Source organism: Magallana gigas, chromosome 2, assembly GCF_963853765.1.
Source record: "Magallana gigas chromosome 2, xbMagGiga1.1, whole genome shotgun sequence".
In the NCBI taxonomy this organism is placed as follows: domain Eukaryota; kingdom Metazoa; phylum Mollusca; class Bivalvia; order Ostreida; family Ostreidae; genus Magallana; species Magallana gigas.
In genome coordinates, this window is record NC_088854.1 from 13,041,576 (window position 1) to 13,112,358 (window position 70,783).

General features: G+C 35.2%; 3 protein-coding genes and 1 non-coding gene across 18 annotated transcripts in view; 2 read left to right on the top strand and 2 right to left on the bottom strand.

The window, feature by feature from the left end:
• Positions 1-5,995: 5,995 nt before the first annotated feature.
• Positions 5,996-14,291, bottom strand: LOC105334999 (protocadherin-11 X-linked). Its single transcript, XM_020070070.3, has 5 exons — positions 13,366-14,291; positions 10,454-12,430; positions 7,981-8,076; positions 7,728-7,860; positions 5,996-6,338 (listed from the first exon to the last, which is right to left on the bottom strand). The coding sequence occupies exons 1-5, from the start codon at positions 13,993-13,995 to the stop codon at positions 6,049-6,051; spliced, it is 3,126 nt and encodes a 1,041-aa protein (XP_019925629.3). The 5' UTR covers positions 13,996-14,291; the 3' UTR covers positions 5,996-6,048.
• Positions 14,292-29,751: 15,460 nt separating this feature from the next.
• Positions 29,752-57,059, top strand: LOC105338460 (protocadherin-1). 3 transcript variants are annotated; one of them, XM_066075094.1, is made up of 8 exons: positions 29,752-30,056; positions 30,643-30,712; positions 34,812-34,884; positions 43,173-43,339; positions 44,638-47,365; positions 50,628-50,780; positions 54,922-55,042; positions 55,888-57,059. In XM_066075094.1, the coding sequence occupies exons 5-8, from the start codon at positions 44,756-44,758 to the stop codon at positions 56,301-56,303; spliced, it is 3,300 nt and encodes a 1,099-aa protein (XP_065931166.1). In that variant the 5' UTR covers positions 29,752-30,056; positions 30,643-30,712; positions 34,812-34,884; positions 43,173-43,339; positions 44,638-44,755; the 3' UTR covers positions 56,304-57,059. The 3 variants fall into 3 exon arrangements, with proteins under 3 accessions (XP_065931166.1, XP_011441905.3, XP_011441904.3); XM_011443603.4 differs by having other exon boundaries at positions 43,173-43,307; XM_011443602.4 differs by lacking the exons at positions 29,752-30,056; positions 30,643-30,712; positions 34,812-34,884; positions 43,173-43,339 and adding an exon at positions 43,444-43,603.
• A 3,345-nt stretch (positions 57,060-60,404) lies between these two features.
• Trnar-ccu (transfer RNA arginine (anticodon CCU)) lies at positions 60,405-60,477 on the top strand. The gene has a single exon. It is a non-coding gene; the product is annotated as a tRNA-Arg (tRNA).
• A 1,547-nt stretch (positions 60,478-62,024) lies between these two features.
• LOC105338458 (protocadherin-9) overlaps positions 62,025-70,783 on the bottom strand; it is a 29,076-nt gene continuing 20,317 nt past the window's right edge. For 11 of the 13 annotated variants that reach the window (XM_011443590.4, XM_020071499.3, XM_034447993.2 and 8 more), the window contains 4 exons: positions 70,114-70,783; positions 69,484-70,002; positions 64,816-64,915; positions 63,790-63,811 (listed from right to left, as the gene is read on the bottom strand). The exon at positions 70,114-70,783 is cut by the window's right edge and continues 2,579 nt beyond it. In XM_011443590.4, coding sequence (XP_011441892.3) covers positions 69,484-70,002; positions 70,114-70,783 — 1,189 coding nt within the window. In that variant the 3' untranslated portion in view covers positions 63,790-63,811; positions 64,816-64,915. Of the gene's footprint in view, positions 62,489-63,131; positions 63,812-64,815; positions 64,916-65,733; positions 65,749-69,483; positions 70,003-70,113 lie in introns of those variants that run through there. The other 2 variants (XM_011443599.4, XM_011443600.4) reach the window with 2 other exon arrangements.

The following is a 70,783-nucleotide window of genomic DNA, read 5'->3' on the forward strand; positions in this document are numbered from 1 at the left end:
AAAGTTGGTGCATTGGATAATAATAATCTAGAAACAGGCATCACTTCTGTGTTGTAATTCGGAAACTACATTAGACGCTCGGAGTGACAATATAATCTTACTCAAACACTAACGCTAATTGTCTGAGATTCTTCATATTTACAAGTTTACTAAACAAGGAAATTCAAGTATCTGCCAATTAAAGAGAAAAAGTCTGCGATCACGACAAGGACCCCCTAATAATCCCCACTTCTACTCATCTTATGGTTTAAAAATCTCTGAAATGCATACTTCACTTAAATCTTTTGTATAATATCTCTATTTTTGAATAAGGCCCTTCATCCGGGCCACCAATGTGTGTTCTTTTGTATCCATTCGCAGATGAAAGAGGGAAAAATTGTATTCGGGTGGATTACGTAAATGACCATTGCGAAGTAGAAAGTAGGGCCAACAATGGACCACTTATAGGAGTTTTTGCATACGTAAGTCGGGGTAAAGGAGATTAAAGACAAGATTTTTAAAGACCTCCAACTATGCAGTCCCTGAAGTCTTGAAAGAAAAATAACCGACTGTACACCGAAATATTGAGACAGATGGCAAACACAGCCTTACCAAAATGTTTGCAGGGATATAAAAATATTTTTAGATCTCAAGTATCACATGAAACCGAATAAAAAATGTAAAAATGTACATAAATATGGGGCAATTTAAAGAGGTTTAGATAATTATACTTTAGAGTAAAGGTGTGCATGTTGAGCAAATTTAAATATGACGGTGAAAGAAAACACGAAATTTCATTGCTCTTGAGTTTTTTAACTCCGAATTTGGGCCCATCGTTATCTCTGACCATAGTCCGAGGATACCAATTAATGTCCCATGGCCTGAAAATGTGTACTAGTTTTCATTTAATCAGGTAATACTATTGGTATCATTTAATATGAATTATAAATCAAATACGGATTTCATTTTTAAAAACGGCTGATCATTTTTAAGATTGGTATATTGGAAATGTTATCATTTATATTGTTTGAGTAGCTTTTTTCATCCAAGATCCAATCCGCTCAATCATGCAATCAGCGGTCGCGAGAGTTCCTGCGAGATTTCCGAGAGATATCCCCTTGTCTGCAATTAAACCCTCTGAAAATATATCCCACCGATCGCAGAAAAACCACAAATATCAATTACTTATCGATTTTAATTCCCTTTTATTGCACTGACCTCGCGGCATTGAATACGTTTTCTTGCCAGGGAGGTTTTAAAAAGATTTCCTGCTGTCGTTTTATTAAAATCTTCTCTTTGCACACTCTCCGAATAACTGATAAAAATGAAATTATTAAAAGATAAAATTCATAAGGGAAATCCTTGACCAGTGACACTGATAACCGCCATTGTAAATTAGCCGCGCATTACTCACATTTCACGTCTTTCCCCCGTTTGATGCCTTTGAGTTGGTCACTGTAAATCATCGCCTTTTGGATTATTGGGGACACATGCCTTGACAGTTGTGCTGTAAACAATCTGAATATTCTAAGATGAACGGTTATATTTCAATGATAAATATTTATTCTTAGTGATGAAATTCAAAACGCATTAACCTATGCCAATGAAGGGGTACGCGGGGATGAGGAGGGGTAGTAAAAATTATATTGTTAGATAGAATGCAGTGTACTTATTCTACATGTAAATAATATTAAGCATATAATATTTTATTGATTTACTATTTTTGTTTTATTTTGTTTTAATTTATTTTGCTGAAAATAATAAAACAAAAGTCTATAAAAACTCAAAACTATCACAACTTTTTATGGCTAAAATGTTTAAATGATTTTTTTCCACGTATTTCCTGTCATTAACATTTGTGCTGCCCCCAATCCGTAGCCGACTGCTGTCTAAAACACTTTATTCCTTTACTTTCTAAGGATCGGGTTCCATTTAGTAAAACAAACATGTATAAGCCATTATTGGAAAATACATTTACACTATTGAAGCTCGCTGAAGATAGCTCCACAGCCATGACTGATCACGAAATTTTTGTTTATTAGCTTAAATGGAGTCATCTCTAAGAAACCTTAATATGGCGCCATAAAAAGTACAGTCACTTTTACAATAACACATTCAAGCCGTTGCTTTGTCTAAAAATTAGCTTTGGGGAAAGTCGGTGTCCTCAGAGAATTTGTAATTAAGAAGATCAGCGTAATGTAGAGATCTTTCCGTTGTTGGTGTTTAATAGTAAGGAATTGAATTGATTAATTTTTACTCTTTTAAATTGTATTCCCAGTGCGCCGTTCGCTGGGTGCATACACTTATTTATTTTTTATAAAACGGAAGTATTAAACCCACTCTTGTGTCCCTAGTCTCGTATTTTGTCTTAAACCTGGCCAATCTCTTTTCCCTAGGAAACGTGCTATTTCAATATTTCAAAGACAAAAGTTGACTGTTTCTTTGAAAGCAACAGTGCAAAAGATACTTTTCTTAGATAATTAGGTTTTATCCTCCCTTTGCATGAAATGCTTTCTTTTCAACTGTGGTATGCTTAAATTATTTAGAGTAAAATCTCGGCAGGTTTCGGGTAGACTTTCGTGTGTAACATGTGAACTCGGTTCGGAGGGCTATAACCATCCATAATCTGTTCTTTATTCAGTGCGGTACTCGTAAAAATAAATATCAAAAAGGGGCGATTTCTTAAGAAGCTGAAAGTGAAGACATGTACAAAAGACAAACAGACACAAATAGACACTGGTAATGGCGCTTCCTACTGTTTAAGATACAAGTTAAACAAGTATCAAAGTATCATCAAATAGTTTATTATTTAGTCATAAAGCAACCGTATAGCCTCTAATGCGATTCCATACAAAGGGCTGGAGAAATAAAAGTTTGAAAGGAAACATTTGATCATATTTTACATCTATAATTTATTTTTTCTCATTGTAGCATGGCAGATGTAAAATCGGCCCTTACATTTATCTCTTTTTATAGAATTCGGACAAGATTAGATGAAGGACAAGGATATTATCTATGGTTATTGGTGTATGGTTAACAGCACTTAATAGATTTTCTTTGTATGTTGATGAATGGGTGTAATATATCCATTATTGTAAACTTTTCCTTTTGATTTCAATGGATAAAGAGATTCCGTTTTGATTGGAGACAGTGGATGATGTTTGACCATCTGCAGGTACCTTTAATAAAGATAGTGATATTTTACGAGAGAGAGAGAGAGAGAGAGAGAGAGAGAGAGAGAGAGAGAGAGAGAGAGAGAGAGAGAGAGAGAGAGATATTTTAATTTGTAGCAAGATATTTTCTTATGAGTAATTTTAAAATAATTTTTATGCGTGATTACAATCAACAAAATAAAATCCTTACAAAGATTTAATTTGAAACCAAATGTTTAATATTCAACAATAAAATGGTCTACAAACTTTGCAAAAGTCGCAAAAATTGGGAAAGGAAGGTGAAATCAAATAAAATTCAAATAAAAATCAGAGTTTGCGGTGACTAGCTTGTGTGTATAGAAAAATCAAGTAAAATTCTACAAAACGTTTTGGCCAAGCTGTCAAATTTTATAACCCTGGAAATAAAACTTGTGGGCATATCAAAGTTAGATCTAAATCAGATCGTTTTCGGTTGGAATACTTAATGAAGATGGGTGACAATGAAGAAGGTCAAAGTATAAAAGCTTTAAATAACTCTCTTTTTCAATTTATGCCTAGTCCATTTTATTTTTGTGGCTTTATTATAGTTTGATTCTAGGTTTGGCAGATGTAATGGCTGGTAATGAAAAGTGTGACTAGTGTAAGATTTAAATCGGCATTGAGATGTCCTTTTGTGGGATTTTTAATGGTTTGAAGTCGGAAGCCTACGTGAAACGCCCCCTTTTACATACTTATATCGAAGTATCAGATGCTATATAACGTTTTCATCTATCTGAGCAGGTCTTCGGTTTTTTCAATTATCTCCCCACAATGGATGTATAGGATATCTTAATTATCCCCCAGAAATACCACTAATGGTAAACTAAGTCTTATGTTATAACATTCGAGTAGGATAACACATTTCGGCATTTATTCACTTTTTTATCTAAACATACAAAGCATGAAAATTGCATCAAGCTCCATATAGAATTACTCCATAAAATACATAATTTTACACCTGACCTGTCTTTAATTAGCAATGAACGGATAATGAGGTCATTTTTAATTGCCACTTTCACTCATTTAGCGAAGAGTAAACGCTTAAATGTCATAATTAATTATTTACAGTCCCTGGCCGACATAAACATTAGTGGCCAAGTTTACATGTGTTATCTGTTTCATTGACATCTCTAAAGTTGCCTTCTCCCTGTCCTCTAACAAAGTTGTCTGGCCCCAGAACACGGTAAAACAAGTTCTCCAACTCCATATATCACATGTTATTTAGTGTCGCCTTTTTTTTTGGCTGTTGGCTGTTTTAACCAAAGAAGAAATCCGTTTTGGTCCGTCACCATCATTTATTTACACTTTCCTTCTACCGACCCCCCGTCTGACACATTCTAGTTTTTCATTTATAATTTTCTTTCTCTATTTTCTCCCTTTTTTTCTTTCTGTAATCTAAAAACATGATATCATCATTTATGAAAGTATTTTGTACTTCTTTGTCTGATACGGAAAATAGACTCTATTCCTTCAGGGAATAACACAGTTATTTAAGAAATACGAAATCAGATAGAATTGTGATTTTAACTAAAAATAAATTAAATAAAATGACTCAAATATCCGTCACAAACAAGGTCTCCACAAAAGTGTCATGTGTATGTTTTCGGGATGGGCTCATGCCACCTATATATTTGTCAATTATTAAAGAAATACTCTTTTCAAAACTTTGACAGTCATCTGAAGTGCAACAGGAAACTTTGCCCCGCAGGATTAAAAATACTTTATATAATGCACATAATGAAGACATCTATTACCTAAATTCAATCTTGGTCCTTTAATTTTTCGTTTAATTGAAGTGGCAATTCTTTTCTTCATTTTATTCAGCGAACAAACATGTTTTGATATTCAAATTGCTTAATATCGTTCAGAGTTTGTCAAAATCAGATATACATTGTATACAATTTTTGAAACCGATTTAAAAGCAACAACAAAAAATACATCTTCTCTTAAAAATTGTTTTTAACTTTAAACATATCTAAAAAAGTATTAATTTTTTTTTAATAATTTTTGTAAATTTTAATCAGTATACATTTTATCAATTTACGTAAATGCTTGTATTTGTAGAATTTTTATATTGAAGATTTAAAGAAATAAGATAATCAGCAAAATACAATGCGTACTAATGAATTCGGTGCAACGCTTTTACATACAGTGTATCTTTAATAAAATAGTATTAAATTTTGTATAAGTGATACTTAATTTTTAAGGTACCTGATGACCTTACAAATAATTTTACCCAAAGATATTCTTAAAAAAAATATATAAATATGAGTATGTTTACCATCAATATATCTTAACTGTTATGTGTACCAGAGATAACTTGATTAAATAAACAAATCACAAATAAAGTGTAAAATCGATTGAAAACACTTGTGTAACAAGAGAAAACAAACCAGATAACAACAAAAGAGTTCCGATTTTATGTTTAATGTTGAAAAAAGAAAATAACAATAAAACAGAGTATTCTTTGGTATCAAGTCCTTTTTTGGCACATTCTTCAGTTGGAACACACGAGTATAAATTGACTGAAAAAAGCAAACAGCGGTTTTTTATTCTCAAAGCAAATAAATCGTTTTCACTTTGCTGTAACACGTCCGTGTTGTGAAAACAATCCATTCTTTATTCTGTACTGTCTCCTCGCATTCAGACCTCGGATCCTTTCTTACACATTCGTCTACTCGTTTGTTTGAAGTGGAATTAAGTCGCGTTTTTATAAAACTGCGATATTTCTCACCTTTTATCACTCGTCCCGTTTGATCAAGTCGCTTTTTATTAATTGCAAAACGAAAGCGTCCAGACACAGATTCATTCTCCCCTCAAACACTTTTCTTCTCTCTAATGACTAATTAGTTATTCACTTTGATTCCTGAGCTTCTGCTCAAACAATGCATCTGTTGCTTGGTTGAATGACCTCTTTAATTTCCTCTTCCGGGTCAAGCACATAGCTACCAGATGTGGTGGTACTATCATCATTCCCCGTATTGTTGTAGGGAACTAATCCGTGTGAATACGAATTGTCTAAATTTGGATATGCACTACTATTATACGATAAGTCTAAATTGAAGAAATCCCTTGGTCTGCCTATTTGTGTCTGGGGTTTGTCTCGGTCATGGAGGGGTAAATGTGATCGGAAGTCTCTGTTGCTTCGTGTTGATCTGTTCTCATGGTCTGGAAAGAAAAACGCATTTTGTCGTCATCATCATCATCATGATTGCTTTATTGCAATCTGACAGTAGTTCTCGGGGATTATTTAAAAGCAATTAATATATACGTTTTGACAAGTATATTTAATTTTTCATACGATTTTATAGCTGCAGATCTGTAGCTCTCTGGTTGAAAAAATTCGGATAGACAAACCAGAGAGCTACAGTTCCAAGCGTTGTAAAAACCTCCGATTTACGCCGCCGTTTTTGTGTCGCTCGCTTCGGGAATTATATCCGACTTTAAAAGCATTCAACCGCCTAAAAAATTGGATTTTTTAATTAAACATATAGTTTACCCTAACTCTGCTAACTTTGTTTTCCTTTCAATGGTTCAAAATGGCCATCCTTCGCCTTGGAATGTCATCGTTTTAAAAAACTCGCCTTATGACAACCATGTTTACCTAGTAGCGAGATCTCGGGTGCGTCGATTTACCCAAATGGACCCAAATGAACTCAAATGGCGATTAAAGTGGAAAACAATTATAATAAAATCCTTATTACTAATATTATCACTTGTTTTAGTCATTTCATGGGGTTGTTAGCCGTTATTAAAAAAAATAAAGACCCAAATGGCGATTCAAGCGGAAAACAATTGTAATAAAATCCTCATAATTTAGGGAAATTTGGAAAAATAAAAGCCGAAGGTCCAAAACAATAATTAAAATTATTTCAGTATATCTTTAAAAATTGTTTTTGAAAAATAAAGATAAGCATTTTATCTCGATTTGTAAAAGTATATAATGTATGTAATTACATGTATATTCAAATAATATAAATATATATATTATATAAAAATAAAACAACTTTTTAAAATAATTTTAATTATTGTTATGGACCTTCGGCTTTTATTTTTCCAAATTTCCCTAAATAATGAGGATTTTATTATAGCCTAATTGTTTTCCGCTTGAATTTGGGTCCATTTGGGTCCATTTGGGTAAATCGACGCACCCGAGATCTCGCTACTAGGTAAACATGGTTGTCATTTGGCGAGTTTTTTTAAACGATGACATTCCAAGGCAGAGGATGGCCGTTGTGAACCATTGAAAGGAAAACAAAGTTAGCAGAGTTAGGGTAAACTATATGTTTAATTAATAAATCCAATTTTTTAGGCGGTTGAATGCTTTTAAAGTCGGATATAATTCCCGAAGCGAGCGACACAAAAACGGCGGCGTAAATCGGAGGTTTTTACAACGCTTGGAACTGTAGCTCTCTGGTTTGTCTATCCGAATTTTTTCAACCAGAGAGCTACAGATCTGCAGCTAACGATTTTAATGATTTGCAACAAAACCAAATTTAAAACACCGATTTTAATAATTAAAAAAGACTATTCAAATACAACAAAATAAATATTTACCGAAATCTAAAGAGCTAGGGAACATGGAACTGTTGTTCATGTCGTCACTTCCGCCTCTCCCACTGTCGCTAGTTGCTGTGTCTGCGGAGTGGTTGCTATTGGTATCGCCATCTTGGTTGACATAATGTGGTGCCTATTGAAATTGAATTCGGATGTTTCAATCATGAATTTTAAATCAACATGGGTCTATTTCAGACGCATAAAATATAATTTCTTTCAACAAAAAATAAGAACAATTTCAAAAGTAGAATACCTTTTGAGCATTTGGATTGTGTCTTCGTTGTCTATCGTATACTTCATTGTGATATCGAGGCTGGTAGTTCAGACGACTGGAACCACCTCCTGCTACCTAAGAATAGAAATGTTAAAATATTTTATACCAAGATCATTTTTTAGTCTACAGTTTTTTAGGAGAGTAAATATTTTATCTCTTCAGATAAAATCTTCAATAAAAGTGAGGTCCTCATGTTGCATTTTTTTATCACATCTAATAACATGTGTCAGAGAGTGCAGCCATACCAACTTTGTAAGTTTGAGGTCAGGTACAGCTGGAAAAGATGTTCGCAGCTAAGATTATCGCCAAAGTACACAAAAACAGATGTTTAAAAGAAATGAATTTTATGTGATATAATTGAAGGGTTAGAGAATTCTATAGATGTAGTTTGCACCAAACGGTGTCGAAGTTATTGTAATTACAGCGTTCAACTCGACCGTGAAATATGTCGTGCGACCACCAATTTATTAAAACTCTTAAAAGTTCTTCGAGTTCGCAACTTTTGAATCACTAGCCAAGCGTTTATGATGCAGGCGCGATATGTGCAGGAAAACGACAATTTCAAATTCATCAATCAGATGTAGAGATTGGCCGACTGGTCACCTCTCAAAAATTGTGTCAGAATCATCTGCTGATGACACGACGGCAGCGATTGGCAGGTTCCGGACAGGAGCCATCAATAAACATGACAGATTGTTTAAACGACACAGATATATTTCATATTTCAATGATCGATTTGGTGATCTGAATACGATGGACGCAAGATTTAACTCTGAACGTTCATCGGGGCATGGGTTTCTTGACACTTGCACATGCCGGTGACCAGTACAAAGTTATTTTCGGTTACTTTAGTCCGGTAAATGAAAACAGGCTTTAAAATGGAACATCCAATTATATCACTAGTTCTTGATCTCTTTATATAACCTGTCAATGATTTGAGACGATGTTTGATTTATTCACTGTCCAACAATAGCAAAACAAAATGACAGTCTGAATAAGTATAGGAAAAATATGCATACATATGGCTAGCATTTTTCGAATTTGAAAAGTTATTTAAAACTATTTCTTAATTTTTTTATTTACACATTTTAAAAGTTACTTGAAAAATTATGTTTTGAAAGGTTTAAACACATAATAAGTTATTCCATTTGGGGGGTTGGAGGATTTTTCAATTAGTGTTGGATAAACTACCGGTGATATATTTCCCCTTTCTATTAATTTGCGCGGTAGAAAATCGCCAGTAGGTCCACAGCAATCTAGCGAGCGACTATGGTCGTACAAACAGCCGTGGGACACGAGAATCTAACATTACGTGGATCTTGTTCATTCTCCGACCAAAGACTGTCACGAAGCTGTTTCCCTCCTAGAGGCTAACTTCTTGTCAAAGCAGCTTGGTACAAAAGGCTGCCCATCTACTCTAATATAAAGATACATAGCGTTGCTCAAACAAACGTAAATACCCGCTGTTCGCCGGGTGTTGCAAAGCACCGAAAGATACGTTGAGCAAGGTTGAACTAAATGCCTGGAAAGTGTTTTCACCGAGAACCTGCTGTTAAGGGGTGTTAGGGCATTTTAGGTCTTTTGTCCCTGGTTATAATGGGGGTTTATAGGATTTATGTAATTATGCGGTTTTGGACAAAACTTACAATATGGCGCACTCAGTTTTATCTTTTTATTCATCAACTACACGATTGACCACCCTCTTCGAATCAAACACAGGACCGGATTGTTTCGGATCATATGAGACTAAAACTACCCTAAAATACTTCTCTCCATACCAGAAAGGAGAAGGGACAAGCATTCCAATCTCTTTTCTTAACTTTTATACCCAATTATATCTCTGAAATTTATGTTTGATGATCCCTTCAAATCTCTGGATTTGTCAACAGCAATTGCACGGTCAGCTAGTTTTTAATGTGAAATCTCCTGTACAGATTTATCTTATCAGTTTAAATCACGGGCACGCTTAGCCTCTAATTGAATTTTACAATATCTTGTTTTATTCTTTCTGTGACACGGTCAAACTGACCAAGGGCTACATAGGTAGGATTTATGGCCATTTTATGACAAATCTAGGTTTTCAATGAACCTGGGCATCATAAATTTGTGAGGCAGAAAATGATTTCATTACGCCCCTATTCAGTATGTAAATTACACTGGATTTTGACTGATTTATGACGCTACTTTGATCCAACAAGGAGTGTTTCCCCTGGAATAATTGTTTTTCTATTATGAATACCAATGATATTAAAACAATCGTATTTTCAATATCGGTTTACGCTTTGTTAAGCAACAGCTTTAAGCAAAGTTGTTCAGATAGAAATGATTGACATTTATGGCAGATTTATTTTGAAATCTTTACCGATATTACTAAAATGTGAAATGTTTAGGATTTTCTGTATACGAGTTAAACCAGCTGGATTAAAACTTTAGACAATTAATATTAGCTCACCTGGTCAGACAGGGCAGAATAAAGTTGATTTGAAGTCACGTGAGTCACCACTTTCGCTGAATCCGGGTCATCTACCGAAAAACTGACTTTTTTCCTGGGTTCGAACCCCTGGTTGACTTCACACTCATTGTGTGACTGTTGATACTTGAGCTTCATGCGATCTGCACGTTTTATTAAACAAATTGTCAAAATGATTACTACTGCTATAACACCAGTCACACAGGTTATGGCTATGGCGATGAGATAAAACTTGTGTTCCTCCTCCACGGGGGAAATCTGGGCCCCATCCAGGGGTAGGTTAGTGACAGTAATGGTCAAAAAGGCCTCTGAGATTTTAGGAGGGGTGCCCTTGTCTTGAGCGTAAACTAGCATTGTATAAGAACCAATATCAACAGTCGCAAGAGTTCTGGTTAAAATCAATCTTCCAGAGAGGGTATTCAGTTGAAAAAGTTGTGATAAGTTTTTATTTGGGGTAAGGTAAGTCACTTTAGAGTTAAGTCCTTCATCTGCATCTGTTGTCTTCAGCTGCGCTATGACCTGGTTTGGTTGAGTTTGGTAAGAAATGGTGACCGTATTATTATGTGCTGAAGGGAAAATAAAAACTGGAGCATTGTCGTTCATGTCTAAGACCTGAACGGTGACATTGGCCCGCGTGGTTTGGGGTGGGACACCGTGGTCCTTTGCAACCACCTCAAACATATACGTAGAACGATTCTCTCTATCCAAACTATTCATGGCAATTATCGAGCCATTGGAGAACACTTCAAACGGTAGGCCTGGCTTTGAGCAAGGATCTATGGAAAATGATACTCGATTATTTTCCCCACTGTCACTGTCATGTACCAACAATACCCCAACCGTCACATTACGTCCAAAGTTTTCAGGCACATTAAAATCCAAATTATCGTTTACAAATTCCGGGGCGTTGTCATTCAGATCCGCCACCTGGACGATCACTTCCGCCGACCCAGTTTTGGGATCCGCCCCTTGGTCCACTGCGTACACCGTCAGTCTGAATTCGTCTAGTTTTTCTCTGTCCATTCGAAAATACGCTTTGATAAGCCCAGTCTCAGGATTAATTTGAAAGTTCTGATCGGATGATGGTAAACTGTATTGGATTTTTGAATTTACACCAAAGTCCTTGTCAGATGCCGACACTTGTACGATTTCATCTCCAATTTCATTATTTTCAGTCTTTTGAACTTTGTACACTTGTTGGTTGAAAGTTGGTTTATTGTCATTTTCGTCGCTCAGACGTACATTGAAAGTGGCGGATGCATTCAATTTAGGGTGGCCTTCGTCCTCGCAACGAACGGTAACTCTGTACACTGAAAGAACCTCTCTGTCCAAAGGTTGCACCACTACAACTTTATACTCCACTTTGTAATTACTAGTTTGTCGTAATTTTTGTACTGTAAAAGCAATGTCATCAACAGAACAGTTCACTCGTCCATTGTATCCCGTATCGGGATCAAAAACCGTAATATGTGCAACAGGTGCCCCTGGTTTTGCGTTTTCCGAAATTTCTGCGTCTGCACTGTTGGACAGAGGATCCACGGTAATCTGGGGCGGATTGTTGTGGGTATCGTTCACATTTACCGTTACCTGGGTCTGGGAGATTCTGGGCTGTTTGGCGCTATCGCTGGCTTCAATGATTATCTTATAGCTCTCTCCTGGCTCATAAATCAGGGATTCTTTTAAAAGCAGACGTCCCGTGAAGCGCTCAATCCCAAACAGAGCTTGGATGCGAGCATCTTGGCGTTCACTGATGCTGAAAACCACCAGAGAGTTGTTTCCCTTGTCTGCGTCAGTGGCCCGGATGATGGTGATGGTGGAGTTAATGGCGGCCTCTTCATCTATGGTTACATTGAGGTTAGAGGTCAGGAAGACTGGAGAATTGTCGTTGATGTCGGTGACGTACACGTTAACGTTCAGGGCGCCAGACTTCGGAGGGTTTCCACCATCTTGGGCTAAAACCTGCATTAGAAGACAAGATCTTAACAGAATACCAATCTGTTAAAAAAAATATATATCAAATTATTCGATTCCAACTGTCGTGGTGTAAAATTTGGAATTTACCTGGTGGAAGTAAATACAAAATTTACATAGAACAATTTCTAGAAATTTATCAATGTTTATTGTGAACAGTTCTTTCGTAGATAAATGTATTATAAATTTTCTATTTATCAAAACAATATCAAGAAACGTAATTTGCAGTTCGAAAGGTTTTTCAGCTTTCAATATCAAAACGATTCCGAGTTACTGAATGTACATGTAGATATCAGTACACCGTATATAAATTATTCGTTAAAAAATTAAAGGTGTACAAATTCTGAGAGTGCATGCAAGCTTTTTCCTTTTTCTGTATTCTGTATATAATTAATTTAGTATAAAAAATAAAAGAATACAAATATTGACAGTGCGTGCACGAATAAAGTATAGTGCTGGTGGTCCATTTTAAGCATTTAGCATGCTACAATTTTTCAGACAAGTTCAATTATCATAATTATGATGAATTGCCTTTCAAGAAATCTTTAAATGTCATTTGGAACTATTGAGCATAAAATGTACATTTGATTATATTTTTCGGGCTTGAAAGTTTACGTAGTAGTGACAAATTATATATAAAGAGGTTTTTTTCTGAAAGTAATTCATTATACATGTACATGTATATAAACTAAATTAAATATAATGTAATTACTTTACTGAAAATCGGATATGAAACTAAAAAATTTTAAAATGAACTGCACGCTCTTTTCACTATTATAATCATATCATAAATACTAAGGAATGCCAATTTTAATGGAAACAGAAACGTGTAAGTGATTTCATTTGAATGAGTAAGAAATGGGTCAGAATGTAGATGAGAGCGTAGATAGTACCTGTGTATATATGTGTCATGTTTATGTTACCTGAATGAGGTAATACTCTCTATCCTCTCGATTAAGACTCTGCCTAAGCACCAACTTCACAATGGAGCTCCCATCCACGTTCTTTTGAAAATGGACCTCGAACGGCCCATCACTAGGGGAGATGACATAATTTTGAACAGAGTACGACCCAGTATCAGCGTCAATGGCGCCCTCAATTTGCACGGACGTTCCCACGGACGAACCCTCCGATAGCTCCACGTCGATGGATCCCCTGGAGAATGTCGGATTGTTATCATTGATGTCCAGTATATGAAGGTTGAGCTGGATTTTCTGGTAGAAGTTCCCGGTGGACCTTGCGATGACGTCAACTCTAAGGATGCAGCTGACTTCAAACTTACACACAGTCTCCCTGTCTATCTGTTTGGCTGTGTACAAGGTAGCCTCTTTCTCGTGGATGGAAAACAGCTCTGCGTACGGGTTAGACTGAGACAGGAAGCGATATTCCATGGATAGTAAGTCTTCCGGCTGGGCCAGTTGAGAAATATTAGCATCCTGAGCTACATTGCCAATATATGTATTTGGTGCTTTTTCTTCGGGTAGACTATATTCAACGATTTGTCCGAAAATTAAATGCAAAGGAAAAAACACAGCTAGCATCCACGACTTCATCTTTAAAAATAACACATGCACTCCGATTCCAAATAGCCAGTTTGTTTGCAAGTCCTCGGAAAGTATTAAATATTTTATTTGAAAAATGATATCTTCATTGTAACATGTGTTAAAGTCCTGCTACCTCCAAACACAGAGAAATGACAAAGTTCAATATTGACTTTTGGAACCGAATTCAGGGATAAATGTCTCATCGAATACTGATCTTTTTCACACAAACTTCTATACAAACATCTCCAATCAGGTGTTTTATATTCACTACAAGTTAACTTCCACGATACAATATTTTCCTTTCACACCTGAATAGATTCAATACGATTACTCCTCCCACTTATTCGAGTCAGCCAATCAAAAGCCATGTTTCAATCTGCCTCGGAAGTCATATCTTTGCATAGGACATCATTAGTAATTCGGTCTATTCAAGCGAATATAACCTTGGGGTATCTACTTTATATCTTGTCTTGAACTTATTCATAGATTTATCCTGATTAAAACCTCCCTAAATTGAATATCACAAGATTATTGAAATAGCTACTCGCTCGATTGCGTCCATATTCTCAATAATCTATTGATTTAATTGTTCTTTTGAAGTGTAAAATGCAATGCACTATGTATTTGAAAAGTGACTGGCTTTCTCAAGTCTGCACACAAAAAAGATTGGGTTTTTATTGGAAATAAAGCATAGCCCCCGATAACCCCCAACATAAACAATTATTACACTGTATTGAAATAAAATTTATTTTGTAGCCTATTGAAATATTTGATTTCTTCTCCAAAATGATATTGAAGGGTCCTTCATGAGATCATTTACTCAAATACTCATCCTCTCTAAGGAGCCCTGATTGCCAAGAGAAGTCGTTTCGTCTAAAAGGACCCCTCGCCCTAAATCAAGGACTTTGCATTCTCAAACAAGGATCTAAAAGACTTTCTTAACCCCCAGCTTTATCAATTCCTTGGCGGTGGTTCCAGTTTGTCGATAGTCAAAATGGCGAGGGTCTTGTTAGTTCAAAATTATTACATGCACTAATTGGTTCTTAAATTCGGATGCAGCATTTTTTAATTAATAACCAGGGGTTTAATTAAACACTATCCTTTGAAAAGGATGCGTGGAAGTCAGTCGATTTGCTTCTCGAGTATTTGCCATACCAACGGGGTTACCCAAACATCGGACCATTTTGAGTGATGAGTAGAGGGTATTGATCAGTTTGACAGTTTTTTATGTGAAAAAGTACATGAGAATTATTCAATATCCCACCCAATATCTGCATCCGTCTGCAACGAGGATAAAACAGGTGCGGGGCTCGTATTTCTTGTTTTGGTGTGTCCACAAATAGTTTGTTATAGGGCAAAAAAAAGACCTTAAACCTGCGCAGCCAGCTAATTTATTTCTGTAAGCCCACCGAATTTATTCAATTAGAACACGCATATCAATTAGTATTCATGTTTTTAAAATATGATAATTTTTATTCGAACATCAAAGACAATACTGTCCCTCCCGGCTATGAGGTTAAAATAGAAATGTGAAAACAAAGACTGGCGAATATTTAGCCCGTTATTAACAAGAACTCAAATCTGCATGAGCTATGTACGATTGAACCCTGAAGATAGAAGGTGGTACCATTTACCGTAATCAGAAAATCGATTCTGATCCTGTTGATAAAGAGATAATTATAATCGTGTTGAACAAGAATATTGCCCGCTTCTAGTTTTATATCTCTTAATTTACAAACCTGCAAATCAACCTGCATCTTGTTTGTGCACCGTTTATCATTGTTCTTTCGGCGCGGCTTTGTACCGATTTTTCTTTTGAAAACCAATTATCTTTATACTGTGGAAACAAAATTGTAAGAGTTGGCCAGGTTTTGTTTATTTTTATTATAATTTCATAGATAGTCATACTATAAGTCTAATTGTCAATAATGGATGATTTGACCAGATTGTTATAATTTTATTTGATGGGAAAAAATGTCAGAAAAAGGAGCATAATATTTAATCCCTACATGTATTAAATATCGCCCTATTTCTCTTTCTATACCCCTCCACCAATTAATATCTTTGAGCAACCTTAGTCAACTGATATTCTTACAATCTTATTTTGTTTTTAAAAAGCAGGTACCATATCTCAAGCCACAAGTAATTTGTCTCAGGAAATGGAAATGGAAATTAATAATGTCACATCAATTATAGTTTTAATAATAAGGAAGAATCTTAAAAGAAAAATATTGAGCCAATTTCACAGATAATTAAATTAATCATCGCCATTCTAACTAATGAGCATGCGTTTGTATGGACAAATCGAGAATTTCGTGATTTCAAATTCACTTTCGCAGACATTAAGCGGTCCTTATATGGAAGAGACTCCCATAGGAGGGTAAGGCGACTCCTGGAAAAGAGTTAATTAAGAGCGTGCTTCATTAATTTCTCATTGCAGTCCACTAATCCGGCCAGTCTTTCTGGTTGTCAGTAATTGCATTGATTTCTTCCTCTGTATATTCAGTTTTTGGACGTTTCCGCCTAAGTGCTTGACCCCGGGTCGCAGAAATTATTCACGACAAAAATTACCCGCTTTGCTAGGCCTCTAAAGCAGACGACTTAATCTCTTGGGGGTTGAATTGAAATTTTCCCTAAATTCAATATAGAGTCAAATTTATAGAACTCGACACTAAGCAGTTTATAATTTATAAGCATATTTGGTCGTGCTATAGAAGATCGCTCGGAAGTTGAAAAGATTGACAGAGGGAAACCGATTTGATCACTGGCCGTCACTAATTTATAGGGACATGTCTACGAGACAAATCGCTCACAAGGAGAGGAACTACTTTTTTTTTTAAATATGTCAGCAAATAGAGAAGTCGAACGTTCACAAAAAGCGTGGTTTCTGCTGAAAGTTGAGGTCGTGTTAATGAAACTTGAATTTTTGCCTCTGGATCAAATAATACTGCATGATTCATTTGTCTTATATTTCTATCATTATATCATAGACGCAAATCTTTGCGCAACAAATAATAACTGTATTTGCTTTGTATCAAAGGGATCAAAATTTAACAAAACCTCATATGATTGATCTGTGCATGGCTATGTCACAGTACTATCATCCGCGGGATAAACTTAATGTGCTAACATGAAGAAAGATTACTTCTGTTGGTATTTGAATGGATTTATATTATGTAAAATAAAGAATTTTAGTATCAAACACCGCATACATAAAACGTCATTTTATATAAAGCTATCAGATCTGTGAGTTTGAACAAACGGTACAAATATTGTTTAAGTTTCGTTGTAATGTTTTTGTTTAAGAAATTTTAAAAAAAATGTCTGTTCAACGATGCGAGCGGTCACTTTGTAATACAGATGCTAAAATCAGTAAAAGGAGAATAAGTCGAAGATCATCTTTCGGGCACTAAAACAGATTTGTATTCCCGTTCTATGAATTTTAAGGGAGATCCTTGGGACTATTTTTGTCTAAGGACATAAACGCGGGACTTCAAATTAGCTTAAGGTTAATAAAACCCCTCAGGTGCTGCTACAGATGTTCTCGCACAGTGGACTATTTTTACCGCCTCCCTATGCTGGTGATGGCTGTAATTTGGGGGTTATTCATTCAATATCAGGTGTAAATGTATCCGGAATGCGAGTCTTCGTTTCTGCTTCATCACAGAGAATTTCCGTTTTATGAAAAAATTCTTTGAAATATAAGAAGGAAATTATTACTTCTGTATTTTGGTAAACAATCAATGTTAGAGAGAGTCACCTTTCATGAGGACCTTATTGTTACCCTATCAATGACGTGCACAGGGCGCCTATTCTCGGTAGTTATTGGTCAAAAATCTTTTTTAAGGACGTGTTGTAGATTGCAAATTTTAAATTTACTGGATAGCTATTGATGCAAAATTTAGAATGTGATAAGATTTCATTCACACGCACACACCCGTAAATGAAAGTTGGCAACTTTACCGTTTATATTAATGCCATTCCACATACTAGTATCAAGTATTTTTAAATTATCTATAAGGCTCTCTCTCTCTCTCTCTCTCTCTCTCTCTCTCTCTCTCTCTCTCTCTCTCTCTCTCTCTCTGTTCCAAGGGCTTTAACAATTAACTAACTATTATAAGACAAAGTGATTCGAGTTATCTTCCTTTGTTATTGATGGTGAACTATATATCATTTATATCACCATAATTCTATGTACATGAGGATTTAAATGGACGCCTGTACGTATGTTTTGTACTTTTATTGTTTTTTACAATGTCGAAAAAATGTATATATAATGTACACTATACTCACTCCTTTCCATGTGGCCAACTACATGTACATACAAAGTATTTGCAGAGGACGGTCTCCGCCGTCACCAAATTCGAAGTTTTTACCTATTTTAGTTGAGGGTTGGGTTTGATAATTTTAAAATATTGGTGACGGCGGGGCCAGATGCTTTTATAAATTATTTACAGCTGCTCTTATGTTGAGTGAAAGAACGTTGGCTTGCTCAACATGTTGTAACAACAGCGGAAATATGTATCGTTTTAGAATTACTAAACTTTTTTATATTGTAATGAATGTTGTCAGAATAGGACTGATATGGCAAGTTTAAAAAAGTTGTAAACGAATTATCAAAAGTATACGCAAGAACATGTAAATAGTTCATACTGTTATTATCAGGCACGTAGCATCGTTTTTGAAAGTGGGGGGGGGGGGGGGCAGGCTCATCCAAAAAATCGTGACAAGCAAAAAAAAAAAAAAAAAGTTTTAACTTTCCCAAAATCTTCAAAATCCTAATCCGTGGGGGGGGGGGGGGGGGGGGGGCTTACTATCTAACTTCAGTTTCACTCCTCATTTCCTTTTTTTCATATCAATTTTTTACATACCCCCCAAAAAGTGGGGGGGGGGGGCAACTCCATGATAATTCCATTTTTTATATGTAAATTTTAAAAAAGTGCCTGATTATAACATACAAGCACCTAATAAATGATTAGCTCGTAGCTAAAAGAAAAGTTCTTTGGATACTTTTTTAAAGATACTTCACTACACCTAGACTTTTTAAGAATTTTTTTTTTTTATTTATTATTTTTTTTAGACTTTTTACTTTTTAAGACACACGTTACAACATGGCGACTTAAATGTTTTGTTAAACTGTTTATATCGTTCAATTGGGTTGTATATCGTCGTAGCTCAGTGGTTAAAGTATTGGGCTTCTGAACCGTAGATCATGAGTTTGTATCCGACTGGGGCTTTTGTTCATGTTTACTGAATTAAATTTTCGAAAATGTAATTTTTCATCCAAAGTTGCAAATTTTTTACCTCTTTGACTTAAATACTTCTTATTCATTATGATATCTATCATAATCAAGTAATTTTCTGTTGATTTGAGAAAATAGATCTATTTCAAGGTGTAATGAGCCACCTCAACTAATAACACACACGGAAGAGTGGTATGCAAAGAGGGATAACTCTTATTGAAATCTTATTTACGCTTGTATGTAGAAATATGTGTATTTTAATCAGATTATTACAGAACCAGGCTGAAGCTAGCAGCCACTAACAGCAGCCAGAATCCAGTTTCGACTTATCGATAAGCGGGACGTGTATATTTCAGTTCTGTCAGTTTTTATAGAGCTATGAATTGATAATAAATAAGTTAAGATTTTTTTACAAGTGCAAACCTAATTAGTAATGGAAAACGAGTCGTCTAAACTTTTTTTTTCATCATGTTTGGGTCTATTTGAGTTCATTTGGACCCCTTTTGGTAAAAAGACGCATTTGCGAAGCATTTGGAACCCGATCATGAATTCGTGCGAAATTTAAAAATTAAAACCAGTTGATCGTTGATAGAAAGTAACACAAGTCGAGCTCGATGAGCAATACTTGCTGAGTTGGATGGAATGGTACAGAAGGATCAGTCCGAAAATGTTCCATCTTCTCTTTTGTTCACATTCAATCATTTATCAGAACCTTAATCTAACCAGATCGTGCATGATAATTATAATGTATGTAAATATAAGTAAAACTATTCATACTTATACGTACAATGTAGGGCATCAGTATATATGAAGCTACATCAAAAGTTTAAAATCAATTTTCCAAACCTTAAAGAAAAACGTTTGGAAAACGAATTGGTAAAAAGACAATAGCCCCCACCCCCCAAATCAATAAAGACCATGCATGGTATACGAGAACAATTTCTGATTTCATTCATAGGATAAAATTTACCTCATATGCAACACTAGATCATATCTTTAAATCCACGTCTGCTTCAAAATTCAAAATTCACTACATGTACAATGTATATAGTACAATGTATATGCTAAAGACCTTCTTTGGGTTCTTATTCATTCGCAACTTCGCGGGCCAGCTGAAAAACTACCTTGAATCTATTTGGTAGGGGTCCATGACAACATCTACCTCTATATTTTCTTTGAATGCTTTTACTTGATATAATTTTAAAAAAAAATGATTTATATGTCTTCAAATCCAACTGAAACTGTATGTTTGAACTTACATAAGACATAGATAGCGCTAGCTTAGCCCATATTAATAGTCAGGTAGTCTGCAACAACCAGGCTGATATCTAGCAGCCACTAACAGCAGCCACTAAGCCCTAGAACCTAGCAGCCAATAAGGAATAACATCAAAGTACTGAAAGTACTCGAAAAGAAAATTATATTTTACTTTATTATTGGCATATTTTAATTGATATCAAGAAGAATTGTGCACGAATGATCTATATGAGCATTGACAACTTCGGAGGCAGTAGAGCTCGCATAGATAAGAAATATAAATGCATTTGTGTATAATGAAATTCAATTTAATAGCGTTTGCTTAAAAACTTTTTCCTTTTGACCTTTGGGTTGACCCTGCAAAGGGGAGCAACTTTTGCAAAGTGTGGATTGGACTATTGAACCCGCAGTGTCATTACACAAGTCAGGATAGATGATAAATTAATACAAAGCATGTTTTGCTATCGGGGAAACTGCCAAATTAAATATACGATGGGGCTACGGAGTAGTTTTTTTTTTTAATAAAAGCTTTATGACATGTAACCAAAAATACCATGCAACCGGATGCTACGCAAAAGCGGGTACGCCTTTCTCAATTTTAGACACACAGGCTTAAAAGACACAAAATGACATAAATATGTTCCACTCGCCATGCTATTTAGAGGAAGGTGACATTCATATAGAAAAGAATTAATTTGTCTTTGATAGCTAATTGCTGTTTAGGGTTTGCTCTAAAGACGGTAAGCTTTTTTTAAAGCTAAACTTGTTATACTTCGCAGCCATATGATACAATACAAGTGTTAAGTCAGGCGGTCACGGTCCAGTAGTTCGAAGGTTCATTAGTTCGAATGTATCACATGTGATTAGTTGTTTCCATGTTGTATATTGTCCCCCGCTTTTACTCTAAATGGGGAATATAAATTTAGCTCTGTCAGTTCATTCGTCTGTATGTCATTCTGTTTGAGCATTTCCGGTTATCATTAATTATAAATTTTACAACGAACTTTTAAATCAAAGAAGTCCTGACTCCTACTTAATCTGTATTTCTAAGCGATTGATAAAGCACTACATACCTTTAAACTCCTTCATTTGCAGGAGATATAAAATATATAAATGTTCACACCAAGTGGCAAACACAAACTCATTGAATTTGCTTCAATATGATTTTGTTTCGCACTTAATACTTTTTTGAAATATGGCGTGTGAAATGTTCCTTCATTGAACTTTTTTTGTTATTTCTATTCAAAATCTTTGCTTTTCTTAAACATACACTTTTTATTCGATAAAACATTATTTCAATTTGATAAATCGATGTTTTAATGCAAACAGTTACTCATACTCGATAAATTATTATTCTAGTTCCAAAAGATTTTATTCTAAAAAAAAAATAAAAATAATTGCAACTCTCCAACACAACTGTATATATATTATGAAACATTTCACGTGCTTACAAATAGATCATAAAATAAACATAGAAGAGTTTCTGATTTTGATTTGAGAGAGAAAGAGAGAAAGGGGGGTGGAATGTAAGATAATTCTTAAACCTTATTTCAAAACAGGTGATGCCTTTTCGATGACTCCATCTTTGTTATCCGCGAATTACATCACTCTTATTCTTTAGCCATACATGTATGATTTATAAGCAGTTAATCAACTTGTTATTACCATTTGAAAAACTCCAGTTCGAAAACATAATTATCATTCCTACTCTGGAAATAACGTTCATGAGGACAATTAAAAATCAAATTGAAGAGGCGGAAATCTGAATACACTACAAAGTAGGATGTGATATGAAAAACGAACAGTACTTACGTATTTCGAACACTTATACTTCCGCTCGAAATTTCACAGGAACTGAACAAATCTTGGGGAAGTGTTGTGAACTTTCATTCGAGCACATCAGAGGCGTGTTCAGCAGAGTGAGCGCTCGCGATCAGATTTATATGCGAACGGATCCAGTCAACTGAATTTATTACATACTTAGCAACGATAAAGAAAACATTCCGAACACATTCGCAGGGGTGCTCGGGCTACTGGGCAGACCCCAGTCAAATGAGGCGATGTAGAGGATCGTGCCAATTTGACCTGATTCATCTTCGACCAACAGAACACATTGGAGGTAAGCTTGAGGCAAAAATACATGTATAACACAGATAAAGGACTAGCTCCCTACGACAAGTCAACCCGAATTTTCCCGCAGATCTACAGAATGTCGTGGATACGTATACTTTGCCCACTTCTTCCGGCTCCAAGGATCATTATTCAGCATCACTGGCTGCTGTCAAAAATCAAACAACAATTCAATATTTTATTGTAGAAAGGGAAAGTGGTGCAGTTATTTCAATATTTGACAAACTCCTTTTTATAAAAAGAAGCAGAAAGTACAAGTATTAAAGTAAAGCCCAAAGTAAGGTGTGAATATAAGATATTGCAGCTGACTTCGGGGGATGTGCGGCCATCTTGTACATTTCTTGAACTGTCTTGTTTTTGTTCAAAACAGACCAAAACATGCAGATAAAGAGACAATAATTATGAGGTTCTACATGTTGTTACAGTTTTGTAAGCAAATTATGCACTCAAGAACAGAACAATTCATTTTTAGTCACTTAGAACTGCGCAGCCAGAGACTTAAATTCAAGATTAAAAAATGTGAAGGGACGTCGGTGTTGTCCACTCAGCAACCATTTGCTTGCTTAATATGTTTTACGGTGCTACCGTTCTGGCGAGCGCAGCAAGAATTACACATACCTTGCATCATTGTAAACCTAGTGTTATTTAGTTATCAACGAATGTCAAAGAATGTTTGAGGGAGTGTGTGTGTATGTATATATATATATATATATATATATGTAATTTTTTATTTTAAAAGACTATCACCTTTTTGGACCCCTATCCCATTTAATTTTTGCACTTATAGAACGGAAAATAAAACTTGGGTAATGTATGTCTTTCATATTCAACACACATTGTTATGATTTGCCATTATTTTTTACTAAGTATATGTAATATGTATCAATGTGTCTCCATAGACACAGGAGTTCTAACTTTAAACTGGATTTTTCTTGTTCTAAAATAGATCCCATGCCAACTGATATACATGTAAATAGGGTACCCTATTTTAAGGCAAAGTTACAACATTAATGTGCAAAATTTAAACTTTTTCTCAACAAATTATTGCAGAGAGGACATTAATGAACCCTCTTCATATTTTTTTGAGATATTTACATCTTCAAAATAAGTCTGCAGCTGTGCAGTTGACAGCTCTTCTGAGTGATTAAAAGTCATTGTTCTGCTCTTGTATGCATAATTTGCATAAAAAACAATTTGTAGAACCTCATATTTATTGCTTTTTTATCTTATGGCAACAGTTTTGGTCAGCTTCGAGCAAAAACAAGCCAGTTTAAGAAATGTTTACATTTTTATCCGCAAATGTACAAGATGGCCACACATCCCCCTTCATTGTCACTAAAATTTTCAGATCCCTCAACTCAAATACTTTAAGGAAAAGTGCATAAATTTGAGGTCATATCTTAGACTAGTGGCTGAGTATTGACTTGAGGAAAGTTGGTGACAAAGGGGTCAGGTTATAAATAGTGGAAGGAATTGTAGGTCTGCATTTGCTAAACAAACTGGTTTTACAAATAAGAAAATGAGTTTAGGGAAAAGATATGATTTTTCGTATTGTGCAGAATTGGTTTCTCTGTCCCGAGTTTTTGCTTCCACCACTTTTTGCTTGATATTTCAATAATAGTAAATACCTTTGTGCTCAAACTAAGTTCATCCACTAATATGAAAAATGTCCAGATTATCTGTTTTGAAACGCCCCCTCTATCGCTTCAGGTTTCAATACACATCCAAAAATTGAAAGTCTACGGAGATTTTGCATTGCATCAGCCATTAATAAGCCCGGATGATAATGTTAAAAAATTGTGCGATGTATTCCGAGTGTATTCCGAATGGAGAAAAGATGTAAACATTTCCCATTACAAATCTCCGTAAGAAAATTGTTTTCGTTCCTGTGAAAGGACTATATATGGTATGGGCCTAAAATGGCCCCCTAAAATCAATATCATTATTTTGATGTAATTCTTTGTTTTCTTTGTACAGATATATATGTGATGTTTAAACTTAATGTTCATTTTGATTCAACTGCCCACAATTTAGAAATACGGCATTGTAAAACAACCTTTTCCCGCCATTTTTGCATAAAAAAGCTTGTTTTCAAGCAGTTTTTCTTTCAGGAAACATATAGCGCATGCTAGAACCAACAAAATATTTTAATCAGAGATGTATCTAGCCAAGTCTTATAAGTCACAAAAAATTTGTCCTGGTTCAAGCATGCGCTCTATATTTCCCATTCGTAAAAAGAAAAGAAAAATGTCAATTTCCGACTAATTTTGATTGAATTATAGAAAAAGCGTCACTTCTGACGTCATATCCTGCAAGTGAGTGCAAATAAATCAAACAAATATGTGAAAAATATATTTTATATCAACTCTTCTAAATTATAACATAACATTTTATTGTACCCGAAACACTTTAAAAAATGGTGAATTATGGGGGCCAAATTTAACCCTTATCATATATAGTTCTTTAATGAGTGAAAATGGATAATTGTTCAATGAAGATATCTTGGATATATTCCCTTTCATCGATTTCAATTGTATTTCTTTCACAGGTAGGCCTATGTGTATTTTTATTAAAAATCATAAAAAATTGATGGAAGCAATAACTTGGGACAGACTTTTTTTTTATAGGATAGATCCAAATTATTATATAGTTCATGTCAAATTGCTAGGCCTAATTCGTTTTGAGAAAAAAAATACCGGTATGTCGATTGCAACTTTTTTTTTTTCAAAATAAAAATAGGAATCATCAGTTAATTTAATTTTTAAAAAATTCTTCACCTTCTAATATATTTTTATATACATTCAAAGAGTTTTTGACAGGGTAGCCCCATTTCATCCACAATATTATCTACTTTCCAAACCAAGATTCAGTCTAAGATTTACCTCCCTTTGTCCGTTAAGTTTTTATACAACATTTATTTGTAAATCATCAGATAATCATTATTAATAAACATAATTTTAAAAGAAAAAAAAAGTTATTTTTTAAAACGTGCTTTTGAATCATGACATTTTTTTAAAAGTTCTGGAGTCATTTTTATTTCAAATCTATAATTAACTAGTGTATTAACGATATGAAAAATGTTATCTCTATTTGCACAAAAGATATATAATAATTAAACATAATCTTTCAAACTTTAATGCAGATGTATCTTCAGTAATCAGAATCATATACTAACCAAAAAATGCTCTGAGAAAACTCAATTATAATTATAAATCATGACTGGTGGGAAAATGAACTTGTAAAAATAAAAACTGATTTAGTGTATTTGGCTTTTGGGTATATAATTAAATGAAATACGATTTTATAAAGTTAAAAAAAAATAAATCCTGTTGTATTTTGTTGCTTATTTTTACAGGAAATGAGAATGGGAAATATCCCCATGTTGAGCAAAAGTATTACTTTTGATGTTTTACTTGATTGGAAATCTAACATTAAAAAGTTCGACATTATGCCAGGTACAGCCTGTATCTCTTAAGAATTTGATGGTAATTCAGGTGTAAAAAAAAATTTAAATCCATGTCTAATTGGTTGTCCTCCTAGAGGATGAGTTGCAATTCTAGAGTTTGAAGAATATCATGTTTGTTTATTCTAGCGATTACTTTAGCTGTTTCAGTTGTCAGCTACCAGTGGAGGTGAATGTTTGCCTCTAATTCTGGCGGCCTTAGTCAGATCAGGGGCGCTCCGCTGGTGACAACTTTGTTTGCTGTCCTGTTTCTCAAGTCCACTTCTGACTAATCCCCTGTCTCAGGAGAGAGAAAGAGGATATATTGTCAAGTTTACCCATGGTCTAAATTGTTACTGATGGACACCAGTAGTAAAGTTTATAGAAACAGAATCCTACTAAAAAATGCTAAAAGGATATCTGTTGCATAGTCATGGTAGTTTCTGCTGATGATGTAAGCAGAGAAAAATAGCAATGGCAGAATATTCGTACATGTTAATTTTTATCTACATTTAACTTGTATGACAGAGACATTAAATTTCCAGCAACTGTGGGTTCATCTTCAAAGAGTCAGTAACTCTATACAATCTGCTATTTCAACCATCATTAATGAAAGAAAATTGTAAATTATGAAAGCCAGGTATAGTAATATAGAATATAATGTGGCCCTGATTACCAATGATATTTTTAGTTTTTTCTGTCCATTTACAATTTGACATGTATATTTAACATAGAGGTGGGTTTTTTTAAACTTTGGATGTTTAATTTTCTCTTCTAATTCGGTAGATTTTTTTAATTTGGTAGAGTTGGTATATCTGCTTTTATTTTATTGAAAGAGAGAGAGAGAGAGAGAGAGAGAGAGAGAGAGAGCATGCATAAAATTAATGATCAAGATTTAGGAGATTATCCACAGTTCTTATGTTCTATACTTATGATTTTTTCTTCTGGTTTGTTGCTTTTTAATTCATAAGAATTATTAAACAGGGTCACACTTTTCCCCACCCTGACAGGAAAACTTAATTTGTTTATAGAGTCAGTTTTTGAGTGTCTACATTGTTAAAAATCTTTGTAAATCTTTGGATACTTAGACATAGATCCCCCTTCCAATTAAGGTTCAAATTTCATCTTTATTTCATTTTTACCATGATAGGATCAAAGTATTTTTTAAAAATGTCTATCATTTCACCCTCTTGACAATCTCTGCCATTCAGAGATTTTAAACACAAATAGCTAGGTTTTTTGATATATGGGACTTTACAGTTGTTTAATGTTGGTTATAACTGGGGGTGTTTTAAGTCTTTTGTCCTGTGATTTTTTTGCAGGGTAATTGATGCATCTCCTGGGATATATGATTTACCATAAAGTCAGCTCCCTAGTATGCACATCACCAAATCTTTCCTTCTATAATTGTAGGCCAGAGTCCAGGACAGCATATCAAAATGATTGGCCAGAAATTACCTTAAAACCCCAGTTTTACAAAGATCAACATCTCAACAATACCTTTTTGCCTTTGAACATTAGAAAGGTTACAGAGTTTTGGCCATTTTAAAGTGTTCGCCAACTGGGATAGTAATAAACAGTACAAATTACAAGCTCCTGATCTGAAAGTTGTAGCTTACAACAAATGAAGTTTAATGCTGGCTCGGAAAAGCGAACATGAAAAAGGTTTAATCCTATGAGTTTCTTTTGATGATGGGAAATAATGAAGATTTTTAACATTTCATTGAAGTGTACATATGAAGCAATCACATTCTTTCGATACATTTTTTGAATCTGTAGAATTTAAATTTTGATTCATTTTATTTGAAATGTTTTATTGTTTTTTATGCTTAAGTTGTCTGAAATTGAAATGAAAAAACAGCCACAAAATTGATGTATGAGATTATATATGTATCTATATTCATGTATCCTGTTCGTTTAATGTGTACCGGTATTTATAGATTTTATTAATGATTAAATTCCTTCATCTGTTTTATTTTGCAGATGCAGATACACACACAGGATGTATGCTACATAGTTTCTCATTCATAAGATATCTTTATTCTTATGTACAAACTTGTAACAGTATATTAAAAAAATATATCAAACAAAATGACCAATTCAGTTATCAAAGTCAACATGATATAATTATTGGATTTGTTAAAAAAAATAGATAGATTTCATTGGTGAATTAAGAGTACTGTGATGATTGTCATAATATTGAATGCATATGATTAAATCAAAGTACTAAAAGTTCTGAAAAGTATCAAAAGTTAATGAATTGCCATAATAGGAGGTGTTAAAGTCTTCAAATTAAGTGAAGGGAATTGAACAGATGTTCAAAGGTCAGAAAACAGGTTTTTGATGATGTTATGACACTGGGCTTTGAATTGATTCAGGATATTGGACAATGCTAAATTAAGTGCTGTGCAAAAATATTGCTCTAATGGTGAATGTTGCACAAAGGCTTTGACAAAAATATTTCACTTTCTTATTTATATTGGTACTGTAAGTATGAGTACATTGTACATGGGGATGTAGGTCAAAAGATGGTACCAATATTAAAAATAAAAAAAAAATACATGCATGCATACTGTAAGTGGGATTGCATATGAGAAGAATGGTTTAAATTGCTCACCAGTCTATCCCAAATAATAAGCAGATGTTCCCACCTTTTCTATTTATTTTTTGCTGTAAAACAGTATTATTTGATTGTCAAAAGTACAAAACTTGTTTAGTTTCAACCTACAATTGTTTGAGTCAGTGGGGGGCCTTTGTTTTTTAAGATAAAAAAACCACAACTATAATGACTTGGCATTCTGACATCATAAAATCTCAAAATACAGACATTGCTATCAGATGTGATTCACTTTTATTTCCATTTTACTTGATATTTTACAATGCTGATCTATATCCTTGAAGACATCTTTAAACAAATTTCACAAGCTTGGAATTCGGGTAAGCTCTTGAAACAAGGAACCAAATGAATTTATGCAAATTCATGGAAGATTTTGAAAATGCTTGGATATAAAAGGGTGAAAGGTATAAATGCATGTCTTCTCATGTTATTTCAAAGATGATCAAATACATTTTAAATGGTAATGACTTTTTGCATAAGTTGGCTCTTTGTTATGCAAATTTGTTGAAAACTATGTGAACTACATTGTTAAAATTCCTTTTTCTTGTTTTAAAGATTCAATGTTTGTAAATGTTAGATATACAATGCATCTTTCAAGGTTTCTTATCTTTAAAAGACAAATTGATGTATTTGTATGCTAACTTGGCTCCCATTTGTATAAACAATGATCTTCCATTTATTTGTAGATGCATGTGCTTGAAATTAAGATTCTCCTGCAGTTAAACCTTTAAAAGCTACAGTTTTCTAATATGTCATAAATTTCTGTATCAGTTTGATGAAACACTGGTAAATCCTTGATAAGAATTACTTTAATGAAATGACTATAATGACTAACATAAATGAATTCAAATTCTATATTGGCTAATTAAATCTTTAATTATGGAAGGTAGAAAAATGATTCATGCAGGCCAGGAAAAGATTTTTATCAAAATAATAAAAGTGAAAATCAGTAATGGCCAGGGATACTGGTGGGTGTGGGGAGGATTATGTATGCCTTATTTGCAAGCTGATCATTCATTATTACATGTAATCATATGTAATCATTCAACTGAAGTTTGATCGATAACTGTTTTTTTTATTTCCAGAAGTTCGAGTCATTTGATTTCAACATCATGCAGCACTACCCTATATGTACATCAGCACTAATGCTACTGAATGATGACAGAGGGTCGACTGCTGGTCATGGTCCACTGGTTTCTCATCCATTGATGATGACACCCTAGCAACCATCCCCCACATCAAGCGTGCAATTAAAGCTGCACTTCTACTGACAGAATAATGGTAGGCTGTCAGCACTGACAATGGGAGGAAGGGGAGATAACATAGCCGAAATTTTAATGGCTGCAGATTGATCACCTGCTAATCATTAGAAAAACAGTCGGTAAGAAAGGCCTGCATAACAGATAGGTGATTGTAAGATTTTTGTATTCATTTGTACAGAGTTGGTAAGGCAATTGGAATTTCTATCTCAGTGAATTCTTCAGATAGATTTCTGATGAAGAGCAAGGATCATTAAAGTGTTGAAAAGGGTTGAGTTTCATTAAAGGAATACAGAGGGGAAAAATGTCTTGTGCTGTTCTTTAGATTGATGTTTTCTCAATGATCACCTTCTTTTTTCAAGGTGATTTTTAAAAATGTTACATTATTGCTTTGTATATGCTGGTTTACTTTTTACGAAGGTATATTGATTTTATTTATTTAATATATACAGAAGATCTCAGCTTTTATTGAACTGAATGCTCTGTAAAATCAAGTTTTTATACCTCAGTCTATACCCTAGTCATCTTTTAAAAATTTTCCTTTACTTAATTGTAAAAAAGTAAGCAACATACATACAGTATTAAAAAACAGATTCTGTTTGTATATGTATAACTGTAAGCAAATAAAATGTAAATATTGATATATTGTAAGAAAATTTTGAAAAGCAAGGAAACTATCAAATGAAAATTATACTTGTCCAATTTCAGACAGGGAACATGATTGTGGAAGCCAAACAAACAAGAAAGTTAATTAAAAGAACGTCGAAATCACGACAAGGTTTGTGTAGCCTTCTGTTTGCTGCTTACTTAAACTTCCCTTATTACATAGACTTGTGACAAAGGTCCGGACTGATGGTGCAGTTTTATGTCGCCCAGAGTGTCAGTCTCCCCATACAAACACCTCGGCCCCAGCTCTCGCGCATTGTGACTTCTGACACTGATGGGAGAAAAGGGCTTGTTGTTGGAAAACTTAGAACTATGGGTACAAGGAACACCCATTAAGCTGAATGAGGCGCCCCGTCTCTACAGACCAAAGAAAGATCAGGGAAAATTGATATGTTTGCCTCGTTTCTACTTGTAAATTGAAAAGTGGCATATTAAAAGTCAGTGTTAAATAAACAAGAGGATAGTGGGCCAATTGAGTTGAGAAATAGTCCTTCTCTTTCCGGGGAGAATGTCATTCAATTATATCTTTATTGGGGAATAAAATTCCCAATTTTTTCATTCCGTGTTGTGCAAATGTGTTTTGCCTACTGTCTACCCTCTTTTTTTTCAAATTCTTACGCTTCTACAGAGTTTTTCATTATATTATTTAACATGCTGTTTCAAGTATAGTTCATGGTAATTGTATTACAGTTTATTCATTTTATGAATTAAATTTTAGGGAGATCTCAGAAATATTCAAATTATGATAAATCATATATTTTTCAGTAGGGGTACAAATTTTAACTGTAGCACTATAGGTAATTCATATAAATATCCCATGCATCATAGTCCAAGGGTGACAAAACTATTGTTAGAAATCAGTCGGGAATATCCTCAACCTGTCAACCTGTGATGATCTATATATTCTTTCCTTCTTCTGCCAAAGAGCTCCCTTCAAGCTATCAGGTTTACCTAATCTTATTGAAGGTTTAATTCCACTTAATATCAGATTTTCATGTGATGATTTTCAAATGAAGGTGATAAATAGGTCTTGATTGATACAGTAGAGTTTTCATACCTGAGTCCCCATTTACAATGACTTCTGGGGGCCCCAGACCATCACGTTCACCCCAGCAGAGCACATTCTACCTGGGCTTATTATCAAGTTTGATTTAATTTTTGATTTGATGGAGATCAACGACTAAGTGTGATTTCACAGTCTATCTCACTGAATTTAACACCTATCGATTTTAAGCAATCTTCTCGGGAATTCTTTTTTAATTTGAAAAAAATAAGGGGACGCTTAAATTGCGCATTGCACGATACAATTGGTTTAAATCGTAACTTCTTATCTCTCTTGATTCATCTTTAATTACAGCTTGATTTGTTCTTCCACAAAGCTGTTTTTCTTTTAATTCAAACCTACTTAATACAACTATTTAGTCATTCGATCCTGCAGAGTTATTATTCTAAATGACCTATTGACATGAGGAAAAAAAATTACAGAACCTGAGGACCCAGACCTAAATATTCCTGTTGCAGCCATCAAATTATGCCAATTCATATAGCGATACACACTAGATCAGTTTTGTAACCTTTCTTTTTAATCACATGTAACATCAAGGCACCAGAGATAGAATTTTTTTACTAAAAAAAAAATGTATTTAGATTTTAATTCCACTTTTTTCCAGTTGCCTGCTTGTGTCCATACAATCATTGAGATGATATTTCAGTTTGAGTTCTCTGATGGGCTCTGTTGATATACCTTTAACAAGAGATTGAGTCGATATAAGGACAGAGTCGCCTGTGTAATTCCCTAACGATGAACGCGTAAAAATGAACTTTCTCCCCCCTTTTTCTGTCTGATTTTGAGATCAGATAAAAATGTTTTACTAAGTTTGAGGAGATTTTATAGATATCCATGATTATGTCTAGTTTTACTCCCTGGGTACAAATTAAATTACCAAAGGAAACCAACATGCAAAATTGAAATCTTATTGTTTGTTAAAGGGAGAGGGGTAGGGTCAAAGATAAAGAAAATACATCACTAATTCTATTACAATTAATTTTTTAACAATTTTTCCCAATTCCAAGTATGTTTAATCACTCTTATAAAACTGAATAAAATTGATGACTAAAAGAGAGGACATAAATGAATAAAATAAAAAAAAAACTCTTATATAGGCTTTAGTTGATGCATCAACCTCCAGTTGAAATTTGAAGGAAACTGATTTTTCAAAGATGTAAAGTTTTCAAACATTGTTGATTTGTTTATACTGTTAATCAACTTATATCCAGGACAGTTTTATTCCATGATTTACCAGTGAGGTGTGGTTTACTGTGACTTATTTCCTAATCAAACAAAGTTAAGTTAAATTGGCAAAAAATAGAAGATGAGACATTAATTAAAGTGCTGGTTTAAAGCAAGATATATATTTGGGATCTTGAGGTTCACAAATCCAAATAAAAGCTGGCCGGTTTACAGAATCTGGATACCTTATTAATCAAATGGATTTAGTTGGGACCAGAGGTGTGTGGACTAACAAGGCTCCACTGTAAATTTATCAAACAAAGTGGGACCAATGTGGTCAGAGTGGTCCAACAATTAAGGCCCAACTGTACATTTATGATACAACAGGCATGTCAGAAACAGCATTGCTTAGCTACCATTGATCAATAAACAGTTATTCTCCTTTTCCTTTATTTTTTTTATTGGAGGTAGGGGTAGTGGTAATGGATCCCTGGGTAGGGTTTCTTGACACTGTATCAGATTTACCCCAGATAAGCTGTGTCAAACTGGGAACAGTCTACAACTCCCCCACAGCACAGGGGAGTTTTAAAGATCAGTGAGGTGCATACATACAAACAGAGGGAGGCGGTTTGAACATTAAAAATATATATTGCTTTTTAGGTGTTACAGATAGTTTTCTTTGGGAGAAATTCAAGCATTGATGTTAATGTATCTAATTCACAAATTTGATTTGCACCTCCTTAAAAGTGGACTGGCTACTGAATAAATCATCTAATTACCCATGCAACCACTTGCATTCTTTAAGAATATTGATCTACATTTATTATTATACATAATTTATGTTGAATGTTGCTTACTTGCATTTTTATATGGCAGTACATAATACAAAATATTTCAAGTTTCTTTGATCTGCAACAGTATTTTAATCCAATGCTCAACTATAATTGTATACAGTGAGTAGTACATTGTACAAGACTTTATTGCACATAGTGAAATTTATATAGTGATATCAAGTCATTGACCACTTGTTATACACTTTGAAAGGTAGAAATGTTAAAAATAACCATGCAATGGTTAATTGTGATGAAATTACTCGAACACTGATACTTTTGCCTCACTATTCTATTTGAACATTTATGAGGTGTAGCTCTGTCAAGGCAATTCCAGTCATAGGCAAGGTCATAGAGATATACAAGAGGTCAAGTTCATGCATGCAAGTTCATATACCTGAAGGTCAACAAGGCAAGAATTTTTGTAGGATGCATTACTATGTAATGAACTTCAAGGAGAACTAATGTTACAATAATAATCTAGTACATGTTCTTGAGTCATAGATACATGTATGGTCAACAAAGCAAGCTAGGTCAGTCTGAAATACAAGTTCATACACTTCATTGTCAACTAATGTCCATATTAGTGACTATACTTGTATACATAAAATGATTTACTATACCTCAAAGTCAGCAATGCAATTTATTTGTAAATTTTAGAGTACCCTAGATGTAATTAATAGGCATAGATTTTTTTATTCTTACGGGAAGCATACCAGCTAGCACGTACATGTTTTAGCTGTATACTTATGTACCTCTGGAGGAGAAATCATTTCCCATGTATGTTAAAGGATGTACTTTTCTATCTGATAAAGTGCTTCTGGCCATGGATACAGTACACTACACCCATATGATATCAATGCATCTGCGGGTTCTCTTTGAAATAAATCCCATTGAAATCTGCTGTGTTATGTAACAGGAGAACCAGTGTAGCACATAGATCAATATAAATTAAAAGAAATAATAAAATTGAAATGACAAATCCTTATCAACATGCAAGACAAAAATAAATGTCTGTGTACAGTTTATCTGCCTATATCTTGAAGGAGTTGATAAGTTATCATTATTGACTGTCTTCATTGGTTGAAGTTCTCAGCTGTCCTATATTTCTACTGCACTCCAGATAACAGTAATTGTTACTTGTATTGCAGCAGGGCGGTCAAATTGTGAAGCAGCTGCACCAGACACAGAAGGGACTTAGGAAATGTGATACAGTAACAAAAGGTAAGCCATCTTCTTGTCCATTTTATTGAATGGGGGTAAGGGGGGGGGGGGGGGTAAGGGGGCATAATCATTGTAGATGAAGGTATTACTCTTGGTTGATATTTTTACAAGTACATCATGTCCATGTTGTTTGTAGAAGACCATCTTGTTTATCAAGTTTTGTGCAAATGTCATTATCCGCTGTAAACCTATAGTCTCCAGTGTAATCCTGCTGGGAAAAACTAAACAAAGATTTTAGATCTTCACATAAGGCTTTGTATTTGGTACTTCGTTGGCCACCAGGTGTACATTGCAGGCACTGTGTAGCCTCCGGCCCTGGGTCTTAGGACCAGACCTTACGGTTTTATATCAGATTAATACACACAAATCAGTAATGAGTAAACCCTCTTATCTGCTAATATCTTATTGTTCTGACAATTTCTACCTGAAAGGGCAGTCTGTGTATTGGGACACAGAGCTATTCTACTGGTCTCATCTACATATTTTATGGATGAACACTGCGATTTTATTTGATGTGCAAGGCCGAGGGCTGATCACATGTCAGTATGACCAACGGTTGGCCTGTTTGTGGATCTGTTCTGATCGGCATCTTGTCAACAGAAAATTGTACTCACCTCAGATGTGCCAATGTGCACAGGGTGCAGACAGGCCTGGTAGTTCAGTTTACATGCATTCTGCATGTACAAGTGTTGCTATTTTTATTTTTTTACTGTGTGTTGATTCTCATTAAATTGATTCAAAGGTTTAGAATCTGATCTATAGAAACACTTATGATAAATACTAAGCCCTGGGCAGCACAATCAAACAATATTCTGATATCAGGCTGGTATATTTGACGATCAAGAGATCTATTTTCAGTATAAAGTTGTAATAAAATTCAAATTGAATGTATCTCAAAAAGCGAGTTATTTAGTACATTTTAATATAGGCTGGGGTTTGTTTGGTACATCAAAAATTATTGTAGATGTGATAAACCTTTATTGAAAGTAAATTTCGATGATTATTAATGTATTTGATGAGATTCTTAGCAGGCCATGGTGGATTGCACTATATCAACTTATTCTGAGATTGATAGGTTACAATATATGTATATTTATGATATTTTAATGACACAATGTATAAGAAACAGAGCCTGAAATTTATTGCAATGTTAACCTTTGTGTTGCAGAACTTACCAAACTTCTTTGTTTTAGATAGCAATATCACATTCAGAGTCGTATAACTTCTATATTGATTTACATTATAACTATTGGTATCTTTATCCAAAGAGGCATTCAGGAGTAGTTTCATCTCCTGATCTTTTAATGAATTAGGAATTGTGTCAATTGCTGGTAGTCTTCTGCAGTTCCTTTTAATTCTTATCTATGCCATGACAGTAGGTAGCTGAAATTGAATTTTTTTCTCGATTTAAAGGCCTAAGTAGAAGATGAAAGGGAGGAGTTTCCTGGTTACTGCGTGGTAATCTTCTCGTTCGTCCTGGAGCAAGAAAGGCCCAGGAACCCCCATCTATCAGTCGACCTTCTGAACTCTCAAATTGTTTAAAATGGTGTAAATTTTTAACGAGGTGACATGTTTTTGTCACAGAGATGATGATAGATGGCGGTTTGATAGCTTCTAATCTGCCTCTGTCCGTGGGTTATGTTCCGTCTCCCTCTATTGAGGGTGGACTTTGTAGGGAATTCTTTGGCTTGAGAGGCCCCTTCAGTTCCTGAGTACTGGAGCTGGGTGGCTTTATATTATTTTCACATAAGCTCTGTTGATTATAAACAGTTGGCCACTGTAGCAAATGGTGAAATTTATAAATAAATTTGTTGAGGAGTTTATCCCTGGTGGTTGAGATGGATTTGCATAAGCTAACAAGTTTTTGTTTGCTCTACATTGTCTAAACCTTTGATGGCATTTATACAGTAGAGTTTCCTTGTTTCAAATCATATTGTGTTTGATTAAAAATGATAGAGGTCATTTATTTTGTGTAAAGAAGGTTATATACATCAATAATCTCTCTCTCCTCTCTCTCTCTCTCTCTCTCTCTCTCTCTCTCTCTCTCTCTCTCTTGGAGTAGTTCACATTCAATATCATTCATGTAGTACAAATTGTACTTGTTTTTACCAGGCATTTGAAATTGAGAAATGGTTAAAAGGTTGAAAATATGCCACTGAGTCTGATGTTGCAATAAGAAAAAAACCTGCACTGCAGCAGACTTGTTTTCTGTGTTTCGTACACATTGTTTAATCGCTGCTATCTCTGTTTAGTGTTTGCACTGACAATCTGAAGGTGGTGAGGGTATCATTTGTACACAGATAATTGTCTGGTTAAACTGTGTTTGCTGATACCCTAGCCATCCACACAGCCTGTACAAAACTAGAGAAAAACAGTAACAAACAATCATTAAGGGCCCCAGGTAAGTCCTTATTGTTCACGGAGAGGTATGGGGAGCACAGCAGGACACTGAAAGAGATACTTCACTAATTGGCAAGTCGGTCCTCTACAGGCAGAGCCCTGGGCCCAGGCATAAGATGGGCCATTGTGGCTGGACAGTTGAGGAGAGTTCCTGTGGGGAGGGAAGAAGGGAAGCTTGTGTTGCTGACCGATGCCATCTTGTCCTTCAAAAACAAAAAGGGCAGTAGGGCCCTAGAGGAGAAAATCCTTACCAATGCTTCAGCATGTTTACACCTTTAGGATGAAAACTGTATAAAATAGAAGTGGCTATCATGTGTACATTGGGATGCCACACAACTCATTTCTTTGAATGTTGACCTGTTTATCATTCTGTATGTGATATTTTCATCTTTTGCTAAGAGGAAATGAAACCCCAATTAATACAATGCTAGAGGTGTTATTTTGCATATTCTCAGGCTCTTATTTTTCACAAAGTTCATAAACTATGTAAAACAACAGCAGATCATATTTTAAGGATGAAACTTAAGTATTCCTGTCAAGAGAAAATCTGGTAAAGTAGCCCTGAAACACCTATGTTTACAGAGAGTTAATGCTACAATAATGAAGTCTGATATGACAGTCCTCTGAGAATTTTTTCTCAAATTCCTTCTGTTTCAAAACCCTTGGTACCACTTCCTTTGCTAAGAATGTGAGCTACCAGAGGTGTTAATATCATTATTGATTCTAGCTGTTACAAATAGGTTTAATTCACATCAAAGACACCCACCCCCAAAAAGTATGTTTGGTCAGGGTGGACAACTCTTGCCTAAGGCAGACCTGGCCTTTTAAGTGTACAAAGCTGTAAATTTCACATCTTCTACATGAATTAATTGTTGAGAGATTAGGCTTGATATAAATTTTTACACCTTTGTGTTGTAGTGTTATGATGGATGGTCAATATGTTTGTGATAATTAAGTCTTGCATGTATCTCATATCAACACTACCTTAGGGCTATGTGTTGTCTATGTTTTTATTAACTCTTAAATATTTGGGGTACCTTTGAAGTGTTAGAATTATGACTGTAATGTTGAAAACTGTGTTTTTTGTCACAGATTGCATCTTTTATTTGGGTTGTGTAACCTTCTTTTTCTTGAATGAGCATGTAGAGACATTTATCTTGCGTGCAATACAGAATAGTGGAGGATAATTTGAAATTATCCAGTTCACTGGAATAAAAAGGATCAGCACAGTGCTCAAGTAGATGGGTAAGTGATTTGCTGGATTAAAGGATTCCCAAACTGTTCATTTGTGGCCACATCAATTATATGGAGACAAATTACAGATAGGCATGTGTCAGATGGCTCAATTATATGACAGAAGAAAATTTTCTAAAAATTATGTAATTCTAGTGTATCTTTGTTAACTTAAATTTAAAAATCTCTTTATGGATTTTAGTAGAGTTTTCTCTCATTTTTTTTTAAAGTAAACTTGCTTACGTTGACTTTTTTCAACAATTTGGTGCAGATAATTACATTATATTGTAATAAAGCCACATTTTATCCTTTACGCCGTTTTTTAGTTTAAAAAATCTCGACATAATAGTTATGTACATAACATATTCAAAATGTAGAAGAAAATAATATCATAGCTAGCTTTGGGGTTAGTTTTATATTTAATTTTTAATGGAAAAAATTGCTTAGTAATATGATTGTGTAGATAGAATTCAGATTGTACATGTATGTCATCTATTTTGGCATTTTGCTCATAAAAGAAAATTGCACTGACAAATTTATAAGACACATGGCCATGTGCTATTTTTCTCGTGTTTTGGAAACTAGGATCCCTTCATTGTTTCAACAATGTAGTCAATTAAAACCCACAATTCATTTTCACCTGGCAAAGCGGAAATCGACTAATATTCAAATTCCCATCAATAATTTGCAATCTCAAGGTGTTAAAATTGCTCTCATGAGTCGAGGATCAAACTGGATTTGTCAGAGAACAAACATGAAGCTCATGTAGGCTTAGCAGACCCCCTCTCCCGGCTTGCCTAGCAAACTAAAACAATAGGGTTAGGTCGATGGGAGGAATTAGAATTCCTTATAACCCATACATTGTCCATGTACAGGCCAAAAGACAGAGATAATGCAGGAATTACTGTTGGAATCAATGTTACCTTAGAAAATGAAAAGTTTACTTGAGGGAATTATTGTCCAATCTTTTGTTTGCTGTTAGATAGAGTCCACCTTATTTTGATAATAAGGTTGGGTCACTGTGTTATAGTTGCTCAAAAGTCCATTATTTTTCGCTGTTTTTGAAGTCCACATAGTGTATTGGGACTCTTGCATTGTGCTTAGCAACACATGTAAATAAATGAGTATAAATCTTTCCTTTTGAAATGGTATCTTTACTCAAAAGTTACATGATGTTGTCAGAGTATTAAATCTTTTGATTTGAATTCCTAGGTGAAAGTTCATGATGAAAGTGTTCTACTGTCAGTTTATGAGACATCTTAATTAATTTGACCAACCGTGGTCTGTAAACACTTGTATCAGGTTCACTCCAAAGATACCTATGTTAACACAGTATATTTCACACCTGTAATCAGCTGATTATAAGGAAGTGGAGGGATGGACAATTGACCGCGAGCTCCCAGTCTCTAGGCCACAGTAGAGTGGCCCGATTGACGGAACTCGATACTGACAGGTCTTATCAGGGTTGGATTCTCTTCACAAGACGGCACCCAGGGGCCGCCACTTTCACTGACCAGACTCAAATACCTGTCCATTGTTTCCACCTGTGGCACACGTCTGCGATATTTAGTTCCTGATATTGATACTGGGTGATTGTCCACTATTTGTTGCTAGGGATAAGGGAGTTTTCTTCTGAAGTGGTCGGCCAATATTACATCACTGCATGATAAAAGAAAAATGAGTCTGAGCGAAAGGTAAAATCTCAAAGCCTGCATTGCCGACAAGTGATTCACCTTGCAGTGATAAGCTTAAAAGAAATAATTGTTTAAACCGTTTGTCAATACAACCATGGCCTATACAGAGTGCATTTGTCAAGCTAAGGGCTTATTCTCACTCCAATAGGGAAATCAGAAAATGCAGAAAAAGCCAAAACAGATTTCCAAGACAAACAAATGTCCGATAAGTAGAGTCGATTATGCTTCCTCTTGCAAGATTATTCTTTCCTAGCCACTTTTGTTAAGATCCCTAAAGAACTAGACTAGTATCCGATTTTCTTTTTCCTATACTCTTTCTACTTTATATAAAGGTGCCAGATATAGGTGTATTATTTGACTTATTGCTTATTATAGGTGAGACGGACCCAATACAAAAGGTTTTGCATTATCCTTCTAATGATGAGCTTATATATTTGACCAATTCAACAATAACAGCAAAAACCACTAATCTCAATCAGGACAAGTCATTGATTTTTTTTTCAATTGTTCTGAGGGGAAATAGGGAGTGTATTTCAAAGTGTTTGTGTGTCACAATATCTTCTGTCAGGACAAATTTAATGGTGATTTTGTTTTTTAAGGCTCTTCCTCTTTAGGTGTTGTACACTGTCTATTCCACTCTGTTTATTTTGAGGTTGTATTTAATTAGACAGGTTCAGTCGCACAGGTATTGTTTCTTGGTGTTTTGGCTTTTTGATCATGAAACAATACCTGTTGGAACACAATAAACTGCAAAATTGAACTTTAAGGACCTGTGTTGGCTTTATAAAAACTGTGATAATTTTATAGGTTCTTTTTGAGTAGTCATGAACAATGTTACGGCCTATCACCAGATCTTATAAATGTTATTCTCGTATGTGGCACTGGTTCATAGAACTTTTGTCACCCTATCTGATATCGAGGTGATTTTTTGGTAGAGTTAGCCTTTGTTGAGACGGAAGGAATTGTTCACGGATATAATTCCTCGCATCAAGATTAGCAGCTTTTCCTATACCTCCGTATTAAGAGATTTACACTGCATGAATGATACAGGTCTAAAGCCTTAACCAGATGACTAATAAGTAGTTTCTGTGCCACAAAGCATTTTGCGGGTTCCATTCTTGTTGGGGATGAGCCAAGCTAAAGCATTTTGCAGGGTTTTTATATCTGTTTGTGTAACATTGACGGACAAAGTAGCATCCTAAATGAAATGGCTCTGGCAATTTTTGCTCCGTCATGGGGAAAGTTCAAATGAAATTTTTGTAGAGGACTTTTCTTTTCATCTTTTGAATATGGTCTATGAGGTGAAAAGTTGAATATGTAGCCAATTCCAGCTGTAATTCAGTGATTTGATGGAAAAGACCCGTCTTTTTAATGACCATATTTTGCTTTTGTGTCTAACAATTTAGTATCTTTTGGCAAGTTATTGAAAAATTTATGGCTTGGAGATTTTTTTCAATCTCTCAATTGTTCTACCCCTATGAGGTACTAAAAGTGGCAGCATAAAAGAAAAAATGGGGGACAGTTGGATTAAAAAAAAAACAACATATTATTTCTGAAGTGAGAGCAGCTTGAAAATAAATCCATATTTTTAATTTGTAAAGAGGATGATGTGGATTTTAACTGTGCATGCATTTCTTTCAGAAGCTGTGTTAATAAAAAAGAAGAGAATTTCAACACAGGGTTGAGAAATCTATATTGGCACAGCTGTATATATCTGAGATCTATTGAAAGGGTGTGATTAAGAAAGTAATGTTTCTTGATCAACAGTCAATGTCTCTCTCCCAATCCAGTCCTCATTATCTGGAAGTTTTCTTTTGCTTTTTATCCACCAGACCAGCAACATTTACCTTTCACACCTGCCCTGGGGAAGGTGACCATTCTTGGCCCCTCCAGTGAAAGAGTAAAAATAACTTTTACTTATGGACATCAACACCTATGTAATCAGGTGAAACTCGGAGGCCACCTGGATATTCAAACAATGATTTAAGAGTTTACTTACTCCCTTTCATATGTCACACTTTTCTCTAATTCTCGTCAATTTCATTGCCCGCTGAATTATTGTCTGTTTTATCGAGAGTGTCATGACATGAGCTGAATGGTCCGAAAAGGTTTCTCATCGTGGTCATTTAAGCAGGTAAATGGCTTTTAATGTGACCATGAATGCTGACTTTCACCAAATTTTATTTAAACAATTTAACACAATTAAATTCCTGAAAGACTGTTTTTGTTTACCTGCTTATAAGTAAATTGGTTTATTTATTTCATTAAAGTGGGTCCTTCAAAACCCCGTACAAGTGACTCTGTTCAATTCAGTCCTCTGATTATATTTACACTTACAGAAATGGCACTGCAAACACTTTGAGATTTTGGTTAATTGGAAATTCTGGAACCCTGGTAGCTTCAATTTTCTTACACTTTAAATTCATTGGCAGGAGTCTGCAATCAGATGATTTTGTTTTTATAATTCTTGACGTATATCTTTAAGTTTTAAAATGAAATGATTGAAATCTGGCATTTTGAGAATTTTTAGTCAATTTTCTTAAAATAGCTACTTTAAAAAAAAGTCTTTATCTGAAAATAAAAATCTTTTTCGTTTTATAAATATTGAAATTTCAGTTTGAATAAATGATTAAGGAAAATTGTATATTTTGCATGAATTAAGAAATTTTAACTTGAGTTTAGTTCTAATTAAATTGATTTAACAATTAATTTAAAGAGTGCTTATATTTCACATAATTCACATGCATTTAAATCATATCAGTTTCATTCTTTTTTTAAAGTGAACAAAGAAATGTTAAAATTTCCCACAAAATTGAGAATCTTATCTGCATGAGGTCTTGGTGCACACAAAAAAAAGAAAGAAAGAAAATTATCAGTGTAATATTACAGAACTGTGAAGATACATTACAAGCTCTGTTACAAAGTGAAAACTTCTAACAAACAACAATTAATTTTTTACAGTTTGTACCCCGGCTTTTGGTGCCTGTGTGACCCCCTTCCCGTGTCGCGGATGTTTGTGACTGTCATTAGAGAAAGGAATTAAACCATTCATTAGCAGAACCCAACTACAGGGTGCTTTTGATGATAGCCTACAAGGTGAGCAGGCTTGAAGAGAGAGAAAGAAAAAGGTAAAATACACTTGATTGATAGGCTAACCTGTTGGCATTGCAAGGCAGTGATTGGCTGTTTCTTGTAAAGTGGGCGGAGCTTAGTTCTATTGATCTTGACTCTAATCTGCTTCTGGTTTGGAAATCCAGGTTGATTATGTTAGTATTCAAATAATGAGTATAAGTAACAAACGTAGAAAGAAATGAAATCTCGGCTTGTTTTTGTGTGGACTTTTATTTTCTAAATCATTTTTGGAGGAGAAAAACAGATTGACAATGTTTTAGGTAAGCTTATCTTAATATGATTTAATTGCCAAAAGTTTTAAGCCTCTGAGTGTAGAATTATTTCCATGAAAAGTTTTTGTAAAATGAGGAGCAATGGTAATTGGGCTAATTTTCTACATTTTAGCCAGGTGTTGCGGGGGGCATATGTAAGATTCTCGGATATCTCCTTGGTACTTTGTAACTGGTGTAACATTTGTCAGGCCAGAGATCTCATTTCTGTGTAACATTACTCTTGTAAGGAGATGTGTAAGTGATGATGTTAGGAAATATTATAGAGAAGGACATGGCTTGGATATACATCAAATCAACGAGTCTTCAGAGTTTTGCCAGATAAAACATAAAATATATCAAGTTGACATCTTTAAGTGAAACAGGAGTTAAATCGGAAATAGCATGGATGCATGGATAACTTGCTAATACAAAAACCTAAGCGTACTTTATTTATTAGTGGTAATCTATATCAGATTTGGAGAAGTAATGCAAAATTTCGATAATATTTTTATTTTTCAATTTTCACAAAAATCCCCACACTGAAATGCTATAAATTTTTAGCCCAAGGCAATTGATGTAACAAAAATTTTACAGTTCATGTGGCAAATAAAAAATAAACACAGATATCAAAGGAAGATTAAAAGTAGGAAAGGGAATATATCTCAGGTTTAAATCAGACTGATCACTGGGTTATGAATATTAATTTTCAGACACAATTTCCATTTCCTTTGTAGATCTATATTGTTTAGACAAATATTTGTATAATTTCGAATTTCTGTATAAGGCTAATCAGGATATTTTTGAAGCATTTAAAGGAAAAATCTCCCAACTGATTGGTTTAATTATTTCAAGAATACTTTTGTGAGTCTCAATCTAAGATTATTTAAAACCAATGTTTGATTTAAATATTGAAGTTTAATTACTGGCAGTCTTATCAATGTCTGTGTTATCTTTGCGGTATTTAATTTCTACAAAGTCTTTTACAATTTGGAAATAAATACAAGTGTCAATATTGAACAGATTGTGTTATTTTCTCGCTTTAGGGTGCCGAGGTTGGAGTGGATCGTGCTTAGCGAAAAGTGGAAAATCTTAATTTTAATGGAGAAAAATCAAGTACTTGACACTTTGTTACCAGGGGAAGCTTGACAAAACGGAGCCACAATGGACTCAGTGCTGAGAAACTCGTGGATTCTGTTGATCTTCGTGACTTGCTGTGGAAGTGTTGATATCGTATACAATATCACAGAAGAGCAGGGGGCCAACGTGACACTTGGAAACATTTTCGTGGACGCCCGACTCGGAGACAATCATAATGAAAGTCGAACAGATAAATTAAAATACTCATTCCTAAGTCAGCCAACTCATTATTTTGCGATAGATCCAGAAACTAGCGATATCAAAACAGCCAAGAATTTAGATAGAGAAATAATATGTCCTTATAAAGAGGATTGTACAATTCCATTAGAAATAGCCGTTCAGTCTGAAATTGGATCCTATTTTGAGAAAATCCAAGTTATGATAAATTTATTGGATATTAATGATAAAACACCAGCATTTCCCGCTTCAACAACTAATCTCAAGATTTCAGAAGGTGCTGTTGTCTCCAAAAGTTTTGTTATAGATGGAGCCATTGACCAAGATAGTGAAGAATATTCAGTCAAAAAGTATGAAGTGAAGCCAGATGGTACTCCATTTGACGTCATCTTCTACAAAAATCTGGACGACAGTCTGTCCGTTAAACTGGTAGTCAATCGTTCTCTGGATCGCGAGGAGACCAGCCATTATGACATCCAAGTCCTGGCCTACGATGGAGGGTCCCCGCCAAAGGTCGGAATGATGAAAGTAAATATTACCATTGAAGACATCAATGACAACAGTCCAGTGTTTGACAATTCCAATTACAATGTGAGTGTCAAGGAAGAAATTGCAGTTAATTCTACCATTCTGCAGCTCAGAGCCTCGGACAGAGATACGGGCAGAAATGGTGAAATTTTGTATAAAATCAGTACTAACCAGCCAGAAAAAGTCCAGGAATTGTTTTTTGTGAATGAAAACACAGGGGAACTGAAAATTGCTAAGCAGCTGATATATGAGCCAAGTGAGAAATATAAATTGATTGTTGAGGCATATGACAAAGGGGAACAACCCTTCATGACCCAGGCCTTTGTGAATGTCCATGTGCAAGATTCTGGTAACAATCCTCCTGAAATCAAGATCAACTTGTTGACAGATTCCGATCGAGCCCAAGTGTCGGAGTATGCCAACCGTGGAGCTGTGGTGGCTCACATCAGAGTGATTGACAACGATGCTGGGGCAAATGGAATCGTCAGCTGTAACATCAGTAACAGGCAGTTCACGCTGCAGAAACTAGAGGTCCAGGAGTACAAGGTAACGGTGGATAAACCGATGGACCGAGAGAGGCAGGACGAGCACTTTGTAATCATCACATGCCAGGATATAGGTACACCGCCTCTGAGTTGTAATGCCAGTTTCCGTGTGCAGGTCACGGATGAAAACGACCAGGATCCCAGGTTTTCTCAGGCCGAGTATAGAGCTAAGATTCCAGAGGGTAACAATCCAGGAGATGGCATCATTCAAATCATGGCTACTGACAATGACCTTGGTGAAAATGCCAGGATTCAGTACAAACTCCACGGAGATGCTGGGGCTGATTTTACGGTGGATGCCGACACAGGGAGGATTCGGGCGAATAAGGTGTATGATAGAGAGTCGATGCCTCAGTATCGCTTCCGTGTTTACGCCGTCGACTCTGGAGACCCTCCACGATCCTCCACAGCCACAATCATCGTGGATATTGAGGACATCAATGACAACTTCCCGGAATTTACCCAGAATCAGTTCAGGGCGTCCATACAGGAGAACGTGCCTTTTGACACCTCCGTTCTCCAGTTAACTGCCACTGACAAGGATACTGGGGACAATGGCAAGATCTCCTACTCCCTTCCCAAACATTCAGATGTCCCTTTCTTTCTGACTCCCAATGGAACAGTCTTAGTCAATGGAAACCTGGATAGAGAGAAGAATAACAAATACGTGTTCACGGCTATTGCTTCGGATTATGGCTACCCTCCCAACAGGAATTCAGTGGTAGTGCAAGTGGACATCACTGATGCCAATGACAATGTACCCATTCTTGTGTTCCCCAATGCCTCCAATGATACGGTCAAAGTGTCCGTAAATTCACCAATGAACACAATGGTAGCCCAGATTCAGGCTTTCGATTTAGACGAGGGTGAGAATAAGACTCTGGTATACTCTATTGCTGGCAGAAATGATTCTGACATCTTTAACATCAATAGTTTGACAGGAGAAGTCATTGTTGCTAGGTCCATTCATGAAGGTCTAGTGAACAGCTACTTCCTCCGAATAGCTGTGTCCGACAAAGGGGTCAAACCGCTGACCAACTATGCAGTTCTGCATCTGGTGGTGTTGAGAACAAATGTCACCACGTCTGTGTCTACGCACTCCCCAGAAGATGATGAACTCAACATGAGGATCGTGGTAGCTGTGGTAGTGGTCACACTTGTTCTTTCCATCTCCATTCTTTTGACCATATTTTTTGTGAGGCGCAGGGATTTAAAAAGAAAGGAATTAAATGCACAGGCTGAGGCTAAAGCTCGTGTGAATACTTGTCCCAAAGTGTATTTGAACCCTCCACCCAAATATATGGCCCCTGAACAGAATGTTGGCATGTTTTACAATGATGAAACAGACAGGGGAGGCAGAAGAAACAGCCAGAACATGTACCAGGTAAGACACTTAGAAGCTGTTGTATCAATTGTCCTTATCATCTTAAATAAAAAGGAACCAAAACTTAAACCAAAGTTTTCAAACATACCTCCAAATATTTGCTCAGTTTCTGAAAAGGCACATTCTTTCAATTTGCAAACTATCTTCAGTCAGAAAAAGAAACAGTATCATTTAAACTCTTAAACAGTGGTGGCTTTGTGGGAGTTTTTATTTTTAAAGAAATGTGAAACCAATCAAGAAATTATTTAAGGATAAATCACAGGGGGTCCTTAAAATAGAAAAAATATTTCTGTAGTCCATAAGTAACATTTTGAGCTGTTAATTAATTTTCAACATGGTGTGTAAATTGCTGGTCTGGTTCCTCAATGGTGCACCGTTTTTTGATTATTTATTTCCTTTTCACGTGTCAAGAAATCAATTCCGGACACCAAATGTGTTTATTGATTCCACATTGTGAACTGTTTTCCAAACTGGGAGTATACTGCCTTTAAATGTCTCTGCTATGTAATCTTGTCTATACGAAAAATCATAAAGTCAGCTGGGAGTTGAAAAGCTTATGAAATAGAAAATTCAAAAATTTTATACACATTGTCACTTCTTTGTGGAAAAGAAAATTACAGATTAGCTCTGGCTCCAAAACCATTGGAATATTGAATTTGACAAAGAATTGCTCCGAGGGGCCTCCTCTATTATAAAAGAGCAGTCCCTCCCTTTAAACTGACGCAGATGAAGTTGCCAGTTTATGAAAATCACACCCAGTGTATAAAAAAACTATCAGGGGACATGCAATTTAAGGAGAACATAGGGTCCTTTGTAATAAGAGAGGAGGACAGAGGTTTTTCTGTGATCATAAGAGTCCTACTATTACTGTGTGCAAGCTTTGGGTCTCTGTTGACACAGCTAAACTGATAAGTTGATGTAAGGCTTGTCTTTAAGTAAACTAGCTACTCTTAACAAAATGGATAATGGGCAAACAGAATACTTATCATCAGATTAACTTTGTGATCAGTTAAACATTGAATTAAAAAAATGGACAACAATCAGTTAGCCAGACTGGCATCCCCCCCCCTCTCTCTCTCTCTCTCTCTCTCTCTCTCTCTCTCTCTCTCTCTCTCTCTCTCTCTCTCATTTTGATATCAAATATTGGGTCTGCTTATTTATCTTGGTAGAAGTTACAAAAGAAAGAGTGATATGCCTGTATTAAATTATGATTTAAAGTAAAAAATCAAAAAACTTATCACATTTGAATTTCAAAATCAAAATGATTTGAATTTAAAAAGTAAATAGATTAAGGTGCGGTGCATGTGGAAATGAAATTCTACATTCAAACAGATGTGTATCCTGGGGTACAATGTCTTTACAGATTAGGTGATCTGTTGTTATTCAGAAATACAAGATTTCAGTAACACCCAGACCGTTTTCTGATAAATTTGACGTCCTTAATGAACCGCTATGCCCTTGAGGCCACATTAGGCAAAAAGTGACACTTTTAACACCCAGAACATGCTTTTTATAACTGGAAAAATATTAACCCTGGACTCATCCGAGTATGAAATGGCCGGAAAATGCAAATAAAGGCAACCAAGTGTTGAATTTCACTATCTCGTTTTCACATAATATGACAATAGGTTTTCGATTTATCAACAAGTTGCAATGAATTTTTGAACTTGAAAAATGAGAGTAAAAGCAGGTGAATAATTTGCAATATGGATTTTATCACTTCACCGGTGTCATTAGAATTTTTGAGAGAGCTTAGATAATTGTATACTGTGTAGCTAAGTGGGGAAAAAAGGTTAAACTTTACGTGTATTCACAATTATGCCAAACTTATGCTTATCTCAATTATATCCTATATTTTACTAGCATAAAAAAACATTTTAAGAAAATTTCAAAAATGATGATCTGTATGTTCATGAATCAGGGATAATTGAGATTTTTGTTATAAATTTTGAACAAATTGGCTTTCCTTTATTTCAAATGGCAAAGAATATGCAATAGGGTACTGAAAAAAAAATGAATGAACAGAATATTGATTAAATCTATTTCATTTTTTTTTTTAAATGAGAGTTTTTGGAAATACTTGGCTAGGGCATTTTAACTGATAAAGAAGGGAAAATGACAAATTCTTTTATTAAAAAAAAAAAGGTAGTTAAGATATATAAAGGGTAATTTCTGTATTAAATTAAGCGAAAAGTTTCTGCAAAATTGAGCAAGTTGCAATGGATTGTAATTTGTTTTAGATTAGATAATTTTACCAGTACTATAAATGGGTAATGTTGACAATTCTTTTTTTTTCATTAGAATAGGTTAGATATTTCCACTTATTGTTAACATGTCAACCCCCTATTGAGAGTGTTTGAAGAAAGAGATCAATCATCTCTTAATGACATCTTTCTTAAAACCATTAATTAGGGAAAAAACAAATTTAAATCCTCCACGACTGCTAGGTTTACCTGGTAGCATATTGATAATTTGATCAGATCAAAATAAAAACATTGTTATAGTAATCCCCATTCCCCCAATACTTATGATAATCTGCTTACAAACACTGTGGTCATTAAAATGAGCTTCTTATAGAGGAAGGGAAAGATAGACATTTTGAAGAGGGGTAATGTGAGGGGGATACTAAGCTATGTTCACAGCTAGAGGTCTTTTACATTCATGTAAGACTGAGTAACATAGTTATCTATACATATGACAGCTGTATTGTTCCGCTAGTACTGTTAGTTTTCACCTGGTCTAATTATTTGGATATGTTCGCAATCAAGGGTTCTTGAGCTGAGATTGGAAAAACTCTTTAGATGTCAGTCAACTCGAGATTAAGACACCTCTAGGCTGGACAAGATTTTAAAATGAGTTCTCTGGATTTACATGTCAAGTTCATTAGACTTCATTGAAATTTAGAACAGAGATATCAAAATAAAAAGTATTGAAATTAAAAATTTTTGTGTATATTGCTGATAGATGGGTATTTTATTGTTTTCATAAACACACATGGTTGGCCATAGGGCAGGATATTAAACTGAAAATATTTATAAAGCAAAAATTGATTTCTTATGAATGATTGACCAACACGAAAAATGTGTGTTACTTTTATTGAGTGTATCATAGTGAAATCATTAGCATGTTTAAGCATATGCCTTTTATAATTCTTTATTTAAATTCTTCAAAAATTACCATAGGATATTTTCATGATTTCAAGGTTTTGTTTTTTCTGTATGTTACAATAAATATTAAAAAGTTGTTTTCATATCTCTTGCAGTTACCTGACCCTTCAAACACAATAGATAAAGAAGGAAGGAGTGAATCGCCAAATGACGAATTGCGTCAGTCTGAGTTAAACAGAATGGCCTCCATTAGACTTCACCAGAAACTGGTTCAGTCCCATGATAAACAGTGGCCAAGCGGTTCAGAGGTAAATACACAGACAGACAAACAAACAAAAATAACATCAGTAATAACATTTACTACCATGTAATAACTAAGGAATATCGAAAAAGTGGTCAGAATATTTTTACTCCCATGCAGGGATTGAAGGACTTAATTCAATTTTAAGAAATATAGATATTTTGGACACAACTTTTTTGTAACATCTTTCTATTTCCCTTTCTTCTCCTTTTCCCCCCTTCAAATAACTATGCACATATTGTAGAAGAATAAAAGTTTAGAGTTTTTAAAAAAAAATTGATGACCTGTACTGCTTACTCATTCAAACAATCACTCACATGATCTTTTCACCAGGGTGCATTATTACAAGAATAGAAATCATTATCAACAAAAAAATAATGTAGTAGTCACTCTTTCTTTTTCTGGCCAAAAGAAATTTGTTGACAACACATCTTTGGCAAGAATCTTGATAACGGACTTCGTGGAACCAAGAGGCATTGTAATCGTAGAGATGAGTGGAGTTTTTGGGTGGTTTCCTTTAAAGTAGTATTGTTATGTACAGAACTTCTATAGATTTATATCTTTTGAAAAGTAAATAGTTAACAATCTGACACCTGTTTGAAAGGTTTATTTTCCTCTGACAAACAGAGGTTTAACTTCACTCAAGCCTGCCCCCTCCCCCTCCTTATATGCAAGTTCCTTCTGTGATGTGGTGTCAGAAAAAATAACACGGAAATTAGGTGCACTAAATGTTTAAATGCCGCAACATTGTTTCTGTCGTAAACAAAGACTCTGTTATAATGAGTGATTAAGGAGAAGCGATTTGGATGGAGATATGTAGAAACGCACCGCCATTATCTTTTTTAGACGGAGGCTCTATGAGCCTCCTCTATTGCTACCGGTCAGCTCACAAGTGACGTCGATAGAAGATTTGACGGACACCACCTAGCGGCAAAAATTGCAATATTCGTTTGGGATTCATATTTCAATATTATTGTTGAAATAAATATCTTATTTGCAATAACAATAAATAGAACTATACATATTGCAATAAATAAACATAATTTCTCTCGAAACTTTTAGTCCATATGTCAAATTCCAAGTAAGTATGAATATGCATGAGTTTAAGAATAGCAATGGTGTGTAATCGTTTAGTGGCTATTTATACTTTTTATACAGCTTCCTGTTCGTGACGTCAAATAATATGAGGATTCCTCAAGAACCATCTTGTGTTGACCGAAATATTGAATAATTATGAGATTCAATGCATAAACACGGCGTGGTTCTTAGTCTGTATCGTGTATTACTTGCACATTATCAATTAATCTCCTGCGGAGATATATCTTTCAATGTTTAGCTACACTCCCGCCCCTGGCATCGATCCAATAAAATGATTATTCAACAAGTTGAACCACTGCTATGTGAACTTGAGCATTCCCCCAATTAAGTACAGACAACTGTGATCGTAGCATGGCATATTTTAGTTTAGTTTTACTTGGCCTGCATACTAAACCTACTATAAGTATAGTGAAACAAATAGATTAAACATCCAGATTACACCCTTTAACGTAACCCCCCCCCCCTTCCCATATGTGCATGTGCATAGGTTAAGTACCCAGGCCACGTGCTGTGAAGCTTAATTAATCCTGCATTGCATGGCCAGCGCTGTCGATTTCAAAGTAAGTTGGGAAGTCAGTGAGTTTTTGCAAGCTGATAAGAGAATTTTGCCTGAAAAAATGTAAAAACATTTGACAGAATGTACATATTTTCTATCAAAAGTGAAGTACGGGGTATTACAAGATCTACCGCGGTATATTATTTTATATTTAGCTTTAAAGAGATATTACAGCAAATTCTCTTTATCTTGGATATTTCCCTTTTTAAACATAGTTAGACAAAAGAATAGAAGTCGTCCATATACTGAAAGATTGAATCTTTTTACAGCAAATAAAATCTCGCAATTGCGTGTTAAATATTTTTCCGAAATTCTAAATTTATATCTCTAAAATTTTGCTTACACCACTAGTAAATTCTGTATAAATTCGTAATATTTTCATCCCTAGCAGAAAGTAACGATGAAATGTTTATAGTTGATGCGCAAAGCTGTTGATCAAAAGGCTGAGCTAGCAATATTTACTTTTTGGACCGCCTGAAATGATTAAATCAACGGTAATTTTGAGCAAAATTGTGCAAAATGAGCTGTATAGTCTCTTATATATGAATATTTCATCTTCATAACTGTTTTGAAACGCTTAAAAATATATTAGATCACTCTCTACAATCGAATCGTACATTCTGCAAAAGAAAAAGAACAACAACTATGCGAGATTGAGATCATGCATGTATTACCTACATGTAACATTAGGGGTTTTTAAGCATGAGCAATTTTTTTTCATATGAAAAAAATTCACTGTTCAAAAGTTTTTATTGATTATATATCATAAATTTTAGTATATATTGTGAATCATTAGGTATAGTACTAACTAACAAAATATTTTTTTGTTTGTAATTTGCTTTTGTTTATTCCATAAAAGAGCGTGAATATGTTAGCAAAGTAGTTTCTATCCTGTAGTATATAGTATTACAAACTCTTAATTGATACTCTAAACCTTCTATACCTTAAAACTTGAAGAAGAAAAAAAACATTGTTATTTTTGGGAGTTGATTTTTATCAACTCTCCTATAAGTATGCAGTTACTCTGGCAAACCGAAAGTGAAACTGTGTTTGGAACTAACCACATATCATCGCTGCAGACAAGACCTTGTTCTCGAAAATAATCGATAAATTCGATGTAATGCATTCTGAAGCTTTAAATATTATTATAATTAAATATTGCTTGGATCCATATAATTTTCCAGAAATATTTACATTATACTAATACATAGTTTGATGGAATTTATTCTGTCTTAAAATATAACGCGGCATGATTCATATGATGTTTTCCTAGAATTCTTAAAATTGTCGGAAAAGCCCGAAAATTCATATTATGAAAATATGCGTTATTCAGTTACGAATAAGAAACTACTTGACATGCGAAATTATACATATCGTTGATTTCAAGATAAATATCAATCGATGAAATCAACTCCCGTCGGTACTGTCCTTTCTGATATATTTCATTTTATCAAATAAAATATACAAAAGTAGTCATGTTGTTTATTTTATTTGATAAAATGAAATATATCAGAAAGGACAGATATATTTAATATTCTTGAACAGTCTATGTGTGTTTACCAAAATTGTGTCCGAACAAAGAATCTAAATTTTGATTGGCTGAAATAGATCAGGGAAGCCCAGGTCTCTGATTGAGATAGCCTACCCTACCTTGGTCATTCTAATCGGAGACCTGCAACAATAAACGTCATCTTTTAATTGTCTAAAGGCTTCCCTGTTCTAATTTCAGAGCAATAGTCCCAAACCTTTTGGACTGGACTGGCATTGCTAAACGGGTCCTCCCACTGCAAGCGAGCAAAACATTCCCCATATAACGTCATAGTCAAAAACACGACACGACAGTACTTCAATACTTGGAATTATAAGATTAATCTCCCCTGCAATGATGCCTCTGTCTCTCAGTACTTTCAGTACTTTGATTATTCCTCTCTGATCAGTACCACACATTAACAGATAATGGAAAAAAAGAACAATTGTTCCGTCCTGCTCGGTTACCCGCCTTTTTCACAAGATTTCAGGTTGAATTTATCGGCCATGATCTGGAAAATGGCTTCCTATTTGGGTTGTCGATGCATCTGAAATTTTAGTGGATGCAATCAAGGCACAATGTCTTGAGTTTTTATCTGGTTATCAGAGTTTGAGTCCTCTTTGGGAACAGATTTTTCCAGGCCATTAGTTTCTGGTGTCAGGTTCTGTTTGTGAGGACAGAATCAAAGAGACACCTGACTGTTGGAGAAGTACTGTCAGACATCCAATAGTGTAGCACTGTCTTGAATATCTAACAGGATGGGAACTGGTACGAACTACTGGGCTAGCTGACCACTAGGCACACTCTGCCAATATCATTATTCACACTGAACACCGAATCTAGTCTCTTTACAAGTTTTTACTTTTTCCGCATTGTTTACACAATTCTATATGTCATTGATAAACTGTCTATGTACATGTACACCATTAAGATGAACATGACTTACGATGTCTTGTCTTTTTTCAGTATAATAAAGAGAGACCGGACAATCACAGTGATACGTCAGGGGAGACAATCCAGTCAGACAGCGGGGTGGGGATCAGTGAGGGGGAGACCAGGAGTACTATGTCTCACTCCCACCACACAGGTACGGTCATTTTATAGGGTATCGTAGAAGTAATGAGGGAGGGGCGGGGGTTGCAAGTCGCACTACCATCAAACAGGTATGGTATCATACAAGTGCTGGGGGAGGGAGAGGGGGTACATGTCTCACACCCAAAACACAGGTAGGGTATAATAGAAGTAATGGGGGAGGGGTAGGGGGTGGTTACATGATTCATTTTCATTCAACAAACAGTGTACTTATCATTGGATTTTATATACGCTATGATTTGTATATACCGGTATATATAAGGCTACTTCAAAACTCTGCATCACTATGGTTTTTTCCATTCTCCCTATGTTCTCTCCTTTATATAAGATGGGAAATCAGTATTCCTCTCTTGCTCACATGAGTAACTTCAAATTTTTTGTAAGAAGAAACCTGAATGTTTACACCAGGCATCTGTGAAATGTTGTGGGGTCCAATTTCATTGTAAGGAGTCATTTTTAACAACATCAAAACATGGAAATTAATTTTAGGGGATAGTGTTTCAAGTTTCATATTCAGGCGCAGCTGAATAGAAATGTATATGAGAGTTCATGATGAGTATTGAAAATACGAAGACTTGAAAAAATGATAAAAGATTCATACCCTGTGAAAATATTGCTGTAAATATATTTTTCTTGAACACAATGATTTTGACAGCAATATCCAAACATTATCAATAATGAATATTTATTACTGGCTATTACCTCAGAAAACTGCAACACCATAAAACATTCATTGTAAAATTGATAATGATCAAGTGTAATTCATCACATCAAAAATAATTTTTGTTCATTTGTATTGTCAAGATGATGTAACTGATGAATTTATATTTCATATTACAGATGACATTCGCAGCAAGTTTGGTGGCCCCTCCCAAGTTGGAAGAAGAGGAACACCTCCACACCTGAGCAATACCCCCCAGTATAGCCACCACCCCTACTCCCAGTCACCCCCACTGTACGAGAATCTGGTGTCACTACAGCAGTACCCCCTGATGGGGGACACACTGCACCACCTCCCACTTCACGTACGGACATTTTATCAGCCAAAGGGGGCTGGGAGTCCCACATCGTCCGTTCCGTCATATGGACACTTCGCTAGTGGAATATACGCAGCACGCAGTGTAGACGAGACTTTAGATAGTGTTGCCACGGGTTACGACGACGATGACACGACAACGTCGGGTAGCTACACAATTGATGCTGACGAATATCCAGTGGAAATGCGTCTACAGAAAGTTCCGGATGTGTTCGTATGATGTTTAAGGGGTGGGCCGAAAGGTGAAAGGTCTTCTTATTGTCTCCATGTGTTCCTCGGATTCTAGTCAAAGAAACCATTCCTACAGACAAACTGACCAGTATCAAGTGCTACACAATTCACTTAACTTTGTTAATCAGGAACTCTCTTTTTCGTTATTATTTTGCAGTGTTTTTACTGCTATATATGTTGAGGACATGCATAATTACCTGCATTTTCGTTTTGCATTTACATGTATAGTCTCTTGTTGAAAACCAAGATGAACACGAATTCCCATTGGTTTCTCTTTTGAGTTTTTACTCAATTATATGCAATGTATCTACATATATAAATGATCTCTAAAAAGCATCACTTAACATGTACAACCTAAAATCAGAACCATTGATCAACAAACTGTGTATTATAGAGTTATATGCACAAATAGTTCTAAATCAAACAAAAACATGTTGCAATTGACAAATGTATAGCAATATTTTGTTTTCTAAAATATCTGTATCAATAATATCAGAACTTGTATCTGTCTTGAAAATAGGGCATACTGTTTGTTTTAAAAGCATTTCATAGCTCTGCATTTCATAACACTGATTGAAACAGGGGCAGCATGTTTATCCATAAAATGGGACGGTCATTTGCATTTATTATACATGTATCTGTTTTTACTTGTATATATTGTTATTACTGTTGCTATAAGCATGAATATATTTTTATACAAAAAATTCTGTTAAAAAAATCTAATAAAACGAAATATTCAACTTGAGAGGGAATTTTTTGTTTTTGGTTTGTCCAATTTCTCCCAAAATTGTAGACAAGTTTATGGTTTGCAATTAGTAGAAGGAATATTGAGAGAAACCTACAAGTATGGATTCAGAAGTTATTGGACAAATATTTGGAATGATTATTGCTCAACTTAAACTGGACAGGTTTCCAAGTGTGTGTATATAGTTTTTACTAATGGCCTGTTGAGATTAAGGCTTCCATTGGTATTTGTAGTAAGGTACTGTAATGGCTAGCTGTAATACACAGTGATTTGGAAACAATCAATGTAGTATTAATACCTCTTAAGGATACTAGGACCTACTAAAGGACAGGAAAATCTCCAAAGTATTAAGTTATGGAATACTGCAAGCGTTTCCTTTTATAAGTCAGGATTATTCCACCTATTATCCCAACATCTTTTGTCTGGAGTTTTTCAAGTAGTGAGCCGCTCAGCCCGACCAAGTTTAATCGCTTTCTGTTTATTATTTGCAGATTTTTAAATCGGAAATCCTGATTATTCAAACTTTGTTTTTATGTATGTTATTCCAAGTGTGAAAAATCGGGATGTCTTATCCAATACTTGTTTACAAATGGGTCAGAGGGTTTCCGTGATTTTAACAGGGAGCGTGATTGATGTTGGTCGTTACGTGATGGTGTGTATTGTGGTCAGGACGGCGGGTAGAGGACCCTAATGACCGGCCCCTTTCTCTCGGGCCACTGTCCATTCGGAGAGTTTGATGGGGTTATGTGGGTCTATTGTTATGGGGCACGCCCTCCTACATTTTTATCAATTCACCACACTGATGAAATTCTCCGTGTGTAATATTTTCTCCCATTCTTGTGTTAGTCATAGAAACCACGCTGGACAATGGTTCAAATTCGCGGAAATTAAGATAAAACGAATTAACGAGAGAGAGAGAGAGAGAGAGAGAGAGAGAGAGAGAGAGAGAGAGTTTTCCTCTCTGGCTAATATTTGAATTATTTATTTCTAAATTTTAGATAGTACATGTATTCCAAATTTTTACATTCTCATGGTATATCAAAGTATGTACGCTACAGATCACACACAATGTAATTGGGAATCAAGTGAAGTCGTAACGAACCCAAACCGACTCGTAATTTTACATTTTTATGCAGGAAAAAATATCCATACCTGAACTACTAATTTTTGAATCCACTAATTTGTGGTATTTATTTCTTAATATTCCTCCATGGTGATGCATTGAATTGAATTTAAATATATAAAAATTAAACAGATTGAGGTTAATTATCACTGTCATATTTTAACATGTCTCCAGACTACCAAAGTAAAACTTTCTATTACTTAGGTCTATTCCGACAAGCAGGTTGGAGTTATTCCCCGTTGTCCACTATATTTTATGCCTTCGGCGAACCCCGCGCGATAACAAAATCTACATTCTGGTCATAAGGATTAATCACAAAAGCGATAGGACGGTAATTTTACGTATTAACAATTTATCTAGTGAAATCTATCCAGAGTTAAAAGGTCATATTCCGGTCCGTAAGTCGTAAAATGGCCACTAGCTTTCGTCCGCTCGAATTTCTGAAGAATTCATGAATATATTTTCAGATATTGATAATCAAAATTTGACACTATCACACATTTAACCAGACTTTCACTTTTCACCAGCAAAAACTACAGGCTCAAGTTACAGATTTCGCTATAACAAGACTGCAAAAAACTGAAATTAATGACGCATTAACTATTTTATACCGGAAAGCTGCATAATGCAGGCATTTTTCTGATTTAGTTTAAATTTATTATAGGTATTAAAGATTTTTGGCCAAAAAAAAAGCGTGATCTCTATCAACACATGTCAGTGCACTTTCTGGGATGTTTTTTTTAACGAAGAAGACAGATGGGAGCTGCTTTTGAATAAATTTTTCCGGGCTTTTCTTAATCTTGTGTCCGATTGATACTGTCCGGCCGAGGGTGAAGGGATGAACATAGGAACAAAGCGTTTATGAGATCACTGTCACTGGCCTGTCTCCGATAATATGATTAATTCTATTTTAAACATCCAAAATCAGTGGAAATTGATGAGAGAGAGAGAGAGAGAGAGAGGGAGAGAGAGAGAAAATGAGAGAGAGAGAGAGATGGGGGTTCTTTTGAATGTTCATGTATATCGGATGTCCTGAACTTTCTTCGCGTGCTTATTTCCGAATTATATGTCACCAAACCGGATTAAATTTAGAAAACTGAATTTGAATACAGCTATAAAACCATGCCTTTTATGAATAGTCGGAGAACTTTCAAAGGATAGATAGAAACAACATTCGACTCTTCCTTTTTGTCTAATTTCTAAAACTAAAAACCTATAATTAAGACACCCAATACAAGTGAAAATTCTTAACTACCGCCAATTAGGATACGAAATACATAATAAATTCAAACAGTGCTACTTCTGCGGCCGATTTTTGGCCATTCGATACCGTGCAATTCTCGTATCTCTCGATCTAACGACCTTTGGTCCAGCAGCCCTTGATGAAAATGTCCAGAAAATAACCCGTTTGTGACCGCGAAGTCGGTGATAATTTGCAGGTAGGAAAACATATTTTAATGCCCACACGCTGTGTGGTGAAAGATCGAAAGTGACAGACTGTGCATTTGTAACAGATGTTAACATCTCTCTCTCTCTCTCTCTCTCTCTCTCGTATATACCACCTCATCTCTCTCTCTCTCTCTCTCGCTCTCTCTCTCTCTCTCTCTCTCGTTGTTCGTATATACCACCTCAACACTCTTCGCATCATTTATTATTTGAATGTCAGAAAGCTCCAACATGTAATGCCTATTTCGTCTGCATCTGCCGCCGCTCGCCTTGTTTTTTCATTAAGAAGTCTTGGTGGGTCGGTGAATATTTATTTTGTTTTATCCTAGAATGAGTTGTTAAATATTTATCCTTCTGTGCAAAGTATTTTTCTTTGTTTCTCTTTCCTGTTAGTTCACGGGCAATTAATTTGCCCTTGGCGTGTTGCGAAATGCTTGGATGTATGTATTTATAAATAACACTGATCTACTGAAGCACATGTGCTCTATGATATAACAATATGAAAACAAAAATAACTTTCCTACAAATTAAATAATTCAATCATGAAAGAAGAAAATTTGAACTAGAGTTCCAGTGCACAGAGGTTTACGTAATAAGATTTAAATAATCAATTTTGTTTGTCCTAAATCGTCTGGTATCTGAAATACGCGCGTAAGCGATCCTTTCCTTTGTGTAAAAATTTGGCTACGGTTGACGAGCGATAATGTGGCGGGCTTTAAGTGGGAGATTTTAACGCGGCATTTAAACGTTCACAATCTACGCCATCCAGTATCAACGCCCGCGTGGCCCAATGGATAAGGCACCGGCCTCCTAAGCCGGGGATTGCGGGTTCGAGTCCCGTCGCGGGTAGAATTTTTTTATTTTTCCTATTGATTTTTTTATCAATGTTAATATCGAAGATCATTGTTTAATACAGAAGAAAGACAACTCAAAAAGTTGCAATATGATTTCCAAATATGAGGATTATTATCCTTCTAAGGTCTCTAAATGATTAAAAGATAGTTTCAAACTTATTTTTCAGAACCTTCATAGCTGTTCTATGTTTATACACATTCCTTTGACAGTCCTTCTCAGACACAGAGGCAGTATACATGTATTATAATTTTGGTTCAAAATTACACAGGTTTTTTTCACAAATAAAAATGGAGATGCATGAAGTAATAGTCTATATCCTTTAGCTTTTGTGTATACATGTACAGGGGAAACAATATTCATCAACATTTGGGGAAAAAAAGTGAAAATCTAGAAAGCTAAGCCTGATCAGTGTAACTGAAGCGATCCTGGCTTCTAGAATGGGTCATAATCGAAAGAAGTATCTTTTATAAAAGTATATCTTTTATTTTAATTATATTGAGTGAAACCCTCTTGTTTAACATTAATTACCAGGTATAGTGCAAACAAATCCTACGGACAAAATATCATTTAATCATTAAAAGTATTTCATAGCTAATAAGTACATTTAACTTGTTATCTAGGATAATAATTTGTCAAATTGAGTGGGAAGTCTGGACCACTTTTCACCATTATATCTCAAATCTCTGGGTATTTCAAAGTGTATGTTAACCTCAAGATATAAAGATAGGCTTTATATAGTACATGTATTTCAGGTGTTCAGATGTAATGGTCTTAAAAAGCTTGGGACCAGGGTAAGTGCAGCTGCATTCTCAAAGTGCAGAAACTGGAAAGTCTCGAAACAGGTAGCACTGTGTTACTTGGATATAAATGAAATGTATCAGAGAACTACATGTAGCAATGTGATACTAAGATATATGTACTTGATATGTTATTGAGATATGTCAGAGAACTGTAGCATTATGTTACCAAGATATTATTGAGCTACAGTGTTTGTCAGAAAACTGTAACACTATGTTACTGAGATATTATTAAGATATGTCAGAGAACTGTAGCATTATGTTACTGAGATATTATTGAGTTACAGTGTTTGACAGAGAACTGTAGCACTGTATTACTGAGATATCCTTAAGATGTCAGAGAACTGTAGCACTATGTTACTGAGATATTATTAAGCTATGTCAGAGACATGCAGCACTGTTACCGAGATATTTCAAGAGTCCTGTAGCACCACATTACTGAGATATTATTGAGATACATGTATGTCAGAGACCTGTAGCACTATGTTACTGAGATATTGAGATAAGCCTGATATTAAACTGTTTCTGTGCGACTTGCTATGCTCAAGTCCCTTATCTATGTTATAAATATATTATGGGAAGAGATTTTGTTGTTTACCTCATTTTGTTTATTTTCCATAATACACAGATAATGCATAGTGGTCAATTATCTAATCAATTCCATCTCAAAGAAGAATACCAGACTCTGCTGGTGACCAATGGTCAGAGATTACACTATTTCTATATCACAAAAAGACACTGATCATATTTTAAAAATATATTTTATTATCATTACCCTCATATCAGGCAGTTATATCAATACAAAATGCATACCAGTATGTGCTGCCATGGTAAATATTTTGCAGTTATTGACACATTTCTTACACCTCATTACAATCAATCCAATGAACCTCACATTTAGCACACATATACCACATACATTGTCATAGGAAATGCTCTCGCAGTGAATACATTTATTCACCATTTATCTCACGTTACATTAAATGTACAACAAAACAATCCCATATTTGGTCTAGGAATAATAAAAAAAATACATGTAAAAGCAAAAACAGAATTTGGCACCATTGTGTTTTGTGTCTGTCCTTGAAAATCACTGAGATCACATTTCAAGAGTTATTCCCCTTTACATGTCAACATGTAGATTTATGAGTTCTTTTCCCCTTTGTGGCATGATAGAATCTTGTCAGTAAACCAGAAGGGCCCAAAGTCTGAAAAATAAATGGAACATTTAAAATTTATGCCAATACATGAATGTCATAGAATTTTTAATCATTATTTGATATTTCATGTTATATAAACCTACATGCACTGCATGGATTTTTGGTTTAATTTAAAATGTTGAGTGAAACACCGGGAAATTGATTACTGGGAGTGTGAAACTGACAACAGTTAATTCTACACTTTACACCTGCATGTATCATTATATTCCATGCATGCATAAACGATTAGAAAAAGGTGTAGATAACAAACATCTAAGCTGTGTATCATATTGAAATGGCCTATCATGACAGTTTGATCAATAATTGAGTGTGTTAGAAACTGATACAAAATCAATGATATCAAACCCAAGGCCGAAATGTAGCAGACACTTGGAAACACTTTTCAATGATGGAGGTTTGAATAGTGTAGAAGTACCAACCACAGTGGCCTCTTACCTTAATTTAAGTGTTTGATAAAATATTATCTGTGTGATGCACAAATCTACTGTATAATCCAGGTGCATGCAGGAATTTTCAAATTTTAATCTCAGAAATGTCCGAAAATAACTCCAAAAAGTTTACATTTTAATTCAATATTGAAAAGTTCATGTGATTGTATTTTGTTGATATATTTGTATACTGGTATACTTACAATGGAGTATAAAGAGATGGGCTGGCATCCTCCTTGGGGCACTGAGTGACTTGACAGGGAATCAGCATTCCTTCCTCTTGTCTCTACAGGCTGGAAGAGCTTCAATCACTTATCCCCTGATATCTACTCAGATCAATTGTCTAACTCTGTTTTTTTAAAGTTATCTCAATCTGCTGAGAATTTCACTTCGGAAATCACACGAGTAAACAGTTTGGCTATAATGTTAAAAGGGGTTTTCTTTGTAGAATCTTTGAGAACTCCTTTCAAAAGGTATGAATTACCCTGAATGATTTGTGAATCAACCAAAAAAAAAATATAATATTGGGAGTCACCCTAGCACTTGATAGCAAATTAGTGTTTCTTTGTGTTTTTATTTGCAGAAGTGTGATAGGGTCATACAACACAATCAGAAGGACCACCATTCTGATTTAGTCCCTCAGAGGAAGAGTTTGTATCATATGACATAGTTCTCCCATGAAATGTCCTCAATGAAGCATCCGATGGACCCGGATCCATGGAATCTGAGTACTGGTAGTTTTGGCGGCCATTTTGACTTCCCCCTGGGTGGGGCAGGAGGTGATAGGAGGGTGGGTTACTAGGGGGAAGGAATGTCTGCATCGGGGCATCGTAGGATCTCTGGTGGTGAAGGTACCAGTCTTTTTTCGTGGAATGAATGTCACCTATAAAACATACAGAAATGAGAGTCTTAGAAACATCAGTGAAATTCTTCTCTTTAAATGTCAAAATAACAACTTTGCCAATTTTCAAACCTTGACAGAACTTGATTACACCCTTTTATCTGCCGCAGCTAAATTTAAGCACATACATGTCTTTCAGTTTTAACATTTTCATGGCTTTTCTAATCTATCTGGGGTTTTTTGCTTATTAAAGTTTAAAACTTTTAGTTTAGATTTAGGTCAACTAAAATACTGACAAATTTATCAATCAATTATGTATATTGAATAATTACATGTATCAAAATTAAAACTCAATTCTAGTTTTGCAAAGTAACAATGAAATATTTTCACACAATAGATGCCTTTGAATTTCACTTTGCCACACTTTGCTAATAGATTCTGTGTTTGAATTTGAAGAATCATGAATTGAAATTCTTTCCGGTAGCAAACAGAAATTGCTCAAGTCCATTAGTCAGTGGCCAAAGTAAACACAGGGTGTTCTAATACTAACTACTGTCTAACACATTCGGACCTGGACAAATGTTATATTTGTTTAGGGTCTGTGTTTTTCATGTTGGATTTTGTAAACAAACAAGAAATTGACCCAAAGCTACTGAGGTTTGACTGCCTTCTGTTGATGGTGAGGAAAAAATCACCAAAAGTGATGAAAGTCATTACAATAACATTCTCACGCCTGCATATGTACAAATGAAATTGAACGCCAGTGAGCAACAAGTTTTCCTCAAATCAAGCTTGTAGGGTTAAACTTTGAGCAATCTGTTTCAGATTCAACTGAATGAATGTGCTAGTAATCACAAGCTTTTAAGTTGTTCAAGGGTTTTCTTAACAATCGGAGACTTTCCGGAGACATGTAAGTATGTATATGTGTGGTCATAAATATTTGTCTCCACATGATCTCCTGGATTATCAGTTTGGTCTCAGGCCTTGATCTTTAGGGATTATCTGTTGGTCAGGTCCCTAGGATGACCCCCCCAGCTTATACACACCTGAGTTATTGTGGGTCCGTGATGAGTTGAGTTCGTCGTCCGATCCCCCCCGCCCGCTGTCACTGGCCGATCCCAAACTGTGACTGTCATCCACTTTCCTCTGAAACGAAAAAAAACGTTTACATTTAGCGACCCCTTCAAATAGTTTTAAAACTTTTACCGATAATTCAAACTTTATTGATTGTTTCTTTCAAAATAATCCATTGCTTTGTAGATACAGGAAATAATCAATTTGGAAGGAAAGAAATCTCTGATAAAGGGTCAGTGTTTATCTAAATGAAAGTTCAGGATTTGATTTGCTGTCAAAATATTCAAAAATTAATAATCGGTTAACGTCCGATCTGTGACACATAGGAATGAACAATGATTTTTAACTTGGGGCAGTATTTTGAGGCCTAGGTTCCTAGCTTCAATATAAGTTATCAAATTTCTTTCAAAAGGAAACTCCTCATTAAAAATCGGTAGAAGTTAAAAGTTGTAAATAAGACACTCATTAAGAGCAATGCTGAAGGTGTCAGGAGAAAGAGACAAGCCTCCACACTGGCACTCCACAAATTCGTTAAGAAATCAAAGTTAATCTGGGAAATAATTAACTCAGATACCTATGACGCAAAGAGTTTACATGGTGCACTATCTTTTTTTCTGTGTTGTGAAAATAGACAAGGCGTGTAGAATTTATCCTTTACACATATATTCAATAAAATTCATAAATCTGCACTACAACTACTAATAAATGAAGTGCATTATATAAAAATATCTTGAGCATAAATAAATAGCAATATGGTCAAAGGGTGCTTTTTTCTACGGATGCAAAGTTGAAAATGAAATACCGGTATACAAGTTAGTACAGTTAATAATGTATATAGTTAAAGAATCAGGAAAAATGAGTGAAACGCCTTGATATTCTTGCTAACATACCGTTACCTACAGAAGCTTTGATCCAAGACAGGTGAGAGGCAGGTGGGAAAAAGGAAAAGAAAAGAAAGGAAACGTTAGAAACAGTAATAAAAACAACCGGACACAAAGATGAGGGCTCTCCTCAAGTGTCTTGTGCCACTGTAACAGAATTTGAGGAGGCTTCCCAGTGAGTCGTTAAATACCCGGTAAATGGATTCCGTCACAGTCACTCATCCCTCTCAAACCTGCTCCCTACTGATTTCTCATCTATCGGCCATTTTATATTTTAATGACATTTTTCTAGAATCAGGGATTTGTCCATTATACCTATTGTTTAAATCATGGGGGGACAGGAATGGAGTAATGGGAGATAGAATTAGATGAGCTTCATTTAAAGGAAGAAAGGACACAGTTTTTGTTTTCTTTCTCTCTCTCAATACTACATCATGGCATCCCCTGCTGACTTCGACTTTCACATTTAATGACCTTTTGGCTTAATGTCTCGGCACCTCTAGTGGACAATGTCTGATGGGGCTCTTGAAATGAGAGTATTACATGGTGATTATCCATCACACACAATCATGGCTCCAAATGGACCCCCTTCTTGACAAATGGAGATTTTATGAGGATTCGCTCTGAACTTCTTTACTGGAAAAAAAGCATATCCTCAACACCCTCGGCTGGAAACCCTATCAGCTCCCTGCACATTTATTTCATATTCCATTAATATTTATGGTCTTTGATGTTCTTTCCATGTTCAATCAATTTTGGTTTGTTCTCAGCAATCAGCAGGCTTTGTGCTTGATGTTATAAAACTTAATCTGGTGGCTGACTGGAGATTAATCCCACAAATTATTTACATACAAATGCTAATCTGGTTTTTCAACATCTCCAAGACGAAGTAAAAAATTGTTTATTTATTCCACATGCAAGCAGAAGATTAACCAAATGTTTAAAATTTAAAGAAATTGGTTAAATTGAAAACTCAAGATGAAAGATGAGTGCAGGCAGCACCTGTGGCAAGCAAGGGTCTAAATTTTCATATATACTCAAGAGTAATGGGAAAGACAGACAAGATTATCATGTTTTTGCAGATACCAAGATATCCAGTGTTTCTGGAACCCACAAGAATTAGCTACTTATATTCTGGAAGCTAAACAAGATCAGAAACATGGATGCATTGAATATAAAGGCAGTTGGTCGTGTTTTCACAGCAGGTGTGTGTTTGGACTTTGATACAGGGGAGGGGTGCACAGACAGTCTACATGTTCAATTATCCCCATCTACTTGAAGACCCCTTTTCCCCTGTCCATCAAGCCAGGGCTATGTATCAATTTGGTATCTTTTACTGCATAGAGAGGCAGGTGAAGCCTGTCCAATTCGTGATCCACGGAAGTATCACAATTATATTGATCTCTTTCAGTTTTCTCGGCCCAAATTTAATTCTTCATTCAGCAATTTTAATCAGCAGGAAAATTCATTTTGACGCATCACCTCCCTAAAAAGTTTCTAAAGCATCACCCCACATGGCACATAAGCCCCCAAACAGGGTCAAACATCAACCTGTCACTGCACCAGTCACTAAACCTGTAATTTACATTCAATCAACCATTTTCTATTCACAAAATTTCAAATTTAACAACTGCCCATTTTCCGCTGAACTCTGGTACCATCGAGATTTTTGATTGTCCCCTACCTGCTAATATTTCTGGACTTTTTATGACTTAACAGATTTGGTTACAATTGTGTTGAATCATTACCCAGCATTTGAAGTGAATCTATAATGGAGGGTCACTCCAATTTTTAAAACTCCCTCCTCGAAAGCTGACTTCCTACCTATTCATTAGACGAACAAACATACATCAGATTTTTCACCAAAAACTTTTCACACTTTGATTACTGCTCGTAAAATGAAAATAATTTTGAAAATTGCTGTTACAAGTTTAGAACTTTATGCTTGTTTTATGCCTGACAGACTGTCAAACTAACAGAGGGAACAAGAGATTCCATCATTAGTGGGGGGATCAACCAATTTTTTATGTCCCCCCTCTACTGCATTGTCCAGGGGAAAAAATAGCCCCTCATGCATTGCCTAAATTTTAAAAAGATTCCTGATGGAAACCTTGGAGGTCTTCATAACTGCACAGTTGGAACTGACTGCAGATAGCAGATGATTTCTGAATTTTTTCGCATTCAAACAAAAGATAAAATTCTCATAAATCATCATCAGACTTCCGAAACCAGTGTCATAAAAGATGTGGAAACATCAATTAGGCCCCCAGAGGTAAAGCAGACGTCTCTGGTGCAAAACATCTTCACCTTCACTTAAAGTTTCGATTGAAACTGATTGCAGAATTTTTGCATGAAAGTTCAAATGTGCATGACTTCAAAATACTTCAATCAAACTGTTCACCACATTTTGCTTTTTGATCTAAACAAGACGATCATTATTCTCTATTTTTGAGGACAATATCTCACTTTTTGCTAGCATCTGTTCCAGACTTTATCCCTAATCATGTAAAACTATTCTCAGTTGACTACTCCCAAACTTTTTTTATTTTAAATTCGACAAATCTAAAAACTGGGTGAGTTCAATACACAGAAAAACTGTGTTAATCTTCCGCACTCTACCAATTGTATTCACTGGCAAAAGATCACAGCGGATGAGCAATTCAGATGACGTGAAAAAAATTAAACCTAATTAAACTAGAAAGAACAATCCTTTACCATAGCATGACCAGATGTATTTCAAGACAACTGCCTTATCTCCTATATAAACAGAACAATTTATTTGATCATCAAATAGTTTGCATTTTCATGGAGAAAAACTCTCAATGAAAGACGAGAAAATTTTTTGGGCCAGAAAAATTCTTTCACTTGAATTTATCTGTGTTTAAAATAAAATCGGCATATTTATGTATTTCGCTTATATATTGGCACAAGAATTTGTTTTTATGATAGATTCCATAAATTTAGCTTGACTATACAGTTCTTAGCACAATGAGTCAGGTATTGAGTTTAATTTATTTCCGATGTTATTAAGTAAAATAGATAGAAAGAAGCACAAGTCTCTTTTTTTTATAGACCTATTGTAATAAAAAGGAAGTAAAAAAGATTAAAGAGTTGGATGGTGCAGGGTTAGATGTTTACAAAAACAGAGCTAAACAGATCTTTATCGCAAGGCTTTAGACCCTTGATAGAAGCTAGGGTTTCATTTCGCTTGTCAATTTCCCCTTCATATTATCTTTCTCCAAACACACTACGATAGACAGATCACTACTGTTTTGCATCACCGAAACCGAATGCCTTAGTGGCGGTATTTAAGCAAGAATGCTAAATTGACAGCCTGCCTAAACTTATTGAACTTCTTAGATAATTTTTCAACTTTTATGAGAGCATCTGGTGACTTTATTTTGGCTTCAAAAGCATTAGAACAGCACTATTTAGGCAAACAATATGGGCGCTAAGTAGGTTCAGACCTGTTGTGATATCCTTCAGGGGAATTGGTTTAGACAATCAAAGGTTAATTCTGCTCATACTCTGAGCATGACTGGAAAAGGAAAAATATACACACCTATAGGTCATAGATACTGTAAGAAAACATAACGTCACAGAACCACAGCAGACAAGGAAAAAAATCTCTACTCTCTTTGCAAAACCAGCCACCAAGGCAAAACTGAAATCATCTGAGGCAGACACTATCAAAATGTGACCAAAAAAATAATCACTGCAAAACGCACTCAGGTGAACTGCAAAACACATGGAAAATACCTAAACAGAAATCTCAAATGGTGAGACTGGCCTTGAGGAATGGAGGAGAAGGCTGCCATTGGTCATCATCACTGGACGGAACCTCCGGATCCCCGGGAAAGTCCGGGGCGGGACAGGAGGCTTTGTGAAGAACAAGGGTACAGAGCTAGGTGTGTGGTTGGACTGTGATGTCATCGTTTCCTGTGAGGCATGCATTGTCTTTGGTGAATACGGTGGAGAGTAGGTCTGCTTTGGTGAGGATGGTGATGTGAACATTAAAGATGGTGGCCGTGTCGGAGAAGATGGTTCATTACCAGTTAATGGAGTTGTATTCTTGTTTCTAAGGATGCTTTTAGGTGAGAGTTCAGGACTAAGAGATGGTGTGTTGGCTCTCGATGGAAGGGGAGTCGAAGACCTGCAAACTTCCTCACTTTCATTTTTATTATAAGGGGAGCAACTCCTGGTCAAATCCGGAAGGTTGTCTGTAGGTTGTTTGGGTACCATTGGAGGAAATTCAATAACAATTTCTTCCTCCACAATCTAATTTAATTCAGGAATTTCATCAAATCAAAGATCAAGTGAAAGTTGTTAGTAGAGAATTTTAGAGACTCTAATATTCTATCAAATGTATTTACTGGAAAATAATCTTACCTCCATGTCATTGTCGTACATAAACTCTTGACCTTGGGTCTTGACCTCTGACACCTTGTCCACACCATTTTCCAGAGAGAAGCTGACCCCTTTCTTTTTCTTCTTCTCAGAGATGGACTCTTCACTAGGGGCGGCAAACACAGTAGCTGTGTTCTCTACAACACCCTTATAAAAGTTCTCATTGACTTGTCCTTGGTTTCTCCTTTGCCTATCACTTCTCCTGATGAAGACTATGATGACAATGATGGCCAATGAAATAACAACTGTCACAGACACAAGGATAGCAACAATGAGGATGTTGCTGGACTTGGGTTCCACCAAAGCAGCAGTGTTGGAGGTGAGGACCCTAATGTTGAGGGTGGCTGGGGTAGATAGCACTGGGTGTCCCATATCAGACACCAGAATATCCAGCCTAAAGGAAGTTCCAATATTGTTCTCTAGACTGCGCTTTAGAAATACTTGTCCCTTATCTGGATGCAAGTCAAAATGTCCAGAGTCATTCCTTCCAACAATTTCATAAATGAGTTGAGAATTGATGCCGGAGTCCAAATCGTAGGCTCTGATAATGGTAACCATGGTGTTGACCTCTGTATGTTTGTCCACATACACTGTGTTGTTGAGTTGACTAGGGGAGGTAACTTTCGGTCTGTTGTCGTTTTTATCGTTGAGA

What these genes read in the sequence shown, in the direction of transcription:
- LOC105338460 (XM_066075094.1), top strand. Translation starts at nt 44,756, where the DNA reads ATGGACTCAGTGCTGAGAAACTCGTGGATTCTGTTGATCTTCGTGACT. An exon ending in ACAGCCAGAACATGTACCAG is followed by an intron (nt 47,366 to 50,627) that starts GTAAGACACTTA and finishes TATCTCTTGCAG; the next exon opens with TTACCTGACCCTTCAAACAC. An exon ending in GTCTCACTCCCACCACACAG is followed by an intron (nt 55,043 to 55,887) that starts GTACGGTCATTT and finishes TTCATATTACAG; the next exon opens with ATGACATTCGCAGCAAGTTT.
- LOC105334999 (XM_020070070.3), bottom strand. Translation starts at nt 13,995, where the DNA reads ATGAAGTCGTGGATGCTAGCTGTGTTTTTTCCTTTGCATTTAATTTTC. An exon ending in GAGAGTATTACCTCATTCAG is followed by an intron (nt 12,431 to 13,365) that starts GTAACATAAACA and finishes CTTCTAATGCAG; the next exon opens with GTTTTAGCCCAAGATGGTGG. An exon ending in ACAATCCAAATGCTCAAAAG is followed by an intron (nt 7,861 to 7,980) that starts GTATTCTACTTT and finishes CAATTTCAATAG; the next exon opens with GCACCACATTATGTCAACCA.